At 45.0% G+C, this 60,948-nt stretch overlaps 1 protein-coding gene across 9 annotated transcripts; it reads left to right on the top strand.

The window, feature by feature from the left end:
* Positions 1–7,231: 7,231 nt before the first annotated feature.
* On the top strand, positions 7,232–29,055 carry LOC147618519 (uncharacterized). Of its 9 annotated transcripts, XM_086774976.1 has the most exons (7): positions 7,232–7,771; positions 8,118–8,169; positions 10,160–10,499; positions 10,580–10,886; positions 28,011–28,236; positions 28,381–28,578; positions 28,709–29,055. In XM_086774976.1, the coding sequence occupies exons 5-7, from the start codon at positions 28,155–28,157 to the stop codon at positions 28,807–28,809; spliced, it is 381 nt and encodes a 126-aa protein (XP_086631102.1). In that variant the 5' UTR covers positions 7,232–7,771; positions 8,118–8,169; positions 10,160–10,499; positions 10,580–10,886; positions 28,011–28,154; the 3' UTR covers positions 28,810–29,055. The 9 variants fall into 9 exon arrangements, 8 of the variants coding, with proteins under 8 accessions (XP_086631102.1, XP_086631104.1, XP_086631103.1 ...); XM_086774978.1 differs by lacking the exon at positions 8,118–8,169; XM_086774977.1 differs by lacking the exons at positions 7,232–7,771; positions 8,118–8,169 and adding an exon at positions 9,588–10,034.
* The last annotated feature ends 31,893 nt before the right edge of the window (positions 29,056–60,948 follow it).

The raw sequence follows: 60,948 nt of genomic DNA, 5'->3' as shown, positions 1-60,948 counted from the left end.
CTTACCCAGCTAACAAGTATGTCAGATTTATCTAGAATATCTGACTCTCGACTCATGCCTGAGTGAGACTCTCGCTCTGGCTAACCACCAGGAGGAGGTACCAAGGAATCATAAATGAGCGTCAGCTTGGTAGGGTTCAACTTTTCACCATCTGTCTTCGTACCTTGGAAAAATAGACAGCTCATCTGCCCACAGTCTAACCGACCCATCTGTGGTACGGTAAATCGGGCTAACCACCCGGCATTGGGCTAACCACCCAGCATCGGCTACCCACCGGCATCGGACTAACCACCCGGCATCGGGCTAACCACCTGGTGTTTCCATAGAGGCCTTCTGCCTTCAACTGATGTCCGTCTAAACACAACCATAAATATAAATGAGCCTTTATCCATCCAAAAACCCATGATTTTTGCCATACAAACTTAACTGGCAAACATATGGAAAACATTCTTTTGAAATAAAATTGAAAACATATGCCGTAGTTTCCGCTTTGACTGAGTCAAGTTCTTTCTCAGTCCATTTTTTCTTTATGGATTTCTAAGGTTAAAACTTGGACTTGCATTTATGCAGTGTTAAATTATTACTGGAATAGTTATTTTAAGGATTAACCTCTGATGTTGCTCGGGCAACCGTCCAAGCATGATTCTCCTCTTCATGCTGCTCCACGGCTGGGGCCTTCCCTTTCTCTTCCGCCAACAACCTTTCGTGCTCCCGGCTCGTCCCAGCTTCATCGGAGTTTTGGGATGCTCGAGCTACTACTTAAAGAAGAAAAAAAATCCTTATTTCTCACTTGCTTTTAAAAAAATCTACTTGATGGTGCCTTGAGGCTAGTGTAACATCAAGTAATGATGGATAATTCTAAACAAAAAAACCATTGGAGGTATGGTCTCCCATTTAATGCCTTCTTTGATGCGGGAATTGAGTTAATTTCTTCCCTAACATCAATTTTTTTTCTTAGAAAAACTTTATCCTTAGGTTTATATGCTTAATTATGTTAATTTTCAGCTTTTTAATGCCTTTTTCCTTAATTTCCTGCATTTTCCCTAGAACTGCCTTAGTTAAATAATTGCTAAAATTCAAGAAAAATTTCTTGTAATTCCATTTTTCCCTTAAGAATTTTATGATGTAAGCACCTTAGCAATGGTAAACTCAATGCATCCCCTAGTTACTTCCCTTGAGGATAGCGCTTCTAAAGGAGAAATTGCAGGGCTCTCCCTCCCCGGGGGCAAACAACTTCTTGCTAAGATGTTTGCAGATGATTCTCTCCTTTTTGTCAAAGCTCAGGCAGATATGTTAAGGAGGACACTTGAAATCGTACAGATGTTTGCCACAGCCTCAGGTTCAAAATGCAACATTGAAAAATCAAGATTGGTATCTCTAACAGAAAGGGAGTCATTCAATCCTGCTGATTGGTCAGGGGAGGTTATTTCAAAGGGGTCAGTATTCCGTCATTTAGGAGCCCCTCTGGGAGTGGATGTCTCCACCAAGCAAAGGTTTCAATGGGTCATGGAAAAGATTCAGACTAAGATGAGAAGATGGGAATGCACACTTCTTCCTTTTCATAGTCGAGTAAAGGTAGTTAACTCCTTTATGATCCCGTACGTATCGTTCTAGTTACCACTCTTGAAGCTACTTAAGTGTAATTGGAAAGATTTTTTGAAACCAATCAAATGATTTCTATGGAAGAACAATTTGAAGACATCCCGCCCATGGCAATGGGGGAAGTGGGAATGGATTGCTAGACCTAAGGAGCAAGGAGGCTTGGGAATTATAAACCCAATAGTGCACGCTGAAGCTATGTGCTCTAAATTTGTCGTCTGCCTTGCAAATCAAAGCCAAGATTGGGCCATCATGCTGTTGGATACACCAATGACAAGATCCTAGCACCTCCTTGGGCCACTTTCAAAATTGGAGAATGTGCAGGGGAGCTGATTTGAAAATGCATCAAGACAGCATCAACGCTAGAATGGGGAGAGGTGGTTCGCTACTGCAAAAACTCTAGCACTCACTGGTCTCCATGGCTCTCCCCCATTGGAGGATGGACTTTGAATGACTTCTGGCGGGAGGTTGCTAGAAAGCTTAATAATAAAGGTCTTACTAAATTGGCTCATGGGATGTCTCCCGATGTTGTTGGAAAGAAGTTGACCTACTAATAGAGCAATTTAGGCTTACGCTCAATGAAAGGCTGCTAATTAATAGGATTTTAGAGTATCTTTACAAATCTCCACAGCCAACATGTACTTCAGAGCTAGATTGGAAAGCTTGGAAGTGGCCCACAGGAGGGAGGTTTGAGCTACCCTGTACTAGGGGACTTATAACAAACTTATGTTTAGGACCTCTCATTAAAATATGGAGGACTAACTGGACAGAGTATAAATGGTCCTGGTGTACAAGCAATATCTGGCTCACAGCTTGGCCTACTCGTATGAAAGTCTTTGTCTGGAAGGTTCTCTGGGGAGCAATTCCAACTGGTAACAAAATTCAACTTAGAGGGATTGGAAGTGCCATTTGTTCAGGATGTAAAGCAACAGTGGAAGATCCCCCACATCTTTTTAAGGAGTGCCCGGCCGCTAGGGGCCTGCCCACGAAACTATGTAAATGGATACACAGAATGTGGAACATACTCTTTTTTCGAAATGACTTGGTTCTGGGTGGCAGAAGGATTCAGAACCCAATCATTCTTACATGCATTCAAGTTGTTCGGTACTGCTATCTTAGCCAGATATGGAAAGTAAGAAACCTATTTCCCTGGTAGCCATGTATTCAAATGTACTTTGAATGTATTTTTGTTCCCTCAAGGTATCTGTAATGCTTGAGGAGCTTTGTAAAGTTTTTGGGGTTTAATTCATTTTACAGCTCACAGTTGTGAGCATGGCCAAAAAATAAATAAATCTAAAATTAACACATCATATTCAAAAACAAGAACAAAAGATTATTTCCACCTATAATATAGCTGATTAATAGGTGTCCAAAATATCATGATACACATGAAAAAGAACCATTAAATATCTCCCCTAATTACTATTCTTAGATTGCCACTTTGGTCTCCATATCTTGAGGCCAACTCCTCAAACGTTTTCAACTCAGCCTGTGAGACATTGTCAATTTTTCCTGCTCCATTTTCTTAGAGAGTGCTTGGGTGATTTGCACCTACCAACCAAATTGAATTATAGTTTCAAACAAATGTAAACTAACAAAATGAAGTGAAAGAAATCCTTTTGTGTACTTATTTATTATTTTAGGCTATCAATCTTCTATCCTTGTGTGGTAAATCTTTCACAAAGTCTTCATAATTGGTCACACAAATATTTGCACAATTTATTATCTCAACTCTCAATGCACTTGTATTCAAACTACATAAAAATCAACATAGATGTCTTGGACTTATAACAATCTAGCAATCATTCTAAGATTTAATTGTTGACGACTTCAAAAAAGTGAGAAGCTCTTACAAGTTTATGCACTGGAGATCTGTAAGCAAAGAAATATCTAGAAGCAAGATTGATAATTGTGCATAGAACTCAACAATGCTTTGATCTTGTATTCTTGAATCTCTCCTTTATTATGTAGTCCAAGCAACCATGCAATGATTACCTTCCCACACATAAAACATTCTACCACACACAAATTTCAGCTCATCCTTTCCCTCGAGATCCTTCTAAAAATCTTTATTCACCTCATGTCAATGGTTATACCACTTTGACATAATGTCATCAGATATCCATGAATCCTCTTTAGAGATACTCCAAAGAGACACAATCAATGCACCCTTTTCGGCCACATATCCCTCCTTCGTTCACAAAGGCTATCTTAAGACCCAAGAGCTCATCTTTCAATCTTGTAACTCTAGCATGGGTAATGGACTTACATAGAGGAAGAATGGGAGGACATGTGAAATAACTTATCATCCTAGTCTTCTACATTATGTCCTCCCCTCTATCTAGGTAGATTTTTTTCTCCTCATCACAATCCTCCAATGAACCAAACTAAGGCTACACAATATAAGGTATGATTCTCATGCTAGCCTCTTGAGGTGCAAGCAAAGTATCCATGTCTTGAGTAACTACTGTAGACTCACCTTTAAGAGACTGACTATTCCCTTCTAATCCATGCTCTTCACCCTCTTGACACGTTGTTCCCTCCACCATGCTAATACGATCAAATTCCTCTCTAGATGTAGAGGAAGACTCCACCTCCACCTTGACTACCACTACTCCTCAAGCTCAGTGGGTTGCAAAAACATTCACAATACCACATCATATGAAAATGCCAGCTAGCCCCCGCCACCCCCCCTGTGGCCTCGCCCCACGGCAGCACACAAGTAGGTTTACAACATCAAATTTAATGGCAAATAGAAGAAGCGGTACTAGGACATCTTAACAACGACATGAAGTTTTACAACATACTAAATATTCAATGGCATTCATGATTATTTACAACATCAAATGACCCATTCATGAGCTATTTGAGAGAGGCTGTGTTGGTGTAGGATCCCTTAAGGAGCCATGAGAGGGCTTTAAAAAAAAATAAAATCCTTTGATATGCTCAGGCATTTCACATCTACTAACTCAAATTTTATTAAAGCCTAAGGGAAGCTACCTCAACATAGCCTCCCTTTGGTAACCCATGCGTGGGTTTTTTCAATCATACAAGGTTCACTTTTGGAGGCTCGCAACAACAAGTTATATACAAATTTCCACTTTAATTCCCACTTCGCCGACTATGGCATCATGATATATATAATTTTCATCTCTTATCCCATTTTGAAATATGCAATTGAGCACCGTAATTACTATCTTTATCTATGACAATAGAAGTACTAGCTACATTAATAGAGAGAGAGAGAGAGAGAGAGAGAGAGAGAGAGAGAGAGAGAGAGAGAGAGAGAGAGGGATTTGTAATTATAAAAAACATCCCTTACATGGGGTGTCTGAGAGAGGTCGTGCCAGTGCACCAACCTCTCGCAGATAGCCTGTGTAAGGGTTTGTCTGTGTGCATGAGAGAGAGAGAGAGAGAGAGAGAGAGAGAGAGAGGCCATGCCAATGCACCAACCTCTCTCAGATAGCCCATGTAAGGGTTTGTCTATGTGCATGAGAGAGAGAGAGAGAGAGAGTGAGAGAGAGAGAGACAGAGAGAGAGAGAGACACTAATTTCTTGTGTGCAATGTGCTCAAGAGAGACATAAAGAGATATTTTCCCCTGTGCCCACACATTGTGTGTGTGTGTGTGTGTGCAATGTGCTCAAGAGAGACATTGATTTCTTGTGTGCAATGTGCTCAAGAGAGACATAAAGAGATATTTTCCCCATAGGCCTTATTCATGATGTTGAACATGATGAAACTTTCACTTTGTACCTATAAGTGTAGAGGATAAAATCGGCAATCCTATCTCTCCCTCATAGTGCTGTTTTTTTTCATGGCCCTGTTACCCATTTTAAAGTGCTATCATCTTGTGAAGTTTTGATGTGATTGAAGCCTAGAATGGTCATTAGATAGCTTTTTTACGCTTCTTTGCACGAATCTTGGTAAAAAGGTCAAACCATGGTGTTTTTGATGTCCATTTAAGTAGCTACTTCATAGATAAGCTGCCCCACATGTGCTTGATGTAGCCATGATGTCACAGTCCCATGCATAGAAGAAAAGATAAAATCGGCGATTTTATCTCTTCCACACAGTGGCCTAATCAAATTTTTCCCAGATATGGCTTATCTGGTCTCATTAGATCTCAATTCTATGTCCCGGCTCAGACGGTTCCTCATTTGGAGTCCAGACGATCCTGTTAGCTCCAATTGGCCAAACCGCTAGCACGTTTCATAAGTGAATTTTTCAACATCCTCGAAACGAGTTGTCCCATTTGTTTGCCTTAGTATGTAGATTCGGTGTTTTCCCCCACCTTGGTGTTCTGAGCTCATTTGCGTGCTGTTTTTAATTTTTGAGTTATTTTAATGAGAAAAATAGTAGAAATAGGAGAAAAACAAAAAATTTTCCCAAATGCTCGCCGAAAAATATCAATAATTACCCAAAAAGTAATCATAATATGACGCACTGAATGGTATCAAAATCCTGCTTATTGGACTTGCTTTGACGTCCAAAATTTGACTTATTTGTTACGAACTAATAGTAAAAATGCTATGTACAATGCTATATACATAAGATGCACACCTAGGTGGTTTGTTAAAAAGATTGCAAAAGCAAACACAAAAACATTAAAGTTGCGCAATGAAAACAAAGCCCATTCTACAGTTAATTTGTTCGTCTTAAAGCTCCTGATTCTAGCATAGGATGCCATCTTCCCCACACCTATTGCAGTGGCCGTCCCAGGTTGTTGATGGTGGAGTAAAATAGACTTATCCTGTGTGCTTACAGCATAGTTACACATCACCGGTTAGGACATATGCCTAAATTTCCCTGTGGTGGCATTAATTTAGTATCTTCTCTCTTCTCTCTCCTCTGGCTCCAATACTTCTCTCTCCTTTCTCTCCTATGCTCTCTATCTCACCCCCATCGCTCCCTTCTTAGCCTCTCTCCTCTCATAGACTCTGCCCTCTCTCCCTAGCCCCCCTCTCCCTAGCCCTTCCTTCCTTGGACAGCAGCACGTAGAGAGAGGGCGGAGAGAGAGAGGGGGGGCACAAGAGAGGGGGTGCACATGAGGAGAGAGTGGGCAAGACATTGGAGACAACAATGATTTTTCTTTTTCATGTTTGAAAAAAAGAATGTTTGAAATCTTTGAAATGATTTTTTTTCAAACTAATTAAATGTTTTTTTCAAACTAATTAAATGTTTTTTCTCTACCATGCAGGCCTGAAAATGGAAGGCTGCCCTTGAGTTTCCTTGAGAAGACCAAAATCAAGGCTGGCCTTCGGGCTAGAAACCAATCATCTCTTTAGCCCTTCGGCTTGCACTTTGGATTCAACGAGGGCCTTCGTGAAACCTAGCTCATACTCTTAGCCCTTCGCCATGCAACCTAAACTTGCATCGGCTTCTAAAGTTCTTTGATTGCTAGACGAGGACCAAAATGGTCGAGTCACAAATTACAATGCAAAACTTGCATCGGCTTCTAAAGTTCTTTGATCACTAGACGAGGACCAAAATGGTCGAGTCACAAATTACAACGCTAAAGCTTTATGCACATGAATACTTGTGTATGTTAATAACTTCAAGATAATGAACAACTTTATGCACATGAATACTTGTGTATGCCATTGCTGCTTGAAGCCTTCAAATTTCAGCACTGTCCAGGACCATTACTAGTTGGAGGAAAGGACTGGACTTCAGGTTGTAGTCACACCAGAGCGGTTATTTTCTCACAAAACCGTCCAAAAGGTAAGGCGATTGCTGCTTCTTTTCTCTCTTTAATAACAGCGGGGTTTTTCTTGTTTTTTTAATTCTATATGCTAAGCTTTTTTTTAAAAAGAACATGCGTCGATGTCTCCTCCTTCTGGGCGGTGCCGTGTGTCAGGCATGTGTCCTTCTTCTTGTCTCTCTCCCGAGTCACTACCTAGGCGCCGAGCGGTGCTTTCTCTCTCTCTCACACTGAATTTCTCTCTGAATGAGCCCTCTCTCTCTCTCGCTCTCTCTATGTGTGTGTGTGCGCGCGCACGATTGTGCGATCTCCAGGACTCTGACCTCTCTATAGGAGGAAGCTATCAGCGAGTCAGCGACGATGGGACGCACGATGAGAGAGAGAGAGAGAGAGAGAGAGAGAGTAATGCATTGGAGGAGACAGTCTGACAGGAGATAGAGCACCCCCTTTAATTGAAACCGGCCTTAAAGGTGAACTCCATCTCTCCTGTGTGAGCCGCGTTGGTGACTTGATTGCTTTCAGTTTTCAGTTCAGTTGCTGTTTTTGCAAAGTCCTCCACTATATATTGTGATTACAGTTGCGTATAGTGGTTTGAGCTTTGTTGGCTGTGGTTCTCTGCTCTGTTCTCCCAAAGCTTCATTTGGTTCGAAAATAACGTGTTTGTGTAAATAGGAATAATTTATTAGGCTATTTCTAACCTCATCATATGTAAGCGCTTAGGGTTAGCTCCTTGTAGAGAAAGGGTGAGTACTAACGTGGATTACTTAGTTTACTCTCTTTTCAACATTTAATGAGTCTATTGCTTTTGATGTTCAGATTCTCTTTCTTGAAGTGATTTGTGACAGCTGGTTTGATGAAGAAAGCAAGAGTGAGTACTTCCTTTAGCTTCTGAAGTCACTGTTATATAATTGTTGCAATGAGGAGTACACATGTAGTGAAGAAGACTTTCTCTTCTAAAGCTCTTGAGGTTCTGCAAGAACCTTTGATGTCTCAAGCCGTTTATTATGGCGCCATTCAATCCACCCCAAAACTCATTGAACCCTTTTCTTACAAGGTGTTTCAGCTCTCTGATTTCTGGAAAAAGGTCAAAGACACCTGTGAGGAACACATTGTTCAACTTCTATCATTGTCTCCGAAACTAAGCGCGATCATGTTGTTGCCACTCCGGTGGTGCACTCGGAACGTGTCTTGGTGTCTTTTTTCTGTGCTATTGTGGCTGAGCCTATTAATCAGATTCTTCTCAACAAGGACTCTTCATGGAGGCTCTCTATGGAGCCAAGTTTAGCTCAAGATGTGATGACTTGGAACAAATCCAAGCCAGATTTCCTTCTCATGAAGATGGATGATCGGAATGCTACCTGTCTGCCTTTTGAGTTCAAGTTGCCCAGAGCACTATCTTGCTACAATGGCTTTACAGCTATCGATTACATAAGCAAGGATGGCCTCTTGTCTTCTGTTAGAATAGTTAATCATGATGGTATTACCCAATTTGAGGTTGCCTTGCGCAAGCAGGTGATGCATTTCATCACCGAGATTAGTGGATGCATGGATCAGCGGGCAACCATGAGAAATTTCATTATTTGGTTCATGATCAAGTAGATGATGATGGAGAAGAGGATCTCTACGCTTCAATTAAGATGGCAACGAGATGAAGAGGTTCTTCTTCAACTTGATGCTCAAGAGAGGCTCATGCTTAAGCAACAATGTTCGCAGAAAACGTTCAAACCTAAAAAGAAACCCTAGTGGATGTTTGTCTTACTAGAGAACATGCAATATGAAACCCTAACGTTGGATTACTTTGGATAATTGAGAGCCTGATGTTGAACAACATGCATCCACCAAACTGGGTGATGAAGTGCATCACGCGCTTGCGCAAGGCAGCCTCAAATTGGGTAATACCATGATGATTAACTATTCTAGATCCATGCATCCACCAATCTGGGTGATGAAGTGCATCACCCGCTTGCGCAAGACAGTCTCAAATTGGGTAATACCATCATGATTAACTATTCTAGCAAGAGAAGGCAAGAGGCCATCTTTGCTTATGTAATCGATAGGTGTAGAGCCATTGTAGCAAGATAGTGCTCTGGGCAACTTGAACTCAAAAGGCAGACAGGTAGCATTCCGATCATCCATCTTCATGAGAAGGAAATCCGGCTTGGATTTGTTCCAAGTCATCACATCTTGAGCTAAACTTGGCTCCATAGAGAGCTTCCGTGGAGAGCTCTTGTTGAGAAGAATCTGATTAATAGGCTCAGCTATAATAGCACAGAAAAAGGACACCAAGGCACGTTCCGAGTGCACCACCGGAGTGGCAACAATATGATCGCGCTTAGTTTCGGAGACAATGATAGAAGTTGAACCAATGTGTTCCTCACAGGTGTCTTTGACCTTTTTCCAGAAATCAGAGAGCTGAAATACCTTGTAGGGAAAGGATTCAATGAGTTTTGGGGTGGATTGAATGGCACCATAATAGACGGCTTGAGACATCAAAGGTTCTTGCAGAACCTCAAGAGCTTTAGTAGAGAAAGTCTTCTTCACTACATGTGTAAGTAGAGAAAGGGGTTTGAACATAAGTGCATCCACCAATCTGGGTGATGAAGTGCATCACCCGCTTGCGCAAGGCAGCCTCAAATTGGGTAATACCATCATGAAATTGGATAAAGGTCGAGTGAAATGGGCATTTCTGGAGGTATAAGGGGTTGCTTGGAGCATCCAATATCCCTAAAGCAGGTTATGTTTTTTTTTTGGAAATTGCTTGGTCTACTTTTATACTCGTTTTCTTGATTTTTGATTGTTTTTTCCTTTCTTCACTTATTAAATGTCTCTAGCAAAGTTTTTCTTGTTATATTTTATAGGTTTTATATTGGGCCACAATAAAATCAATAACAGCATGGAGTGAGCACGTCACTATCACATGGAGGTAGAAGTCACGTACGTTGGACTTCATCAACAAGGACTTTCATAAACCCACTGAAAAGAGTTATGGAGCTATTGGATCCTCTCATCGGAGCTTTAGCTCGTACCTTTCGTCCGATCGACATCACGAAATCATTGACTCTGGTCACCAAAAATTATACATGAGCCGCTTGATAGAAGTGGTGAACAATGGATGATTGGTGGCAGGTGAAGTATCATTGGAAGATCTTAGGAAGGACTTGATCTTTAATTCCATAGAGATCGATGAGTCACATGGTGGTAAGTATGTTATCATTCTGCTTATATGATTATTACTATCTCCTTTGATTATTACTAAATCTTTTTTATGTTTCTTGCAGATGCAATTTTTCATGCCGAAGAGAGTGTTGGCTTGTCAGCTCTCAACTCCAAAGAGGGTACGGAGGCTCTTTCCAAACTCGACAAGTTAGAGGATATCCTCGGCGTGCCTTATGAATCCATGCGATTGATTGTTCGCTTAATGAGTGAGGGTGAGTTTTTTATGTGTTCATGTGATTGCACATGTGTGGTGTCATGGAAAATGCTAATTTGATCTTAACATTATTGTTTTTATTATGCAGCTGCAGAGCTCATTCATAAAGAACGGCAGAAGCAAGATATTATCAAAAATTAGAAAAAATAACTCATGTACTTTTTTGATCTTCCAATGGTATCTTGAAAAATTCGGTTTAGATGAATTTTGTTAAAACCATTCAATTTTCAGCTATGTTTTTCATTATATCATATTTTCTCTTTGTTGATTTTCAATCCAAGGAAATGACAAAAGTGTCTTGCATTATTGAATTTTTTACGTATCTAAGGTCGGTCTTTTCAAAATTGGGAAAATGAAATTTTTTACTAATGGGTATATTTTTAGCTAATGTGCGAGGTCTTTGAAATTGAAGATGATACTAGTTGTAGTTTCTTTTGATTACATGTCTAATTGAGAGTGATCGCTCCTCTCTCAACCGGGGGTTGGAGGGCGGGAGGTAAAATGTCACTCGAATTCTTGATGTTGTAGTCAATAGCACCTGAAAAGCAGGTAGTTGATGGCAAAACGCTGCCAAGAAAGTTAGATTGTTGGAAAAGCTAAGTGTTGCTTTTGTAGCAACCAAAAATAGCCCCCATGCATTTTCCTTACTATTTTTAGAGAGCAGTGCTTTTTAGTGACTGCTTTTAGCAGTGTGCATGAATTGATGGGTTATGCACCATTTGTAAGCATTCAATGTAGAGCTTCTGAGACCCTACGTATGCAGAGGAGGAGGTTGCCTTGTGAAAGGCATCTGTTGTACCAGCACTCTGGTGCTTTTGCTGAATCAAGTAAATAAATATTGCAAGGGGTGCCAGGCCAATGCTTCTTAAAGGGGAACTCCATCTCTCCTGTGTGAGCCGCGTTGGTGACTTGATTGCTTTCAATTTTCAGTTCAGTTGCTGGTTTTGCAAAGTCCTCCACTATATATTGTGATATCATACAGTTGTGTATAGATCATCATCGCGTATCAAGTGTGACTGATGGCCGGTTTGAGCTTTGTTGGCTGTGGTTCTCTGCTCTGCTCTGTTCTCCCAAAGCTTCATTTGCAAGTGACCCTCGATATGAGAGATTTTGCCATTTTTTTGTTGTACAACGGCATTTTTTTTTTGGAAAAACGATCTTTCTATTAGTTAATGAGAAAACGCCATAAGGCTACAAAGCTCACCTCACAAGGAGGGATAAAAAACACACAGTGAACACCTGAGCTCCACCCCCGTGGCTGGCCGCTCTCTGGGAGGGGGCTACCTAGTAGTACATGTGGGAGGTGAGAAGAGCCAAACTGGAGGCCTATAGTGCCAAGTGACATCCTCGCCCCTCGCGATGAGGAAAGGGCCAGGCCGCCAAGTGCGGAGGAAAGCCTTGCGGCGACCTCTCATGCGATCCGAGTCGCCCTGAAGTTTCTCCCAGTGTCCTCTCAAGGTGTGCATGATGTCCACCCAGAGGGCCTGTATGACCTCCGCCGGTGGAGTCGCCTGGCGGTCAATGGCCTCCCTGCATCGGGCTCTCCATATGTGCCAAGCCGTCATGCTGCTGATCATCTCCCATCTGTGCCCGTCCCCCTCCTGGGAGACTGCCGAAGAGAAGTCTGGTGTCGGAACCACCGCCATCGCCCTGTCAGAGACCTGGATGGTCGCACTGCCAGGGACGTCCTCATATCCAAGGGCCGGGCCGCTGTCTGTGGCCCAAGCCACCGCACCCCACGTCACCATCATCTCACCTGGCGAGCCTGCAAAAACCATCCTGAGAGCGCGCTGCCAGACCTGCTGTGCCTGTGGGCAATCCCATAAGCAGTGCCGCTGCGACTCCTGTGCATGGCCGCATCGAGGGCAGGACGCTGGGTGTCTGCCAAAAGCTAGCTAGGCCCCCACAGCCAGTCCTCTATGCGCTGTAAGCCAGAGAAAAAGCGTCACCTTCCGGGGCCGGAAGCTGGCCCAAAGGCGCTGCCAGAAGTCCCTAAGGAAGGCAGGGGAGAGCCCCTGTCGCCGCCAATGCTCGGCCGCCGCCGGGGTGCCCGCTATCCTGTGCCTCTGAATCCGTCGCCCCAGCCTCGCTATGTACTGAAAAAAGGGGATGCTTGGGCTGGTAGGGGCCGAGTAGGGATCTCGCCAAAACCACTCACCTGGATCCCACTGAAGGCGAATAAGAGGCCTGCTGTCCCAAGCCCATAATCTCCAAGAAAAGTCCTCCCCTATCGAGGCCGGTGAGGGGTCTACATGCCACTGTCTCTGATGAAAGCCGACCATCCGCACCCTCTGAAAAATACAACCCTGGAGCTCATCCAAATCTAGTCGTGTCCTCTGAAGCTGGCCACCCTCTCCCACCTCGAAAGTGAGTGGGACGTTTCTCTCTGCTGAGCCGCAGACCGCTAGAAGGATCTCATGCCGAGTAAAGACGCCCATCCACTGTGGAGGTGGAGGGTCCTGTACTGGGGTCCGCCACTCCTGGGGGATGGCCGCCTCAATGTCCTGCCTCATCAACTCTCTGTCCCTCATCCCGCTGAGTCTCCTCTCCTGAGCCTCTAGAGGCAGCTGCTGAAAACATACCCAGTCGTCTAGGGATTGGGCTGGGCCGGAGCTCAACGGGCCCCACGACACGTGAGACCGCGATCCAACCATATGACCACTGGGAAGTCGGATCAAGGGGTTCCAGATCAATGGTTGCCTCAGGCGCTCCTCATCAGTGCCCGGGGGAGTCTGGAAGAGTGACGGCCTCAGATGCGCCCAGGCCCTCAGAAGGCTAGCTGCAAAACGCTCCTCGAAGCCAAGGCCCACTCCTCTGGATCGCTGCTCTGTAAAGATCCACCTGATGCTGGGGGTCCAGGGGCCGCTAAGAGAAGGAGTGCGGCTGAGAATCCTGGAAACAAGAAACTCCTTCCACGGCTCAGCGCCTGGTAGGAGGCCATGAACCACCAACTTGCCAAGCAAAGCTCGGCTTTGGCAAATAGGATCAACAATGCCCAGGCCGCCTCTCTCCCTCGGCTGAGTGATCACAGCCCATGCCACCTTGGCCCTGGCGGGCCGCCCGTCGCCACCGGACCAAAGAAAGTTCCTGATGAGCCTCTGCACCTGGCCAATGCACGCCTGAGAGAAGGCCCAGCAAGAAGTGATGTACCACATGGTAGCAAGCAGAACCTGGTTGGCCACAACCACTCGGCCAGCCAGAGATAAACGAGCGGTACTCCAATACAGAAGCTTCTTCCGAATGCTCAGAAGAAGGGGGGCTATCTGCTGCACCGGAGATATGTCAATGCCCACATAGCATCCCAAATAGCGCACTGTAGTGCCGGGGGGCAGCCACTGAAAACCATCAACTGGCCTCCAAGTCGGGGGGAGCATAGAACTGACCCACAACCCACACGACTTGTGCTAGTTGATCAAAGCGCCCGAAGCTCTGCAAAACCTGTCCATGGCTGAGGCGAAGCGGCGGAGGTTCTCCTCTCCTCCCTGAAGATAGACAGCAGTGTCATCCGCAAACTCCGAGTCTAGGAGCTCCTCCGAAGTGCGGATGGGGAGCCGGAGGCCCCGCAAACCTGTATCCTGTGCCGTCAAAAAAGTGCTCATGGCCTCCGCCACAAAAAGAAAAAGAAAGGGCGCCAAGGGGCACCCCTGCCGCACCGAGCGCGAGAGCTGGAACCTCTCTCTGCGCACGCCCTGTATCAGCACCTGGCTATGAGCCGATGTGTAGAGTGCAGAGACCCCACGGATCCACTGAGAGGGGAAGCCCATCCTCTCCATAGTGCCTTCCAAGAAGGCCCAGTCCACCCGATCATATGCCTTCTCGAAGTCGAGAAGGAGCACTGCCAGATCCTCCTGCCGAAATCTAGCCAAAGCCGTAGCCTCCCAGAAAGAGAAGATGTTATCCAGGATGCTCCTATCCTGGATGAAGCCTGTCTGCGTGGAGTGGATGATGTCCGGAAGGTGAGGCTGAAGCCGCCTGCTGATCGCCTTAGCTAGGACCTTGTAGGCCGTGCCTAGCAAGGTGATCGGTCTCCACTTTCTAATCTCCAGTCTGTCTCCTCCCTCTTTGGGGATCAAGTGAATCAACCCCTCTGCCATGCTGTCCGGCATGTCTCCCGACTCCATAATCTCCTGGAATGCCAATTTGAAACCCCTATGCAAGAGACCCCAGTACCTCTGGAAGAAAGCCACTGAGAGACCGTCCTCTCCTAGGCATTTGCCCCGAGAAAGTGCCTGAAGAGCCTCCTTCAGTTCCGTATCCGAGAAGGGGGAGAGAAGGGAGTGCTGCAAATGGGCCGGCACAACCGGTCTCGTGAAGCTCCAGACTGCCTCCCGAGCCTCTCTCACCCTATCATCTGCTGGCTCAGCAGAGAGCAGATCCCTGTAAAAATCTGTGGCTATCGCCCGAACCCTGGGGGGATCCACCACAACCTGGCCATCAGCCTGCGGAAGACGCCTGAGACCCTCTCGTCTGAAGCGAGGCCCTGTCGCCTCAAAGAAATCTCGAGTCACTCTGTCTCCAGCCGGTGTCCAAAAAGAAGCCCGAGCATGGAATCGGAACTCCACCCTCCTCTCCTCGATGGATCTGATCTCTGTGCGAACTGACTCCATCTGCTCTGAAATCCAAGGGCTCGTAGGATCCCTCTCCTGGAGTCTCTGAAGGGACGCTAGACTCCTCCGCAGGCTTCTCTCCTGCTCTCTGAAGGCCTCCAGACGCTAGACTCCTACGCAGGCTCCTCTCCTGCTCTCTGAAGGCCTCCAGACGGTCCAGGGCAGCCTGTCTGAGCATCCTACTGATCTCCTGCAAGCCCCTGGCAAGATCGCTAGCTGCCGATCCTCTCCTGAACTGCAGCTCCTGCCAGACCTGCTCAACTCTGGTTGCAATCTCGGGCTCCTCTATGAGACAATCTGGAATCCGGACGCTCTGGCCTCGCTTTCCTCTCGTAGGGTCCTCGATCTGGAGAAGCACTGGAAAGTGGTCTGAAAACGAGGAGCCTGCAAGTATGCCCATAGTGCCACCTCTATCACAAGCCCACTCATCAATGTAAAACCTGTCGATGCGGGAAAGGTTAACTCCTGTGGCCCGTCTATCCGAGCACGAGAAAGATAAACTCCCCTGCAACCTGCCAAACTCCGAGAGAGTCCACGGATCCTGGCCTCTCACCTGCAGCACTAGTTCCTCCCAGGCAGCGAGCTCCGGTCCATGAATGGTCTCCTGGCTGCCCCCCATCCTGTCCTCTGCATCCTCCAGCATGTTGCAATCCCCCCCTAGGCACCAATGGTCTGCCATGGGGAGGGACTGCCTAATGGTGCTCCAGAACTCGGCTCTCCCGGTCGCCCCATTAGGGGCGTAGAAGTTGAGGAAGCCAATGCGGTCTTCCCCAACCCGAAGGATGATCCACTGCGCTCGACCCTGGACCAGAGTGCCAGAATCCACAACCTCGGATAGAAGCTGCTCGCTGACTGAGATGCATACTCCACCCTGGTTCCCCTGGGAGCCATATGCCGGTGACCAAAAAGTGTGACTCCTGCCTGGCAAGATCTTCCTGCAGGTGCGGGTACGCCCGGCAGAAAGGTGGTGTTCCTGGATGAAAAGGATATCTATGGGTCCTCCAACGAGAGCCCTCTGGATCTCCTGGCGAAGTTTGCCCCGACCAATGTAGCAGCGATGTCCACCGAGACCCTGGATGTTCCATGAGAGAATCCTCATGGATGAGCTATGGCAAGTGAAGCAGCCGCCAAACTGGCTCACCCCTCTCAGCTGGCCCGGATGATCTGCCCTCCACTCTGAGAGTCTTGGGCGCCGGCTTGGAGGGAGAATAGTCACTGTCTGTCCAGGTGCGGAGTCTCTCCAAAAAGAGGGTGACCTGTCTCTGTGTCCAGCCCCACTCCGCCTTCGCCCTGTCCAGGGCATAGGCGTGAGACCAATCCTCTGCATATATGTATCTAAAGGTAGGCTGCACCCTCAGGGCGGCATGGAGGAGAATCAGTAGCACCGCCTCAACAGAGGTGTGGACCGTGGACCGGATCCGCCCGCCAATCTCCTATACCAAACAAGCTCATCGGGTCTGCAGTAGGTCCGTGAGCCCCAAGTCACTGAAGTGGTGAGAAAACTCCAGTATCTGATCACGCAAAACTTCCTCTACAGAGTTGCAATCCCATGCTGTGTCTGGGGCAACACTGAGAGGAAAAGAGGCGGCCACCATGCTGCTCACCACTGAAGGAGAGCGAGAGGGATGGCACACCACGCAAACTCGCAAGGGCGTGACCAGTGTCTCGAACGGGCCAGCATCTAGCTGGAGGCACCTAAAAAAACCGTAATCCACTGGGAGCCCCATCACTCGCGGGGGCCCCCCAGGGGAGGCTAGAGAGAACTCTGTGGTGGCGGGCGAAGCTAGGATCGCCATCTCCACCGGCCCGGAGTGGCGGTGGAACAACCGCTGGACTGAACTCTGGCCTACCCAGCTGCGCTGCCCCGGGGCAGTGGGTGGTCTGGCGGAGTATCCTGGAGAGGCCGAGGGAGGGATGGGGGCTCGCGAAGAGGAGGGGGGAGAGCAAGGAGAGGATGGAGAGGCATCTGCCAGAGGATGGGTGTCAGGGGGGGCCGCCGGGGGAGGCGGGAGGAGGGGGGCTGGGGGGGGAGAGGGGGGGGTGGAAGGAGTGCTCTCCGGGTGAGGGGAAGAGGAGCCGGGGGTCGCAGAGTGCGGCCCGGGATCCTTAGGAATCTGCTCCATGGAGGGGGCGGGGCCCCCCGCGGGGGGAGGCGGGAGTGGGGTCTCCACGTGGGGGGCTCCACCGGCGGCCTCAACGGGCACTGAGTCTGAATCCTCGTCCATCGGGGTGGGACCTGCTGGCCGCCTATCCCTGACTGGAGCATAAGTGCGGGTAGGTGCCTGGACGCCAGCCGGAGTCGCCTGTCCGCCAGCCTGTCCGCTAGCCTGTGCTGCCTGCTGGCGTCTGCGACGGTCCCTGCGGGCCGGGCGTTTCCGCCGGCGAACCTCCTGCCATCCGCCAGCCTCCTGGGTCTGCGCGGCATCCTCCGCCGGGGCCTGCTCGTCAGATGATGGCGCCTGCTGAGACGAGCCAGGGATGTCCAGTCTCTGAGGTGGATGGCCACCCCTCGGGTCTCCTGCAGGGGGTCCAGAGGCGGCAGAGCGTGAAGGATGAACCCCCTTGCGGGGACAGGCGCGTGCGAGATGGCCCATCTCCCGACAGGTGTAGCACTGGCCGGGGAGGCCCGAATACTCCACGCGCTGTATCAGATGTCCTCCAGAAAGACAAGGGAGGAGGATCGTCTTCGGGAGGGACTCCGGTGACGGAACCACAACACGAATGGCCGGGAGTCCTGTTGCCGGAGCTATCACTGAAGCCGCTGTCTGAGGCGTCTCCACCACCTGCCCGAATGCCTTGCCAATGGATGACAAGAGGGGCAAGTACTCCCTACGGAGTCCAGGAAAGCAGATAGTGATGGGAAAACCTGTCGCGCCTGCTAGCGGGTCAGAAGCGGGGTCGAAACCGTGAGTCCATCGCGCCAGGAACGCCCGGGATGAGCGGAGGGCAATGGGGCTCCGAGCCAGCACCATCTGAGCTGCCTGGGGGGACTCGAAATCCACCTGGTAGTAGCCACGTCCCAAAAAATCGACGCTGACGATCTTGGCAGGCATGCCAACGAGGCTGCCTTGCAGAAGGTCGCGAAGCTCTCTCCGCATCGGACGGCTACCCACTATCTTGCAGACCAAGGAGGAGGCCTCAAGAGCGGATACTGTGGAAACAAACAACTGATGATCTGCAGTTGTGAACTCCAGACGGAGACCGGAATCGGCAGGGGTAGTCGGAGCGGCTTCCATGGAGTCCTCCAGAGGGAAAAGGCCAGAAACCGGGGTCACCAACGGGAGGGACACAGCCCTACGAGGAAACGGAGAGGCGGAAGGTTAGAGGATAGCGGGGGCGGAGCGGGGGGGGGGAGGGGGGAGCTGAGGCGGGGGAGCTAGCGGTGGGGGGAGGGGCGAGACGGAAGGGGAGGAGAGGGAGAAGGCAGGGGGGAAGGGCCGCGCAGCGGAGGAGAGGGCGGGGGGGGAAGAGATGGCGGGGGAGAGAAGCGAGGCGGAGGAGAAAGCGTGGGGGGTAGAGATGGTGGGGGAAGAGGTGGCGGGGGAAGGAAGCGAGGAAGGAGGCGGGGGGGGGGGGGGGGGGGGGGGGAGAGAAGGCGGGGGAGGAGGCGAGGAAGGAGGCGGGGGAGAGATGGCGGGGGAGGATGCGAGGCAGAAGGCGGGGGAGAGATGGCGAGGAAGGGTACGAGGAAGGAGGCGGGGGAGAGGACGGAGGAGAAGGCGGGGGACAGGCGGGGGGGAGAGGGGGGCGCGACGGCGAGAAGCAGCGGGAGGGGGAGAGGCGGAGCTCGCAGGAGCAGATCACGTCGTATTGTATCTTGTGTGATCTTACAGTCATATTACAACGGCATTTTCAGCCCGGTGCTCCCTACTATTGAGTATTTTCTCTCTGAAAGTGTCTCTTCTCTTGCTAATAGTTGGTGTGTTCTGTGTCAGTGACTTGATTGCTTTCAGTTTCAGTTTCCAGTGTAGTTGCTGGTTTTGGACTTGATTGCTTTCAGTTTCAGTTTCAGTTTCCAGTCTAGTTGCTGGTTTTGCGGAGTCTTCTGCTATGTATTGTGATTACAGCTGTCTTCTGCTATGTATTGTGATTACAGCTGTCTATAGATCATCACCACCCATCATTGTCACACTAGCTAGGCAATCTCATATGCTAGGAGGGGAAAAGAGCCAAATAGGTGGCCGGTACTACCAGTGTAGACCGCCAGCCTCGATGAAGAAAGGGTCCTATAAGCTCCGACCAAAAGTCCCTGACGATCTCTACTAGTGGGACAACCCTGACCTCAGACGCGCGAGCGCAACGGGCTCTCCAGACGGACCAGGTTGTCATACTGCTAATCATCTCCCATCGATGTGGTTGCTGATGCTCCCTGTCCCAGATCTGGGTGCTGTAGTCTGGCATAGGTATCACTGAAGTCCTGCCTCTCTGTGACCTGAAAGCTGTGGAATGTGGCTCAGACTCATAACCCATGGCTGGGCCTGTCTTAGTACACCAGGTCAGTGCTCCCCACGTGTAGACCCTCTGCGTGTCGTCGTCAATGCTGGATGTCATCAATCGAAGTACCCCGCCCTATACCTGCTGAGCCGAGGGGTAGTCCCAAATGCAGTGCCGTTGTGTCTCCTGTGCATGACCGTAGCACGGGCACGTTGATGGCAGTCTGCTGTAAGTGAGCCAGACACCAACTACAGACCCTCTGTGTGCCAAGAGCCATATGAACATAGTGATGCATATGGGCCTTTGAATAGCTCCAGATCCTAGCCCAGAACTCGGAGTGGAACACTCTGTCGTTGCCAATGCTCTGCTGCTGTTGGGATACCTCCAAGTATCACCTTATGTATATGGCGCCCAAGCTATGCTGTGTACTGGAAGAAGGGGATCCCTGGATTGTCTGGATCCGGGAAGGGATCCCTCCAGAACCACTCTCCTGGGTCCCATTGAAGTTGAGCTAGCGGTCGGCTCTCCCAAGCCCATAATCTCCATCCCTGGTCCCTCTCAACTGCGGCGCGGTCTGGGTCAATACTACCTGCCGCCGAGCGAGCCTACCACTTGTATCTGCTAGAAGGTGCTATCTCTGCCTCTGTTATGACTCTTCGAAGTCGAACATCCTCTGCCACATCAAAACATATGCATCCTATGATCTTTGAAGAGCCTCGAACTTGAATGAGGATCTTGTGCCTCGTGAAGGTGCCCATCCACTGTGGGGCCCGTGAAGGCGCCCATCCACTGTGGGGCCTTTGGTATGTCAAGTGCAGGGTGAGTTCATGTGTCAAGGATCACTAACTCAATCACATCTGATATGCACCCCTCATCCCTCTCAACCGCTCCTCCTGTGTCTGTATCGGGAGCTACCTAAACTGAAGCCACTTCCCTAGGCTCCTGGCTGGCCCGTGTCCATAGCTTCCTAGGACATGTGTTGCCGTGCTCCCACCATGTGTCCCTGGGGAGTCACGATCTGAGGGCTCCAAATCACTGGTTGTCATGCATACTCCTCAGGCGCCTCTGGTGGTGTCTGAAACAATTTAGGTCCGAGTTGCTCCCAGGCCCTTAGAAGACTGCTAGTATTTAATCTGTCCTCAAACCGTCTGCTCAACCCCACCCATCTCATCTCTCTAAAGATCCATCGAACCCCAGAGTGCCATGGCCTTCCACAAGTCGGAGTCCTCCCATGTATCCTCTGTAGCAGCAATTGCTTCCAGGGCTCATAGCCTGGCATCAAGCCTCTGACAACAAGCTTCCCTAACAATGCCCGACTAACATACCAATAATCCCAAGGCCACCCTGCGAGGTGGGTAAAATTATCACTGGCCATGCAACCTTGGCCCGTGCTGGCCTGCCATCCCCTCCTGACCATAAGAAATCCCGAATCAGGCCTGCACTTGACCCAGACATGATCTAGAAGACACCCAACAAGAGGTGATGTACCACATAGTCGCTTGAAGCACTTGGCTGGCCACCACAATGCGGCTATCCAGGGAGAGACGAGCCATGCTCCAATACAATAGCTTCTTCCTGATGCTCAGAAGAAGCGGTGCAATCTATTGCTCAGAGGTGATGTCAGAGTCCACCTAGCATCCCAAGTATCTCACTATTGTGCCATATGGAATCCACTGAAAGGTAGCACTCGGCTGCCAACTCGGGATGGGTGTAGGTCCTATCCCAAAACCACAAGATTTGTGCCCTTGACAGCAAGCAAAAGCACTCCAAAGCCTGCTGAAAATGGGCAAGGTTGGCTGCACAACCTCTCAAAAAAATAGCATCGTCATCAACAAACTCAGCATCCAGAAGCTCCTCCTCCTGAATAGGCAAACTCAAGCCCTGGAGTCCTACATCCTGCGCTGTCCAGGTAGTAGCTCATGGCCTCAGCTCATGGCCTCATCCAAAAAGGGTTGTAGTCACAGACTAGTGGCCTTAGCCAATATGTTGTAAGCTATACTAAGCAAACTGATAGGCTTCCAGTGACGGATCTCCTCTCTGCCTCCCCGCTCCTTGGAGATCAAGTGTATCAGACCCTCTGACAAACTCTCAGGCATCGCCCCTCTGTCAAGAATCTCCTGAAATACTAAATGCATGCCTATTTCGAGCATCTCCTAGTATCTAATGAAGAAGCCAACTGGAAGTCCATCCTCCCGGGCAGCTGCCACGAGGAAGTGCCATCAGTGATCTCGTGAGCTCCTCACGTGTCAAAGGTGCCACCAATGATGTCCGCATATGCTCTGTCACAACCGATCTCGTGTGGGCCCACACCACCTCCCTACACCCGGCTGCCTCCTCTAATACAGGATCTGCAGTCATCAGGCCCCTTTAAAACCCTATAGCAATCTCTCTCACCTGTATCGGGTCACTAGTAATGGAGCCGTCTGCTTGCCTCAGGCTCCTGGTCCTTGTCCTCGCATGTCTCAGGCCCAAAACCTTAAAAAACTCTGCAGTGACACAGTGTCCAACATGGGTCCAATGAGTTGCTTGTCTGTGAAAGTTGAAATTGTGTCTGCACTCGAGCTCGCTCAGCTCCTGTCTAGCCTGTGCCAATTGGGTCTCTACCCATGCGCTCTCTAGGTGGGCCTCCTACTGTCTCTGAAGGGAGGCAAGTCCCTTCCTCAAGCTCCTCTCAGTCTCTCGGAACTGCTCTACTCGAACCTGAGCCTCCTCTCTAAAGAGCGCACTGATCTCCTGCAGACCTCTCGCTGTAGAGAGCGGAGCTGTCTCTCTGTCCCACGGCAATCCTTTCAAGATCCTCTTCACCGGCTCTACCATACTCTCATCCTCAATCAAACTAGCCGGGATCCGAAGGCCCTGAGATCGTCTCGACTGTCCTGCCGCATCCGTATGTAGTATCACTGGAGCATGTTCTGAAAGGTAGTGCCAGCAAGGATCCCAACCGTCTCTCCTGTGCTGCTCGTCCACCCATCCACATACCATCTGTCAATGTAAGAGAGGTTGGTGCCACCCACCCTCTTGTTTGAGCGTGAGAATGATAGGCTCCCACTGGTGCAATCAAGTGTGTCAACATGCCATGCATTAGACAATTTGTGAGCAAAGTATAACCTCTCCCATGCTGTAAGCTTAGCCCCATGTATCGTTGCTGAACTGCCACCACGTCTGTTCTCAAGGTCCTTAAGCATGTTGAAGTCCCCACCCACACACTAGTGGTCAGCTGGGGGGAGGGAGTCTCCAATCAGTGTCCAAAACTCAGCCCTGCCACTAGCCACATTTGGCGCATATACATTCAAAAAGCCGACTTTGTCCTCTCCAATGTGCATAATCACCCACTGTGCCCTCCCTGGCACTATGATGCCTCTGTCCACAATTGTAGTACATAGTGTCTCCGCAATAGCAATACATACTTCACCCTGGGCACCAGGTGTGTCACATCCTGCTGACCAAAAAGTCTCACTCTGTCTAGGCAACAGCCTGCTGCATCTCCTAGGCCTGTTCTCGCACAAGTGATGCTCCTGAAGCATAAGTATGTCAGTTTGCCCTCCCACAAGAGCTCGCTGCAACTCCTGACGCAGCCTGCCCCTGAATCTCATAAACTGTGGGCCCCTGAGGCCCTACACATTCCAGGAGATCACTCTCATGGTGAAGGCAGGGAGGAGGAGGCCGATGCAATGGCTATATGAGCTACCTTTGAAGGTAGCTTCGAGGGGGAGTAGTTCGTGTCAGCGCATCCTCTATAAGGAGCCCGATGATCAGTCAAAGTTGTGCGGTAAAGGATCCAATAGTAACTCGCCGCAATCTCTGCCAATGACTCACCCACATCATCCTCATGGATGTATACATAAGCTGGTGGGCTCCTGGCATGTGTAATCACATGTAAAATCAAATGCATATCCTCGTCGAGCTCAGAAGGGGGAACCACAGAAAATTTGGCCAGCTGCCAAAAATGCATAAGTAAGTCTATCACATCCAAACTGCCAGTGTGATGGGGAAACTCGACCACCTGGTCGCGATGAACAAAGCATATAGCCCTCTCCTGTGTCCACTTGCTAGGCGTGGTGCCGCATAGTGGAAAGGAGAAGGACGAGGCAGTGTGAAGTGCCTGGAGAGATCGAGCTGCACTAAGTACAACGTGCACTCGAACCCCTGTCGCAACTGTCGGCTCTAGTAGTGCCCCCAAGGCATCAAAGTAGCGTATAAAGTCATATCCAAAAGTACTAGAAGACTGCAAAGCCAGGCCACATGTTTCGGCTGGGATGGTCGAGAATAGTGAGGTATGGATCTGTAGGTCTGGTCTATCTGCAGATCCCAGCTCAAGACTCTTTGAGGCTCTGGCGTGCTCAGGCCTCGCCTTAGCTCGGGGGAGGCAGTCCGAGGGGGGATGATGATGTGACTCCAAGTAAGGGTGGTGATGGGGGTGCCTCTGGGGGGACATTGTGGAAGGGCTAGTCAAAGAAGTCGAAGTGTGAGCACCCAATGGGGGCTCCACGTCTGCTGCATGGGCATCCAAGGGAGAATCCATCATCGGTGTCGCTGTCGTCTCCTCCATCTCCTGTAAGATGTCAAAACTGTTCCCTGTCGGGACCCACTATTGTGTAGGCCTCACTGCAAGAGGCCCTGGCCCCTGTTGCCTGCGCGGAGGCACTCTCTGCCAACCATCCCCCTCTGCCTGGGGGTCCACTAGTGGGTCTGCTATGGAGCCAGGGGGAGGTGTGGCTGCTGCTGTTGGCCCTCTTGCTGGCTGTGGTCTTGGTCTGGTTGCTTGTGGGCGCTCCTAGACCAGGCATGCTGTCATGTGCATCAGCAATGCCATGGACCTTCTCAAGACTAAATCCAGAAGGGGCAAGCAGATAAAGAACATGAACCAGTAGAATATGGACATGGAGCAGGACTTGGAGCAAAGCATGGATCAGAAGGCTGTCGGCTGCATGGAGGCTGACATCAGCATTACCAAAGGGCTGTCGGCTGCAGGACAGAGGGTGCTGGCAGCAGGCGCATCCAAGAGACCTAGTCGGCTGCATTTAATTGATTTTGTGAATTAATAACTGGCCGACCAGCAGTCGGCCAGTTTCCCACATGCTCCAAGGCCTATATAAAGGCCCCCTTGCTCAATGTTCTACTCATTCAATCCCACTAGGGGTTTGGATCCTTAGAGGTCCCATAGGGGACAGATTTTAGGGTTAACCACCTTTTTATGAAGGCAGCCAAGGGCTGCAAGATATGTACCCTTTTTGTACCATAGTATATACTGAATTTCCAGCACTTCTCACTCTCTCTCTCTACTCTCTCTCTACCTGCGTTTTTGCATCAAATGGTGCGTTTTTGCATCAGAAGGTTTCCAAGAGTGTTTAGGGCTGAAAGAAGACTCCCAGAGCTTCCGCGTGTGACATTGGTATCAGAGCATCAGGCTCAGCAAAGCTAAACACTGATTCAGTCCCATATGATGGTGTACAGGTCCAAGGTACAGGAAAGTACACGGATTCGAAGCCCAAGGCAAGAACACAGATTGGGAAGAACTCCCAGGAGGTTGGTTGGTGGTGTTCCACAGTGCCAGATGGGGATGGCAATTCCGTGAGCCAGATAGGTTCTCAGGTAATGGTCCCAAGGGAGGTTGATCCTCCAAGGGTGATGTGAGAGTGCCAGACTCAGTTCCAGGAATGAAGACCAAGACGGTGTTCAGAGTCAGGGCAGGAATGGATTGTGGACTAGAGGAAGACCAGATGCATAGATCTTCATCAGAGACAGAGTGGTTTGGAGAACAGATCGGATTTTCAGGGAAAAAGGTTTGCCAGGGATGGATGATGACAGAGGGACTTCGGGACAGGATTGGGATGATGACAGTCATCCAAGAGCAGGTTGGATTCCCGTCATCAAGTTTAGCAGAGGGGGATGTCATGTGCATCAGTAATGCCATGGACCTTCTCAAGACTAAATCCAGAAGGGGCAAGCAGATAAAGAACATGAACCAGTAGAAGATGGACATGGAGCAGGACTTGGAGCAAAGCATGGATCAGAAGGCTGTCGGCTGCATGGAGGCTGACATCAGCATTACCAAAGGGCTGTTGGCTGCAGGACAGAGGGTGCTGGCAGCAGGCGCATCCAAGAGACCTAGTCGGCTGCATTTAATTGATTTTGTGAATTAATAACTGGCCGACCAGCAGTCGGCCAGTTTCCCACATGCTCCAAGGCCTATATAAAGGCCCCCTTGCTCAATGTTCTACTCATTCAATCCCACTAGGGGTTTGGATCCTTAGAGGTCCCATAGGGGACAGATTTTAGGGTTAACCACCTTTTTATGAAGGCAGCCAAGGGCTGCAAGATATGTACCCTTTTTGTACCATAGTATATACTGAATTTCCAGCACTTCTCACTCTCTCTCTCTACTCTCTCTCTACCTGCGTTTTTGCATCAAATGGTGCGTTTTTGCATCAGAAGGTTTCCAAGAGTGTTTAGGGCTGAAAGAAGACTCCCAGAGCTTCCGTGTGTGACACATGCGCCAGGCATGCGCAAGATGACCCTCTCGCCCACAGATGAAGCACTGGTTTGGCAAACCAGAGTACTCCATGCTCTGAGTGATCCACCCCCCTCCCAGGATAGGAAGGGAGATCTCCTTTGGGAGGTCCGACACATCCGGAATGATGACTCACACCGAAGGGATGCCAACGGCCTTGGCAACCACTGAGGCCGCCGTCCTGGTGTGTCTCCGCTACAGTGCCAAACAATCATCCAATGCGCTTCAAGAATGGCCGAATACTCCTTCCTGAGGCCAGGAAAGCAAATAGAAACCGGGAATCTTGTTGCCTCTGTGAGCGGGTCAAAAGAGGGATTGAAGCCATGGCGCCACGTGCAGAAGTGTGCCCTTGTGGCGCAAATAGTTGGGCTCGGTGCCAGCACACTGGCTGCCATCTCTGCCGATGCGAACTCTATTTGGTAGTATCCCCTACACCAAGGGTTTGTATGTCCACCATCTTCCCTACTTTTGCGAGGAGCTGGCCTTGTAACATATCACAAAGCTCGCCTCTGCTGGGCCTGCTGCCTGCTACCTTGTAGACTAGGGAGAGAGACTATAAATCTCAGTGGCGGGGGTGGGCGAGGACACTTCTGCCATGGAGCTCCTCTGTGGATATGCCAAAGAGTCCTCCTACGTGTTACTGGAGAGGAAGAAGATCCTTCAAGGACTCGAAGCCAGCCCAAGAGAGCGCTGCGGGAGGAGTCCTGAAGGGAAGGGAGGGAGCGTGTCGGTGCTTGGCTACAACGGTCACAAGAGGGCAGAAAAAGCCCTACTATGAAAACGCAGCCAACGAGCCGGCCGGATGGAATGGCAAGGACAGGAGAAGTGAAGGGAGCCCGTGCCAGGAGATGGAGGTGAAGGTGGGCTGACGTGTGCGCTAGCACACAAGGGGAGGGGGCGCGATGCAGAGAAGGGGGCGTAATCACTTTTAGTGGAAGTAGAATCTTCACATCACAAAGCACTAAATTACGAAAAGAAGTGGAGAGTAAATAGTATTACTACTTACAAACTTTGGCTACAAAATGATGGTTGTCTACCCACCCGTGTGCTCCTTACTTATCTCAATGGGAATTTAGATAGACTCTGAACGAAGGATATCTTGCTTACAAGGGCGGTGTTTTCCAGTATGCAACCTGCTTCCCTCTACATACCTCTATTTATTTATGAATATAACGAGAATTGGCAAATAATCAACAATATTATCCTGCACACACATTGCATTCATACACCATATCATCCCGATGAGCTATTACTCTTCCACCACACAATGGTCCTTTGTGTAAGCCTATTGGTCTGTAGTTGGCTTTAGATAATAATCTGATTACTGCCAGTGTCACACTTAAAATCCGTACACAGTGAGACCCCTAGGGCTTGGATAGCATAAGGGCACCTTAGCTTCTTATTCGCTGAGTCAATCTATGGATGTGAACTAGAATGTTCAGAAGTGTATCTGATTGTCGTATTATCTTTATTTTATTTTGTTGTTAATGTCTTCCTGATTCTTCTGGAAAATTAGTTTTCTTTTCATTTGTGCTCCCATGTGCTTTGTTCTGAATAAGTAAGAGTTTTGACCTTCGACGGAAAGAATGAATTATCATAAGTAAGCCAAAGTTACTCAATCTTTTAAGCCAACATGGTTCAATATGTTCACGGTGTCAAAAGAATGTAATGCTCAGATATAACCTTACCCTCCAAGGAAGTTGATGTGACAATTATTGTGTTTCCAGGTACTCTAGCGATCAACAACTGTAATTTCTCATGGCTAAACAATGATAGTAGCTTCAAGGCAGGGGATCAGGCTGTTTTAAGGGTTCTTCTTGTGGATTCCTATAATAATATTATCAGCTCTTCTACAGGGAAAAAGACATTCTATGACTTCAACGTTTTCTCCAACAATAGCCTCAATGAGATCAGTTACGATCAATTCAATATCACGATGGATAGCACCCCTGGGTATGAAAGAATCAGTTTTACTCCCACCATTGTTGGGGATTTCATGCTTCATGTTAGTTACAATGATGTAGAAGCTTCAAATTCTCCGTTCAATTTCACAGTCACTGCAGGTATGGTGTTGTAATGAAATTAGTGCATATTCAGGAGAATTGAAACTGTTGGCGTACATAATGGACATCACTGGAAAAAAGGTTTTGTCAGACATACAACAGACTTATGATGGAAACTCCACATACCAGATCATGAGATTCAACACATCTATTGCTGGTGATTTGGTGCTTCAAGTAGAAAGAGATCATGTATCAATTGCAGGATCCCCATTTCCATTTCATGTGGATCCAGGTACACCTTGAAGCAAACCAGTTTTTTTTTCTAGATATATACTGCTAATAATGCAAGTAGCTTCTGTGAATAAAACTTTATTTAGTAGACAAGCCATCAAACTGATCAAAGTGCTTGAAGAATTGTGCAGGCAGCATTGCCATGACTTGGGAGTTCAAGAATCACAGGTCTTCAAGATCCCGCAATCATAAATTGTTTCGCAAGTTGGGAGAGCATTGTGATGCTCGCTGAGATAAGGGTTTGGTTTCAACAAAGTAAGGCCAAATTATCATGCAAATGATGAGCCTCAGCAATCCTTGGCTAGTGCACAAGATGTTTGGCATTTTTTCACTATAAATCCCACTTCACGAGTTGCAACATCATGAGCTTTTGCAAGGGAGGCACCACATATCTAGCTCGGTGCGGTGGGGGGTTGATCCTAAGACTCACTGAGATCAGTTCACAACACGTTGAATAACAAACCGCCTTTCATTATCATCATTATTTCTGCTGGTAGATGCACAAGTATTTTCCCATTTTTGGTGCACGCAGGTGACGTCTCCTCATTACTACTAGTGACCCCCCGGGCCAGGAGACCATGAAGAGGGACACGGACCCTTTGAAGAATTTCAATGGGAAATGTCAAAGGAGTACTTTATGGACCTTAAAGAGAGACCAAAAATTTGGTATTGGTATGAAAGGGAGATTTTTGACCTCAGCAGGTTGATCCCACAAGAGGAACTCCCCAAGACCATAATGGAGATGGACATGCAGCGCTTAAAATCCAAGATTGAGGAGGACTTTGCCGATTGGGAGTACATGCATCCTGAGCAAGCACGTGGGGGATATTCGGATGTAGCCAAGATGCGCAGTAAAGAGATGCTGTAGAACCAGCCCGAATGGAGAAAAAAGTGGTTCAAAACCAAGGACGGTGCTTTGAAGCTTTACCATCAAAGTCCAAGGGAATTACGAGTGGATCTCACATACTGCCCCACACCACGCAGGTACACATGGGAGGCTTACAAGAAGATCCAAGAGTGCAACCCAAACCTGCTGAATTTTCCCAAGATTGCCAGCCCACAGGATTACGAGGTCATTAATGATGCTTGGATGGCTGAACTTTGTGAGACAACCATTGCTTATTTTGAAGGAGTACCAGAGTTCACCATCCAACTATACTGCAAATTCCTACGGCTTCTGCACACACTGCTCACATGCTTTGAGAAAGAAAAGCGCGAGGATCTCGCGTATTACAAGTACCACTTTGGATCGCAGCAGTTGGCATGGGACCTCCACATCGGCCCATTGCCACAATAGGTACACGGGCTCTATCAACGAGTGCGCTTCATGCGAAGCCACTACATCTGAGCCTTTGAAGAAATTATGCAAAATGGGTTCATCGAAGGTTACACAAGCAGCTGCTTTGGGCTGAGATCTGAGCTTACTGAGATCTTCATACAACGAAGATTAATGGAAGCCCAACTTCGCTTCTTACCGTCGGATTTCATAGATCCAGAAGATATTCAAAGGCAACATGAATTACACCGCAGGCTTCGATGGATCCATGTCCCACAGCAATGCCCATAAATAATCAATGCGCATTTAATGGACCGCTTAGTCCTAATTGGTGCAACACTAAACAGGATTGAAAGAGAAACCAGGGCTACAAGGCAAGGAAGAGGCCGAGCACAACCAACTCGTTCAGCACGCGGACCACCGCCACCACAACCGCCACCACCACCATCAAGACCTTTAATGGGCTTGGGCTGACCAGCGGCCGCAGCCATGGGTTTTCTAGTACCACTACAGGAGCCACAACCAGAAGCACCCACCACCAAAACTTTACAGGTACCCTGCCCACAACGCATGAAGCGGAGGAAGCTCAACGACCAAGCCACCTCAAGCAGAGCCCCGTAGGACCCAGCACCCCAATGAGCGCTCAAGCGTGTTTGCGGACGGCGGACACAGTTTAGACTCGGAGGATTGTTGAGCATCAACAGCAGACACTAAAAGCTACAAGAAAAGCTTAAAGGAAGGCATTTGAAATCACACTTAGATAATTTACAATACAGTTTCTCCTTCCTGAGTTGTCTTAGAACCTCTTTAAGATGATCCTCATGCTTAGCCAAAGTTTTATTGTAAATCAAAATGTCATCTAAGAAAACCACCACACATTTTCGTAATAGATCCCAAAATAAATCATTCATCATCTGTTGGAAAGTTGCTGGTGCATTAGTGAGACCAAAGGGTAGCACTAAAAATTCGTAATGGTCGTCTTAAAAGTAGTTTTAGGAACATCTTCCTCCACAATACGGATCTGATGATAACAGGTTTGCAAATCAAGCTTTGTGAAATACTTAGCTCCTTGCAACCATCAATAAGATCCATCAATAAGATCGTCTGATCTTAATCATCCTTTACATCTCCTATGGTTACCCTCACATTCGGACATGCTGCATAAAGTTCGCCAGATGAATTATTTGCTACCCTAATCATCCATCCATGGTCTGCATCCATTGGCCACTTGCATTTATTGTAGAGGCTCTTGGACATAAGATTAATCTCTGATCCATGGTTAATCAGGGCAATGTTTAGCTCTTCTAGCTCACCTATTTTGATGAGGGTTTCAATTGTAGCTCTTGCCCAATGACTCCTAGAATAGTGGCTTCTAGGAATAGCTTCTTTTTCCTCATCTTCATCCACAAAGCGTACCTATTTTGTCTCTCCAATAGACTGGTTGCAGCCTACAACATTTTCTTTTTCTCCCTTTTGCTGCACCTGTATCCCATGAGCTTTAGAGGTACCTGCTTCACCTTGTGGCAGGATGGATTTAGTCAAAGTCTGTCTTTTCCTTCGAATAATGTCAATTATTTCATCATGGAACTCCCTTTTTGCAATTCCCAGGACTTTGCCCAAGGTAAACTCCACTTTGCTGTTCAAGATCCTGTCCTCCAGTACCTTTTTGAGGTCTGTAGCAGCTTCAATGTCGGACTACAGCTTGTACAATGGGCTTTTTCCCTTGCTCTTTTCTTTTTCCTGCTTTGTCATTACTGAAGCATCCTCCATTGGCACTTCACGTGGATGCGGGTCTCGTGGTGGCGGAGGCTCATGAGAAGGCCTTGGTTCCTTCCTTCCGCTTCCTCTAGTTGTCACAAACCCCTATATTCTAGGGACATGCGGATGCGTGTCAGGCCTAGAAGCATGCGGATGCATGTATGTATTATACCTGGGCATGTGTATGGATCATATGAGTCCAAGGACATGGCAGGACATTTATGGACTTTCGGGCGGTGCCCGTGTGGATTCCGGCCATGCACACATGGTGTGTTATGATGGCAGGCGGAATATTTTTAAGTACAAGAATGATGATAGGTGGTTCTCCAAGTTTACATGTGCACAATGCATAAATGATGCATGCCATAACTTTATTTTACTTTGTGTGACATTGTCTTGCTGCCTGGACAATGCTTGTTATTTTGGCTTGTGAAGTCCGAGGGACCGGGGACGCCTGGGCACCTTGTGGACACGTGTGTGCACTCCTGTTTGGGCCTAAAACTGTGGGCTTATGGGTTTTGCAGGTGGTAAGTGCGTCCACACTCAATTTACAGCTTATTTCATTTACTACTAAAGTTTATTGGTTTGCAGGTCCACACTCATTAATAAGTGGCTGGACAACTTATAATGCGTTCGCATTCGGTTGGACCAAAATTAATGAAGTCCGGACAGCTTATGGCCATTTCTCATTTGGTTGGACCTAAACTTATATAAACAGGACAAATGGAGCACTATGGGCTGGACACCTACCTGGACACCTTATGGGGACACATGTCAGCCTGTATGTGTACCCACCAAGCCCCTTAGGTGGCACTGGAAAAAGGCGCCTCCCTCAAGAGGCCTTTTGGGCTGTTTTATTCATCATTCAACACATTGAAGAGCTGGTTGGAGCTTTGGGAGTTGCTACAGGGCTGGTTGCTTGCTTCCCGGACTCACACAAGCTTGGACAACGATCCCCACACTCTTCTAAAGGGCTGGTTGGTAAATTTCAGACTTGCAATTTCTGGTTATTGCGAGTTTTGGGCTGGTTACAGGTGTCCAAAGTCAACTTGGACAGTACAGGACAGCTCTAGGGACCTCCACAGGGCTGTAGGACCCTTTACAGGTGAAATTCTCGTGATAAAAAGTTGCTGTTTTGGACTGGTTATTGCACAAAACAGGCCAGACAGCAATGGAATATGTGAGCATGGATGTGTCTCAAGGATTCCTGGTATAACAGGTGTTTAGGGCAAGCATTGGGGACACTTGCTCGAGGAGAACACAGGTTTCTGGATCAGTTTCTCGCGTGGAAACAGGGCCTAAAGATCCATTTACATCTTGTGTAGGGCGGAGTACCTGTGAGGATTGTGAAACTCTTGTGCAGGGCGGATGTACCTGTGAAGAGGCTTGTGCAGGGCGGATGTACATGTGTGTAGGGCGGATGTACCTACAAATTCTCTTGTTTGAAATGTATTCATTCATGATGTATTTGGAAGAATCAGGTGCAGGCTGGTGGTGAATCCCCAGGCACCCGTAAACTTGTACTTTGCAGACTCTTTTGGTAATATAACCTAAAGGGGAGGGGCAGCCTATCATCGGCCCCTTTATGTGGTGTACTGTCATTTTCAGCTTTCTGGTTGTAATGCTCAAGTGTTAAGTGCTCAGAATCTTGTTCACATTTATACGATTTCAATACACGCGTCCGCCTTCCCGTTACATTGGTATCAGAGCTCAGTTTTTTCCCTCATTGGAAAACGGTCTGAGGCTTGGAATCATAAGTGGTGACCTGATTTGAGTGTCATGGACAGCCACATTTCTGACAGTGTGGAGAACACACAGGTCCGTGAATTTCATGGTACAAAGGATGCAAGAGATGCTGCATGCAATGTCTATGGAGATGCAGGTACTCATGACACTATGCATTCTGATTTGGAATCTTTGAGGCGTCAAGTGCGACGCTATAGGGCTGAAACCGAAGAGCTTAGGTCATTGAAAAATGACCCGGATGTACAAAAGGTGTTGGTTGCGAAGGCAAAGGCTTCGGTCCATGAAGTCACTTTTGAAGCAATTGCAAAGGAAATGGATGTTGAGAAACCCCGAGAGCTTGCACTTGCATACCTAATGGTCAAGGGTGATGTATACACTGAAGCAGATGGTAGTTTGGCTTTCAAGAAGCCACCCCTCATGGCTGCCCGTGGTGATGCACATGATGCACAACAAGCAGAAAGAGCACAGCAAGTGCCAAATGCTGAAAGGACAAGAGTCCCTGGTGCTAGGCTTGATGCAGGTCAAGAGAAGAGTAAGGATGAGGGATCCTCTACTCATTCCCGCTTTGCTCCAAGAAAACATATCCGTTCTCGTGTTGAGCTTTCCACTCGTTTGGAGAGTGTGGCTCAAGAGAGAACGAAGAGGGATCGTGAATCTTCATCGCGGCATCATCATCATGCAGATGAATAGGATGTACATAGGGATGCATATAGAAGGAAGAAGCCTCGAGAGTTCAAGTCCAGTGACAAGGATGTAAAGTTTGAAAACTTTCAGGGACGGATGGACTCTACCAAAGCACTTGCTTTCATTAGACAGTTTGAGATAGCTTTTTGCAATGAAGACTTTTCGGAAAAGTCTATGCTCAGGCATGTGGGAATGCATCTCAAGGATACGGCAAGTGATTGGTGGCTTGCAAAAATACTTGATGGAAGTGCTGCCCCAACTTGGTCTTTTTTCAAAATTCAGTTTTATGATCAATTCTTACCACCAAACTTTGCAAAGGATGTACGCAAGGAGTGGGATTGGCTGTCCCAAGATGAGGGAGAGTCCGTTGCTTCATACATAGCAAAGTTTTGGAAAGTCCTTCTCAAGGTTACTCCCTTCATGAAGATTGGAGAGGACGAGAAGAAGAGAAAGTTTGAATCGGGGCTCCATCACATTATCCAACAAAGCTTGGGAGTGTACCCAAATAAGAGCATACAAGAGCTTATACACTCAGCCATGATTGCGGAGAACTTGCACATAAAAGCACCCTCAAATAAGCCATTTGCAGGTCAAAACAAGAGCAAATTCAGGGCTGGTTATGACCAGAAAAAGGGTGGACAGCCACCTAAGAATGCTCCCAAAGATAGCCGTGCAAAGGATGACTCCGAAAAGAAGCCGGGGGGTAAACGCCACAATTTTGGACTCTCAAAACAACAATTGGAAGAGTATAGGAAGGCTAGAAAATGCTTTAAGTGTGGCAGTAAAGATAATATATATCCTAAATGCCCATAGAAATCTAAGAATGCTGAGCCTAATGTGGAAAAGCCTCTTGTGAATGTTGTACCCGATGTGCAGGGAAATACAGGGCATGAGCCCAAGAGTAGAGTCATATGCAAGGCTTGGGGCAAATTGAAGGATCAGCCCGCTTTGTTTCTTTTTGATGATGCTTCCACAGATAACTTTATATCCGTACAGATGGCTGCCGCCATAGGTCTCAATGTGGAAGACATGGGAATGCAAATGAATGCAGATGCCGCCTTTGAGGGCAAACATGTTGATGTAACTCCGGTCATTGGTAAGCTCCGTGTACATATACAGGACTACCTCGACCATGAGAGCTTTTTAGTGGCTCCTCTTACAGGTTGTGATGTTTTGTTGGGGATGCCCTGGCATCATCGTTTAGAGCCTATTAAGGCTTACAAAGAGAAGAAAATCAGCTTTGTACATAGAGGTCGTGAGCACTCTATAGATGCTGGTACTACTGGAAGTACCATATCTCTTGTGAGACCGGTACTCATTATTCTAGATTTGCACAAACCTTTTGTGGTGGAATGTGATGCATGTGGGGACTGCATAGGGGCTGTTTTGAACCAAGAAGGACATGCCATTGCCTATGAGAGGAGACGCTTGCAACATGCAGAGCTTCACTTACAGGTTTATGAGAAGGAGTTGTTGGCTGTAATTCATGCCCTTACTATTCGGAAACACTATCTCTTAGGGGCTGATTTTATGGCCAAAACTGATCATCAAAGTTTGAGATACTTTTTAACTCAAAGTAAGCTCTCAGAGAAGCATATGAGATGGGCAAATTTCCTCTCAATGTTTCATTTTCAGATTTTACACACTCCAGGAAAAAAGAATGTGGTGGCAGATGCCTTATCTAGACGACCACAGGTTCATGCTATTACAGTTGCATACCATGAGGACTTATCGGATATGCGTAATACTTATCATCTGGATGAGGATTTTGCACATGTATGGGCTGATTTGCAAGAGGGTATTGCTGTCCCATCTTCTGTCATAAGAGATGGATATCTCATGATGCAAAATCGTATGTGTGGTAAAGAACCTTCGCCATAAGGTTATGGATGAGTGTCATGCTCCTCCATATGGATGAGTGTCATGCTCCTCCATATGCAGGTCATAGAGGCATTTTGGCCACAGCACAAGCTTTGGAGGCATTTCTTTTGGCCACATATTCGCAAGGATATTGAAGCATATGTACGTGAATGTATGGTATGTCAAAAGGTCAAGTTTGACAGACATAAAGCACCTGGATTGCTTCAGCCTTTGCCTATACCAAATGAACCATGGGAAAGCATTGCTATGGATTTCATTATGGATTTGCCAAGGACGCCACAGGGAAATGATGCTATTTGGACCATTATTGACAGGTTTAGCAAGCAGGCATATTTCATTCCCGTGCGCAAGACAATAAAGCCAGATCATATGGCTAGGATGTTTTTGGCACAGATACACCATGGCATGCCTAAATCTATTGTGGGCGATAGAGATCCTAGAACCACAAGCTTATTTTGGCGCGCATTGTTTGACAATATGGGTACAAAGCTGAACTTCTCATCAGCTTACCATCCACAGACAGATGGGCAAAGTGAAATAGCAAATTCAGCCGTCCTCGACTTGCTGAAATCTTATGTATCCGACCGCAAATCGGATTGGGAGAAGTATTTACCACTCGTGGAGTTTGCCTACAACAATACGGTACATACTTCAACGGGCAAGGCGCCCTTTGAGATTATCTATGGCAAGGTGGTACTACCACCCATCCTTCGTACAAAGAATGAGATTTTTGCAGCAGATGAGTATGTCAGAGACTTGGATACTGCATTTGCACAGGTACGGACAGCCATAGAGAGGTCTCAAACCAAGAATAAAAAGGCAGCTGATAAGCATAGAAGGGATGTACAATTCAAACAAGGTGATTGGGTCTTGCTGAAATTTGAAAAGGCACGCCTTCGGAAGAGGCCAGGGAAAGAGGGAAAGTACCCTAAACTTTCCAACAGGTATTATGGACCTTTTCAGATCTTGGAGAAGATCAATGATGTTGCATTTCGGCTTGTACTCCCAGATCATTGGAACATGCATAATGCTTTTCATGTGAGCCTATTGAGGCCTTATGTGGGACCGACACCGTTTGAGCCGGTTTTGGAAGACCCACCCGAGGTGGATGAGCTGGAAGAGATTCTTCAACCTGAACAGATTGTTTTTCACAAGGAACGAAAGCTTGCGGGAGGCAAACTTGTTCGTAGGTACCTTGTGAAGTTCAAGAATTATTCAGCTTTGGATGCGAAATGGATGGATGAGGCCTACTTCGAGGATTACCCAAATCTTTTGAAGGCCTATCTGGAGGCTTTTCAGTTGCGGTCAACTGATTAGAAGCCGGGGGGATGTCACAAACCCCTATATTCTAGGGACATGCGGATGCGTGTCAGGCCTAGAAGCATGCGGATGCATGTATGTATTATACCTGGGCATGTGTATGGATCATATGAGTGGATGCATATGAGTCCAAGGACATGGCAGGACATTTGTGGACTTTCGGGCGGTGCCCGTGTCGATTCCGGCCATGCACACATGGTGTGTTATGATGGCAGGCGGAATATTTTCAAGTACAAGAATGATGATAGGTGGTTCTCCAAGTTTACATGTGCACAATGCATAAATGATGCATGCCATAACTTTATTTTACTTTGTGTGACATTGTCTTGCTGCCTGGACAATGCTTGTTATTTTGGCTTGTGAAGTCCGAGGGACCGGGGACGCCCGGGCACCTTGTGGACACGTGTGTGCACTCCTGTTTGGGCCTAAAACTGTGGGCTTATGGGTTTTGCAGGTGGTAAGTGCGCCACACTCAATTTACAGCTTATTTCATTTACTACTAAAGTTTATTGGTTTGCAGGTCCACACTCATTAATAAGTGGCTGGACAACTTATAATGCGTTCGCATTTGGTTGGACCAAAATTAATGAAGTCCGGACAGCTTATGGCCATTTCTCATTTGGTTGGACCTAAACTTATACAAACAGGACAAATGGAGCACTATGGGTTGGACACCTACCTGGACACCTTATGGGGACACGTCAGCCTGTATGTGTACCCACCAAGCCCCTTAGGTGGCACTGGAAAAAGGCGCCTCCCTCAAGAGGCCTTTTGGGCTATTTTATTCATCATTCAACACATTGGACAGCTGGTTGGAGCTTTGGGAGTTGCTACAGGGCTGGTTGCTTGCTTCCCGGACTCACACAAGCTTGGACAACGATCCCCACACTCTTCTAAAGGGCTGGTTGGTAAATTTCAGACCTGCAATTTCTGGTTATTGCGAGTTTTGGGCTGGTTACAGGTGTCCAAAGTCAACTTGGACAGTACAGGACAGCTCTAGGGACCTCCACAGGGTTGTAGGACCCTTTACAGGTGGAATTCTCGCGATAGAAAGTTGCTGTTTTGGATTGGTTATTGCACAAAACAGGCCGGATAGCAATGGAATATGTGAGCATGGATGTGTCTCAAGGATTCCTGGTATAACAGGTGTTTAGGGCAAGCATTGGGGACACTTGCTCGCGGAGAACACAGGTTTCTGGATCAGTTTCTCGCGTGGAAACAGGGCCTAAAGATCCATTTACATCTTGTGCAGGGCGGAGTACCTGTGAGGATTGTGAAACTCTTGTGCAGGGCGGATGTACCTGTGAAGAGGCTTGTGCAAGGCGGATGTACCTGTGTGTAGGGCGGATGTACCTACAAATTCTCTTGTTTGAAATGTATTCATTCATGATGTATTTGGAAGAATCAGGTGCAGGTTGGTGGTGAATCCCCAGGCACCCGTAAACTTGTACTTTGCAGACTCTTTTGGTAATATAACCTAAAGGGAGGGGGGTCAGCCTATCATCGGTCCCTTTATGTGGTGTACTGTCATTTTCAGCTTTGTGGTTGTAATGCTCAAGTGTTAAGTGCTCAGAATCTTGTTCACATTTATACGATTCCAATACACGCGTCCGCCTTTCTGTTACACTAGTAACCCCTTTTGATGGTCCTTCATCCCCATTTTTCCTTCTGCGTTTATCTTCCACTTGTGCTTCATTATTCTGGCACCTTGCAATGTAAGCATGAATTGACAGGAAGTCTACTGGATCCTCCCAACCAATTTCAAGGCGTATGCAATCCCCTGCCTCGTATAAGGCCTCCCTGGATACTTCCCCTTTGGTAATCAGCTCTATTGCAGATGGCCAGAGATTCCCTTCATCTTCATCTTTTTCAGATTTTGTCCCCTTATGTGTAGGTTGATTTGCTTTCAGCCCAAAAATAGCTGCTTTGACCATAGAGATAGGATGGCTAGCAGCCATATCTTCCATGAGCTCTTTCATCCTACCCTTTCCAAAATTTGTTCCAAGCGATAGTCCTGTTTCTGTCAAGTGGATTCTACTGTCTTTGAAGAAGACAAGCTCTTTTCTCAGGGCCTCTTTGAAGCTCTCGCAGTCCCTTCTTACATGCTCCGTGTCATCACACCATATGCACCTGTGCACGAACCCTTCTTTACTTTGAGCCCTTTGAACTGGTGCTTACCCTGATGTTTGCCCCTTTTCCTCGAGTCTCAACATTTTCAGCTTCAAGTCCCAAATTCCTTTTATGAGCTCTTCCATTATTTGCCCATTGCCTTTTGGAGCTACAGCAGCAGGTTTTGGTGGTGTCTCAAAGGTGGGAGGGACAGGAGTTACTGTATTCACTACCATGTTGTCCCTTCGGCGTTGCTGTTTTGCCAGCAAGGAGACTGCATCTTCAACATCATTCCATTTATTCTTTAGACCCTGCTCCGTATCCTTGCCTTCGAGCAGTATTTCCAACTTTTCTTGGAGGTCTTTATCCGCTACTTCAGAAATAGTTCCGTTTTTTCCCTGTCCAAAGTTATACGCTCAATCCGTGACAGCTGAGCTTACCGCTTTTCAAATTCCCTTAACACCTTTGTGGCAGAAATCCCATCCTTGGGTTTTGCAACCCACTCCAGGAATGTTCGCTTCGTGACCCTCTCCGAATCCTCCATGAAATAGTCGTCTTTCAGGGCCAGTTTGAACTCTTCCTAGTGTCTACCATGTGCTGTTCGAATTGCCGTTACATGCCCTTGGAGTTCTGGAACCATGGCTAGCCCAAAACTCTTGATCATTTCAGCCTCGGGCACGCGATTCAGCTCCATCTCCTTTTCGTATTCGTGAAGGAATTTGGTAATGTCCTTCTCGTCAAATTGATCTATTTTATTGACCACAGACTGAAGCGCTTTCGTCGTCGACACCTGCCTTCTTTCGGCTGCTTATTACTGTTGCATGTAGAGGGCAAACGCCTGAAACATTTGCATGGTGTTTGCGTCCGGGCGAAACCCTTGTTGTTCCTGTTGCTCGGCCATGATTTCCCTTCTTTCACGATCCCGAAAACGTGACTCTCACCCCAACCGTCTCACGTCCGGTTCACCAAAGATGTCGGGAAGTGTGCAGTTTAGCTGGGAAGGTACGAGACCTCTAGTTGTGAGAGTTCTGTGTGCCCTGATTTATTAAATTAACCTGACTTTGATGCCCGTCTCTTCGGCAGTGCTTCCCAGTTGTGTAGCCAACACTGGTTATGCTTGAAACCTAAGTTCTGTTCACTGAGTGGTATCTAGCTTAGACACAAAGGCTTTGCCTTCTTTGAACCTTGAATCTGTCACTCCATCAGCAGACTAGGCACGTGGACTACTGATTGTGACTTGCATGTCGATTTGACACTTATCTTATTATGGGAGAGCTCTTTGTTTCAATTTACTTGATGCTCTTAGGCACATTCAATTAGGCATTTTTGAAGGGAAACAGTCGGCTAATTACACAGGTCATAGATATGGACAAAATTCCTTGTATCAACAAGCTTATTTTTTAACACTTATCATTGCTTCTTCCATAGTAGATCATGCATAATGATTTTATTCAAGACTTTATGGGTTGCTGATGATCGTGCTATATTTGAAGTAGTTGATACAGGCTTCTTTGACTTTTCTAAACAAGGATGTGGGAATGGGGTTTAAAAGAAGCATAAACCTTTCACTGCATGTGTAGGTGTGTGTATGTGCATATGCATGTGTGTATGTCTATGTGTATGTGTGTACGTACATGCATGTGTATGTGTGTGCGCACATGCATGTGTATGTGTGTATGTGCATGTGCATATGTATGTGCATATACATGTATATATGAATGTGCATATGCATATGCATGTGTGTATATGTATGTATAGGTGTGTATATGTGTGTGTATATGCATTGTGTGTCCGTGTGTATGTATTGTGTGTATATGTGTACGTGTGTAGAGAATACAAGAAAGACGGTAAGGGCATGAAGACTTAGCGGGATAGATTGGAGAGATTGTATCATCGTCATCAATGGAAGAGCGCTTCTCAAGCTTCAACAAGACCTACACATACACACACCTGTTAGGTAAGGAAGATATATATGTGTGTGTGTACAATACCTCTAGATCTAGTGTTTATGTATGTGTGCGTGTGTATGTGTATACAATAGAGTGTATGTGTGTTTCTTTGTGTGTGCGCGTGCGCAGACATGTGAGGGTGAAAAACATGCCAAATAAGGTTCGAGTTTTTATTTTTAATTTTTTCTACAAGGCGCCAGTAATTGCATCGAAAATTGCGTCGAAAAAAAATCTGCAAGAAAAAAAAATGGTAGTCATGTTTATAATCATTTTTAATGTTTTTAGGCCTTTTGAGCTCATTTCTCATGTTAGAATTGTAAGAAAAATGAGTATTTTAGAAGTCAGAAAAAAGTATCTTTTTTTTCCTAAAACTTCGTTCTTATGCAAGTGATATTAATTGACATCAATTATACGTCAATTGACATTAATTAATGTCAATTGACACCAATTGATGTCAATTGATACCAATTAATGTCAATTGATACCAATTAATATCAATTGATGTCAATTGACAACAATTGACATCATTTGGTGTATCGATTGATTCAATTATACGTCAGTTGATTTTAATTGGCATCAATTGATGTTAATTGATTTTATACGTCAGTTGATTTTAATTGGCATCAATTGATGTTAATTAATGTCAATTGGCATCAATTGATACAAATTAATATCAATTGACATCAATTGAAGCCAATTGATTTTAATTGGCATCAATTGATGTCAATTGATACAAATTAATATCAATTGATACAAATTAATATCAATTGACATCAATTGAAGCCAATTGACGTCAATTGGTATCAATTGAAGCCAATTGACGTCAATTGGTATCAATTGGTATCAATTATACACCAATTGATATCAATTAATGTCAATTGAAACTAATTGATGTCAATTGAAACTAATTGATGCCAATTGATACCAAATAACGTCAATTGATATCAATTGAAACCAATTGGCTTCAATTGACACACATCAATTGACATCAGTCGGCACCAATTGACGTCAATCGACACCAATTGATGTCAATTAATGTCAATTCACATCAGTTGATGTTAATTAGTATTAGTTGATGTTAATAATTGATGTCAATTAATATCAATGGAAACCAATTGATGTCAATTGAAGCCAATCGACATCAATTGACATCAATTGGCACCAATTGATGTCAATTGATACCAATTAATGTCAATTGACATCAATTGATGCCAATTGATAAAAACAACAGACATCAATTGGTATCAATTGATGTTAATTGGTATCGATTGATGTTAATTGGTATCAATTGATGTCAATTGATTTCAATGGATGTTAATTGGAACCAATTGATGTCAATTGATGTTAATTGGTACCAATTGATGTCAATTAATATCAATTGAAACCAATTGACATCAATTGATACCAATTGATGTCAATTAATATCAATTGAAACCAATTGACATCAATTGAGACCAATTGATGTCAATTCATACCCATTCTACCCCAATGCTTGAGTTATGTGTTGCCCACTTAGCAAGGAACAAGAAGCTTATCTATTTATCTTCTCTCTATTATCCTATTGCTTATTCCCTTAACCCATATGCTTAAGTGATTAATCCACAATCTACTAGTCATTCGCTAATACATTCATTCACTACTTCAAATGTGATTGGCCAGAAAGTGGGGCTATTCTGGGGGCTAGGTAATTAGTGAAGGGGCAAAATGATTAAGGAAGGAGTCAAAGCTGACAAATTTGCCAAGGAGTGTTGGCCACTTGCAAAATTTGTGATTTTGAGCCTATGTGGATGCTTAGTTAATTGCCACACCATCCTCCACTGCCCAGTCTGCCAAGTGTTCCCAGCTTGCCCGGTCATCATTCCATTGGACGGGGGTGCATCTATTTAGCGAGCCAAGAGCAGCGAGCACAGAGCAGTGAGTTGAAATAAAGTCCTTGTGAAAGTGAGCAAGTAGGAGCATGGTATGATGTTAAGCGAGCATGTAATGTTAAACCACAGTGCAACTCTATAATGAATAGAACAAAGAAGACTAAAAAAGTTCAAAAATGACCGTTGCAAATAAAGCATTTTAAAACCAATGGTGCGGATATAAAAATTCACTATAAAACCATACTACTTGGCTCGCTAAAAAGACATTGAATTAGTCATCGAGCTGCTAATAGAAACAATGCAACCACATGGAAACCACAACGAGAGGGCATAGAAATCAAGCCATTAAAATGCACACCAGTTTTAATAGCCATACCACTGACACGATAATATAATACTCTTTAGAAACCATAACCATAAGATTTAAAATTTTTATAATCCAAATAAAAATTGTCCAACAATCAGCTACATGCTATTGTAAAAAACAATCACAAGGATAACATTCATCAAAACATTACTTCCAATAGCCCCAAAAAAATGATTGTCTCAAATTAAAAAAAGGCTGTCTCTAATGGCATTCTGATGTAGACATGTGATCGTTATAACTGTAAGAGACACAAAGAAAAGAAAATAAGCTTTATCAATAGAAAAACTCTACTAACATATTTATCTTTTCAACATGCATACCTTTGTTGAGTATGGTTCCAATAGGCGATCATAGATCTGCTCGTCCTTGTCTAACATTATGACATTGTGATCCATAAATGCTGCCACTAGCCCAAGAGTTCCAGTGCCAGTAAACAAATCCAAAATTATGTCCCCTAGATGATTGAAGACAGAGACAATGTATTTGCTAAGCCAAGTTTGACCTCTCTGACGACCGCCCCGCTATGATCTGCCCTTTCTCTTCACCAGATCCTCCGCTGCTTCTGGCACTCTTGAAAACTCACACAAACCATTAACCATATGCTATAAAGATCACCAAAAATCATTTTAAATTCTATCTTGATTTGAATGCATACATACATGTCAAAGATAAGATCTTGCTCTACATCAAGATCATCACCTAGTGCCAAATCCCTTAGCTGATCCCCATGCATTACAAAGCTTGTAGCAGGAGCTGTTGAGTGAACAAAAATAGCCAATATTAGACAAGTGACCTACAAGAAAAGACACATTGGTTGTTCATGCATTTTCACCTTAAATGGGACAAAGAAGATTTGCACAAATGATAGCCCCAAAGAGAACAACACCAATACCATCTACCCCATCTTCTTCCCAATAGGTGGAGTACACCTCTATAAGATTGATTGTCAACACAAAGCCACATACTAGTAAGAGGGGGTATCCCATCCAATTGGTGCTCCTCAATTTCAAAAAGCAACCATCGACAAGCCAAAGCCCAAATGATAAAACAACACAGAGAAAGAAGTATGCATGTTTTTTAACAAGGGATATAAAGGCTATGTTGTAGAAAAATCTATAAACGACTCTCTTTTGATGACAAGTGCTAAAAACATTCTGATTTGAAGGCAGATTTTGATTTGAAGATGGATTTTAATTTGTCAATGTAAATCTCAGCAGAGCAGTCAAATTTGTGAGTGTTCATGGTGTTGTGATGCAATGTCAAGGTCGAGTTTGCTTTCTTCTGTAAGGGGGATGAGTGCCAAGAAGATGCCGAGCAGTAGTTACGATGGCAGTTACGATTTCTTGGAAGTTAGATGCTGAATGACAAATCTGAGTTGCAGACAAAATTTGATTTGCAGCAGACAGTCTGATTTGTGGAGAAATTGATTGGCAAACAGCAGAGAAATTGTCAGCAACAACCTGATTTGTAGAAATTGACAGGACAGAAGTCACCATAGCAGCAACAAGAAGTCCAGATTGTGACTATTATTCAACATGCACAACGTTGAAGGGGGTAACTGTTATGGCAAATCTTTCAAGAATGATTAAAGTGTCATCAACTTAAAATATTTCAATCAGTTTAAGCAACCAATTAAATGAACTTTGCGGATCCCGGTATAGCATTCGTGGCTCTCCGTTTAGCCAATTTAATGGGTCTCAGATTGGTGTGGTGCATCTTTCTTGATGGTGGCTGAATATGATTGTTGTATTTTAATGATTGTTGTATTTTAATGATTGTTGTATTTTAATGACGTGATCATAATGGTGGCTGAATATGATTGTTGTATTTTAATGACGTGATCATAATGGGGGGTATAAAGAAGAAGAAGAAGTGTGAGGTTTGCATGAGTCAGAAGCATGAGGTAGAGGATTGTCCATGTGCAATTGATGAGTGCTCAAAGGGATCTAGATGCATGTAAGAAATGGTGTATGGTTGACCTATGCACAAAGTTTCATAAAATTATCCATAAAGTGCATACAGCATTAGCTTGGGAGAAAATGAAGAATGCATTGGGAAGGTTAGATGACTTTGAGGATGTCTTGGAGAGTGCATATAGCTGATCACAAAGGAGACAGGCGAAAGTCATGTTCCAGTAGGAAAAGCATTGGGAAGTTACAAAAAGCATGTGAGAAGTTGAGAGATGCATATGTGGATGAGTTTGAAGGGGAGTCAAGTGATGATGATGACACTTGAAGCAAGAGTAATGCACGAGTTCCTTCGAGAGGGATTGGACCAGGGTCCTTATTGCGTCTTGTCGTGTGTCCCCAGTATCTTCTTCTTTTCTATCTTGAGTTAATTATTAGAAGGTTAAGTGATCTTTTAAATTGACGGGCGAGCTAAGCTTGAAGCACCAGCAAAAAGTCAGTAGTGCAGCAGATTAGTCAGAAATCAGTAGAGCATTATGTTTCAAATGGAAAGTCAGCGGCGGCGGATATGCAAAATTTCAAAGAGGAGGATGTTCTGATGGTGTTTATGCTGATTTTGTTTTATCTTTGCAAGATTCTTTGCCTATCTAGTTTACGGATCAAGGGATTGTGGATCCGATGTCAGCCTGCGGCTCAAGCCACCGAGCTGTGCCAAGTGTTTAAGGGCTGAATATTGGATTATATTTTTTATCTAAAACCTTAGTCTTTTAAATTGTCATAATCGAATGTAGTGTGAAGTGTCCTTTAAAATCTAGTTGGAAGTTAGAAAGTTGTGTGAAGTAGTTTTTGGGGATATATAGTTATTTTGGCGTAGAAGTTCACATGTAATCACTGAGGAAGAAGAATGATGTTCTTAAGCAGTTGGCAGTTTTTTGGCAATTTGCTTGTCAAGTTATTTGTCAGTCGAGTGTTTCCTCTTTGATATACTTCTACAATATGAATTTCTGAGGATGAAATGGAGTTTTCTATTCACAGAGTAACTTGGCATGTGTGAGTTATTTCTGATTATGTTTGAGTGAGAAATTTGTTAGTTCATTTGTCAGAAAGTCTGTGTTTTGTAGAGGGTTGAAGGAAATGTAGTTTACAATAAACAACCACTGGCCAGTGGACCAACTGTGGAAAAGTCCAAACAGCAGAATTTCCTCCTCCTAAAAGCCTTCAACTGGAAATACATTGCTAATTAACTATTTTTGAACTAATTTTCTTTGTTTCAAACCGCTTTTATACCCGTTGTATACTAGTTTCATACCACTTTTATACCGGTTTTATCTCCTTCAAATCGATTTTAGGCTAAGTTGAGGTAGACCTTTTGCACACATTAAAGTCCTAGAGCATTCATTAAAACACGAAAGAGAATAGCACTAGAGAAGGGAATCTGCAACAACTTAGAGCATCAGGGATGAAAAACGAGAGAGAGTTTGTGCCAATGCAGATTCAAGAGCAAGCTAGAACTACAATGCAAGCTGAGCCTCTAGTGCATTGTACTTCAGCTTTTACGTATACAGGTCCGGGATGCAGGCACAAATAGAATGGTGTCAATGGAAGAGTCGAGGACTTTGCAGCCTTACCTTGGCAAGGAAGAGTCATCTCTAATGGAGCCATCTAACAAGAGTCCCATCAATCCATTGATGGAAGATTTTCACACACATACCAAAACATTGACATTCATGGGGCAAACCAAGAAAACTCAGAATATGCTATCCACCATTAGCGGTCAAACCCACAGAAACCAATGTATCCTATCCACCTATTGAGAGGTATTGTGAAGAGTGTTATCTAGAACACCTTCCAAGGCACTGTGAGTTACGATCTAGAGACGACAAAGGGAAAGGTAAAATGTCGTTACAGTACATGGAGGTACTACCATCCCCAAATATGTCAGAACTTGAGAAAGAGAGAATTCCTTTGCGAGTGGTTACACGCACTCAAGCAAAGAAGAACATGCAAATAGAGGTTGATGAGGGGATGAAGAGTCCTACAAAAGAACAAGCGCAAGAGGATACTCCATCCTCGAGTAAACGAAAAAGAAAAAGACCAAGAAGTAGACGAGGCACGAAGTCTATATTGAAAAAGAGTTCCGAGGAATGTGATTCTATTCCAAAAGAGCTAGAAGGAGTCTTGAAACACAAGCAGAGTGCGAAAGAGAAAAACCCAACACAAAAGGATAATACAAATCCAAAAGAACAAGCATCAAAATCTGAGAACGACTTGGGAGGATCGGTTCTTGTCAAAAAGGTGAACGAGGTTCTAGACGCAGCTCTCAAGGCTTACAATAACAGGATTATAGCTCTTACGAAGTTACCAAAGAAGTTGCAAGAGTGTCCAAATCCCCAAGAGGAAAAGATTGGACTGGCAGTGCACCAACAATTGATTAGGGACACACAAACTCTTTTGGAGGGCCACCACCTGCTTATAAATGACAACCAATTGTGCAAAATCCAAGCTTGGAAATGATACACGAAGTCACTTCAAGCATGGAAAAGGGAAGTGAGTCATCTATTATTCCACCTTTGGAAGAAGGTGTGCTTGCTGATAAACCACCAGTGTGACTGAAAATCAGAATCCAGCAACTACTTCTGACTATGGGGATGAGATACCTGAAATGGAGGAAGCGTTGGTTAGTGAGATGTGGGAATCTGTGAGGAAGAATGTGGGGGAGACATCCAATGTCGAATCTCCACCTCTCTCTATGTTAGACTTCACGGGTCGACAGGCCAATGAAATGGACAATGCATCTCTATGAGCAAGCTTCAGTTTCAACACCTAGTAAGCAAACCCTCATGACAATGCCATCATACATAGGTGAATACGAGAATCATTCCCAAGTCATGCGAGTGCCATCGATGAGGAAGTTTCTTCCAAAAAAGAAAGATACGTTGAACTTGCAACAAGCATTGTTGCATTGTTGTCAACACCTGTAATGCGTACCCTTCCATTGACAGACTTTCTAAAAATCAAACCAGAACTTTGGGATGAGGTAGCAGCTTTTATGGGTGGGCAAGAATCAAAAAGTAGGTCCTTGGGACTGAAAGACCTTTTGAACGAGCACTCTAATGTGCATACAAAGCCTACTCCTAATGTGCATACAAAGCCTACTCCTATGCCAATCATCAACAAAGTGGAAAAATACGAGGGTGATGATGGAAATACTACGTTGCCAGTACATATTAACAAAGTGAAATCTGTAGCTATTCTAGATAGCGGGGCAAGGGTTAGTATAGCAAGAAAGCCATATTGAAGGCATGGGGAGCACCAGCTTTAAGGAGAACGAGAATGAATCTACAACTCGCAGATGGAACTCTTGAAAATCCTATGGGACTACTCGAGAATGTCACTATGGAATCTTGTGGTATCAAGTATGAGCATACATTTGCCATAGTTAACTTTGGCAAGAACACAAACTACGAGGTGATTTTGGGAAGACCTTTTATGAGACAATTCAAGATGATTTAGGAATGGGGCTACAACTATTTGTACCTCCGTTAGGAGAGTGCACTCACGAGACTCAATCTCAAGAACCATAAATACAAGGACGTCTCTAAATCATCATTTACGAGTATGAGGATGAGAAGGGAAACTTTTACCAGGTTGTTAAAAAGGCATTCCAAAATGTCGATCCACTAAGCGTAGTGCTGACGTTACCTCGATTTAGTCGTGGGAATGGGAAGCTAACTCTTTTGGATGACTACGGTAATGAATACGAGATGGTACAACTTCCTAAGAGTATTGAGCAGTTTGGGATGGGGGGAAGATCCTTCTTCTATGTCTCCTCCGAGAGCATCACTGGGTGTTCCACCAGGTTTTGACCAAGCAAAGACTCAGGCCACCAACGATGCCCATGCACCAATGTCACCTATCACAAAGGTCGTTAAAGAAAGAGCAAATCAGACTACCAAACACTCGTATATAAAGATCACTCTTGTGTCTGAAAAGACGATTGTGTTTGTCTGAAAAGTCAGAGCATAGTGTCCTATGAAGTTTGGGTGGGTAAGCCGACTCTAACTCCTCTAGAGCCTGAAGACAAAGAATGCATAGGGTGTGTAATCTTGAAAGTCAAAATACAACTACAGTCCATGTATTGTAATTTTCATGTCGCTAACCTTGGTAAGATAGCCGAAGATGCCACTTTGGGATGGTATTGGATGTGTAGAACAGATTACCAAGAGGATGAAAAGGACAACACATACACGAAAAAGGTAAACTCTGTAACCCTTACAAGAAAAAGAAGTACAAAGCAGCCCATATCAATTCTTCAAGAATTCTGATCGCTTTGGGATGTTTCTTCAAAGGCCACAGCAACTCCCATAATGGAAGTAAAACCACCAACAAAGAAGGTCACATTCAAGGAGCCTGTGAGACGACAGTGATGACGATGACTCATGAAGACCATTCAAAGCATGTTAGTGTTGAAGTGGGAAAGATTTATCAACCAACACAAGGATGAGGAAGGGGGGAGTCCAAATCTTCCATGGCCACTCCAACCTACCAAGAAAAAGGCAAAGCCAAGGTGGTATCAACTAGTGTACCTCAAGTTCCACATCAACTCATTGAGGAATCATTCGCAAGTTCTTCATTGGAACCAAAGGCTCACCTGAGAAGAAGTTTCATAATAAGTGGCAAAGTAGAGTTTATCAGCCAAAGTATCCTTCACCAAAAGCCCAACAAAGACGACAACCACGGCAAGTCTTAGTGCCTAAACACATGCTGGAAGCACGAAGACTACGCAAGGGTGATGATCACAAGTGGGTAGAATGGCAAGCAATGGAAAGAGCACATTCAAGCGGCTGGACTTCTACTCAAAGATCATTGGTAGCACAAGGCTACAACCAAGGAAATAGGGAGTTATGGCTACCACATCCAAAGTTCACAACATACAAAGTGCCTTCCCCAATGGATCTTCCAAAGAAACAACAAAGAAGGTAACTACCCATTCATCAACCTGATCGGTACATTCAAGCTTGGATCCCCAAAGAAAGCATATCTCACATATCAGCCAAGGAAAAGAGCTACCATGTATGGATCCTAGCCAAGAGAGAAGAATCACAGGCGTACCAAGAATGGATAGTCCCAAAAGATCTCATTCAAGCGCAAGGCTACGATGAGGGGAAAGCACAAATGTGGCTACCAAAGCTCTTCTTCAAAGCCAATCAAGCCATCAACATTTTCTAGAAAAGAAGCCACGGCAATCAAAGACCACCCAACAATGGAGGCCAGTCACACCGAATCCACCAAGTCTCGGGTCAATCAGACTAGATCCACCAAGCAAGAACTAAGGTGGGTTCTTAAACAAGCCAGAGACATCTTTAAAGTCAAACCCAAAGATGCTACAAAAGTGGGTCCCCTAAGATACCTTAGGTCGCAAGATTAGTCGTGTATTGTTGTGAGTAGATGTTTTGGTTGGGCTTACCAATGGAGGTTTTGTCCACGAGGTTGTAGGCTTCTTTGGTGGCCATATTTGGGTTGCGCCTTCATAGTAACCTTGCGCATAGCGGTTGTCTTTCTTAACCCATCTACGATCTTTAATGCGTGCCTGCCCCATAAGCTTTGTTGAGTAATCTTGGTTGTTTGCATAACAAGCTTATTGAAAATCACCTGTGCTTGTGTGTTGGAGGGCGCTTCGGAGCTGTAGGTGTCTAAGGACACAACTTCCTTGGTACCCATATCTGAGGCCATCCGTCTAACTTTGTTGGTATCCAGTTTTGTTGCTTCCCATGTTGTTTTGTGATGCTCACCCTATTTGTTGATGACTTGTGTAACTTTTTAGTGTTTGTTTTTGGTACTACAATGTCCATTTGTCATCTTTTGTGTTTGATTCCTCTTTGTTGGATTCGTCATCTTCAGAGTCCGTTCCATCATAATAGCAGTCCTCACCCAGGAAGGGTTCAAACATTTCCTTGTCGCCAACTCTGAATTGGATTCCTTCCTTTTACCAAAGAGGTGTTGCGTTCTATGTCCTTTGCCATGGCACTCCTAAGACGACTGGGGTCTTCAATTTCCCTGGCATGATCACATAAAATATATGGCGCACATCAGTGTTATTAATAAAAAACAACATTTCACAGTAACCTTTCGCACCCTTTCGATTGCCAGCAAATGTTAAAACCCTCATCTTCATAGGTGAAAGTGCATGTTTATTCTCAAGAGAATGTTTCATGGCTTATAGAGTTGATATTCGCTCCTGTATCTACAAGCATGTATCACTTGATGCATTCCTCTCCTAGGAGAACAATAATGTATGGGCTTATTGGGTCTAGTTCACCATCCATTGATGTCATCTGGCTAATTTGGATCTTCTTGGATATGATTTGCTATCTCCTCTTTAAAGCTTAAGGGCTCTCTCTTTAGCCTCTACTTGGGCTTCTTGTTTGACTTCCTCCTTGTTTTTGTGCTTTGGCAATGTGAAGCCTTGCCAACATGTCAATTGTGAGGGGTTTGTGAAATTGCTTTAATCTACAGCCACTTATTGAGTTAGCCATTGGCTCTCCATCTAGTGTAGCAAGATGAACTGCTCCACTATTGGATAGGTTATGGATAACATAAGGGCCCATCCCTCTTTTCTTTAGGTTTGACATGTGTTGCTTGAGTGTATAAGTGAGAACAATATCGCCTATTTTAAATTCTTTGTTGATGATGTGAGCATCATGGAATTTTTTGAGCCTTCTCTTCTGTACCTACATGCCCGCTATTGCTCTCAAGTGAAACTCATCCAACTTTTCTAATTCATTAAGCCTATGAGAAAACTCATGGCCCGTCCAGTCTAAGCTCTTAGCTACACATAGAGTTAGAATGAGAAACTCTATGGGTAGGATGACATCTAGACCATACACAAGGTTGAATGGTGTTGTGCCTATGGCCATTTTGAATGCCACTTGATAAGCCCATAATGCAGTGTTTAGCTTTATTTCCCAATCTGTCCTTGAGCTTCCAACAATTTTTGTGAGCACTGTGCATAAAATCTTATTTGTGCTCTTTGCTTGACCATTGCTTGTGGGTGATATGGGGCAGACTTCTTGTGCACTACCATAAACTCATCAAGTAAATAGTGGATTACTTCGTTAAGAAAATGTGTCCCTCTATTGCTCACAATATCAATTGGTAAACTGTATCGTGTAAAAACATATTGATACAGAAAGCATGCCATATTCCGTGCATCTTTTTTTGGCTTGGCTTTTGCCTCTACCCACTTTGTTAGATAATCGGTGGCTACAATAATATATTAATCCCGAGTTCTATGCATTGGTGGGTTTATGAGGCCGACAATTGGTGAAAGCACATGCCCCTACATTGGACATAAAGACATATTATCTCTGCAAATAGGCATCTTTACCCTTTGGCATTTCTCACATTGTTTACCAAACTCTACAGCATCTTAGAAAAGTGTATGTCACCATATTTCACTATCGTATCTATAAAAAAGTGTCCTCATGACAACCCTACATGTGCTTGTTCAAGTACTTTGACGTAATCATCTTCCGTGTGACACACAACCGTAGTTGCTTGTCCTTTCCTCTCTTATAGAGCTGATTTGCAATTAGCTCATAGTCTTTCAATTCAAATTTGATGGCCTTTCTTCGAGCTTGAAATCACTAAAAATTGATAGCAATGTGTAGAGAAACACCTTGTGGGACTAATGCAATCAATTAGAAAGCAATGGCGATTACATAGGAAGCTCCATGAGCTTTGGGAAATGCTTCAAGAAGAGGCCACAAGCTACAACACGTTTCACTTATTGATAATAATAATCCTCCCTAAGTTGTTTTACAAAGTCACTTAAATACTAAGGCTTGTAAATGGGTTGTGGGTTCAAATCTCTTACAAATTGGAAGCCCATGCCCCATTCACATTATGTACATCTCAAATCCACCTTTACAATTAGTATTTAAAGTCTTTTTTGTGAAATAATTCCCGCTTCTTGCTTTATGAGTTCCCGCCTTACGTGGGTCTGCTCTCGTAAATCTTCGTGTAGCTCAGTTTGCCGCTTCCGCAAACACTCCCCCACACCTAAATCGGTGCGTATCCTCAAGCACTGTTAGTTGCTGTAAGGATTTCTTTTGCTTTCATTTAAACTGTAAGCCTTTCCTGAATCTTCTAATGCATTGCTCCAATTCTGCATCTGCCACCAGTACATCTTTCAGCAGCATCTCTATCTCCATGCGCATAAAAGCAACAAATCTGCATGGAGAATAGGTTGCTTTGTACTTCAAAAAACCTTGTATAAAAGGCTTCTTCAAATGTAACCATATAGTGGGATGGCAAGAAGATTACTCTGGCACAGTAGGCTATTTTTAGCAGCAGCACAGCTAGAGAGAGAAAGAGTGGTTGGCTAGCTTGAAGAGCAAGACATCAACATGCGTCTCTATTATGCCCCCTTTTTAGAATACATGAACCACTTTTAGACATGTGTACACCCTGGTTCACACCTTGCAGCCCATCTGCCCATAGCCCCAGCTCAATTGTCTTCCTGTAAGCTATATTTTACACTTTTTAGGCATCTCGGGAGTCTGTTTGACATCCCATAAATCATGTTGAGATCCTGGAAACTTGTCCTTTGCACTTTTGAAGTAGCATTCACCTGTAGACACTTTCATTGCCTGAATGTACTTCCAGCACATCATGGCATTAGCTTATTTTAACATTCTCTCTCTAGAATTATAGTGAGAGAATATCTGTTTTGTACTTTTAAAGGTTTATTCTTTTAATTGACATCAATTAGAGCCAAAAAATACCTTATTGCAATACATTGCCTCATTCATATACTTACCTTAGTATTCTCTCTCTAGATAACTACTTTTTAGAGAGAGAAAACATGTGAAGCTCATCAAAATATAATTTTGATGACATTACCCCGCCCTTAAATCATAGTCGTCCTCGACTATGCTTGTTTTTTAAGGAAGACCGGTAATCCTTCAACATTTTGCTTTGGATCCACTTTTAGCAAATTACACCATTCCACAATAGAGTAGCTCTACCTGCTGGTACTTGGGAGACACAGCTACCGCAAGCGTGTAAAACATATTATAGCCATAACACCATTCTGCAATAGAGTGCTAGTGGTGCTTGAGAGACATAGTCTACTGCAAGCGTGAATTTTTTAGTTAACTAATTCATAAGCTTCAACACCTTCCCGTAGTAGAGTGCTAATCTACTCTGTGCTTGACAGACGAATCCGCCACCACAAGCGTGTTTGACATAAAAACATTGCGTGAACATTCAAACATAGAACATAATAAGACAAAATAGAGAAGAAACCTTTCTTTATTTTACCATATTTTATGCATCGATGTCTTGGGAGGTACTCATCCCATGTAAAGCATTGTAATCATTGACCAAGGTCATAGAATCCTTAAGCTGTGGCTCCATCATCAATTTAGAATCATCAAAAGATTAATTCTTAAACTTAATCAAATACTTACGGTGTGTACCTTACCATTTCATAGAACCTTATCTTTGTGTTTAAGAATAGCTTCAGGTTGCAAAATTTCTTCAAGTTCATCAAATTCAGGGGACTCTTCTTCAAGAGGCTCTGTAGGAGGTGTACCCTTGAAAGGTTTAAGTAGGCTTACATGGAAGACATTATGTATGTGCCAAGAGGCTGGCAACCTTAGCCTATAAGCTGTTTCATTGATGCATTCCTGAATTTGAAAAGGTCCATAGTAGTGACATGCAAGCTTAGCATAATTGCTTTGATGACTTGAGTGCATTCCTTGCTAATCCTTTCCCGTTGTATGCCTTAAATGAGCTTTGGAAAACTTTAGCAAGACCCAGTCATCTTCCTTGAATTCAAGGAAACATCGATGCTTTATCAGCCGCTTGCTTTTGCTTTTGCTTTTGCTTTTGATGCGGTACTTTTATGGCGTCTTTAATCTTCTGAAAAGCCGTTTGAAGATCACACACATATTCATCTGCGAAGATCTTTTGGTGCATCCTCAAGATAGGAGGAACCAACCTTTTATAATCTCAAAAGGAGATTTATCTGTAGAGCTATGCACCGTGTTATTGTATGCATACTCTACCAACGGTAAATATCTTTCCCACTGATTGCATTGATCTACCTCATTTACGTAGCTTTTGAGTAGATCCAAAACAGTGGAGTTGATAATCTCACTTTGCCCATCCGTTTGAGGATAGGTAGAGGAGAAATCCAAACTTGTACCCATGTTTTCAAATAGCCCTTTCCAAAAGAGACTCATCATACGAGGGCCTCTATATGATACTATTGATTTTGGTAAACCACGATACTTGAAGATCTGTGACACAAAGAGGTTAGCCATGTGGTGAGGTTTGATAGTCTTTTTGACAGGTATAAAGTGAACTTGTTTACTAAACCTATCAACTATCATCCAAATACTCGTATTTCCATGTATAGACTTTGGAAGGCCAAAAATAAAGTCCATGGAAATACTCTCCCAAGGAGCATCTGGTATAGGCAAGGATTGAAGTAAACCCACTTGTTTGCCTTTATCATATTTTACCTTTTGGCACATCATGCATTGAGAAACATAAGCTTGAATATCATACTTCATAGATTGCCAGTAAAAATATGTTTCAATCACATGAGTTGTGGCTTGAATGCCTCTATGCCCTGCATAAGGAGAAGCATGAGATTCTTGCATAACCTTCTCTCTCAATGCTTGAGGAACATGGCCTTGAGCCATAGAGACGAAATCCATCTTTTAACTTGAATGGATCTTGTGTCTTCCCAGTGTTCAAAACAAACATAACATTAGCAAAATTAGAATCAATCAGATATGCATCTACCATACTGGTAAGATCATTGTGATATGCTACTGACACCGCATTAGCTTGTGGTCTTCATGAGAGAGCATCTGCCACTAAATTATGCTTAACAGGAATGTGAGCAATATGAAAATGAAATTGCGATAAGAAATTTTCTCATCTCATTTGTTTTTCTGACAGCTTCATTTGAGTCATAAAATACTCGATACTTTGGTGATCCGTCCTTGTGATGAAAGAAGTACCGAGAAGATAGTGCTTCCGAGAATCTAGAGCATGTATTATTGTAAGTAATTCTTTCTCATAGATTCCTACTTCACGTTCTTACTCATATAAACGACGACTTTCATATGCTATAGCATGTCCTTCTCGCAAAAGAACCGCTCCTAAGCAATCACCTCAAGCATCACATTTGACCTCAAATGGCTTTGTGAGATCAGGGAGCTTGAGCAGTGGCTCGAACATTAGCTTTTCTTTGAGTATCAAGAAAGAACTATTCTCTTTAGCTGTCCATTAAAACTTGACCTTTTTCTTAGTCAAATCATGGAGTGGTCTTGCTATGATGGAGAATTTCTCAATAAATCTCCTATAGTAGGAACACATCCCAATGAAGCTCCGGAGTTCATGAAGATTCCTTGGTTGAGACTACTCTTCTATTATCTTCAACTTTTCTGGATCCATACAAATGCCATCTTTTGAGATAATATGGCCTAAATAGCAAATCTCTTGTAAGAAGAACTCACTCTTTTTGCTGTTGACATAGAGCTTGTTATCTCGCAGTTCTTGAAAAACCACCTTGAGATGACTCTTATGGTCCTCTAAGCTCTTGGAGTAGATTATGATATCATCAAAGAATACTCTCGTGTAAGCACGATGCCTACGAAAGATGTGGTCCATCATTCTATTGAATGTGGCCGGTGCATTTGTGAGTCCAAAGGGCATCACAACAAATTCATAAACACCAAAAGTAGTGTGGAACGCAGTCTTATGAATATCTTTCGGTACTATGCGAATATGATGATATCCACTTTTGAGATCTATCCTACTTAAGTAGGAAGAGTCCTGGAGCTTATCAAATAGATCCCCAATCCTTGGAACCGAAAATCAATTCTTTACGATAGTCCGCACACATACGATATGAACCATCCTTCTTTTGCACTAATAACACGAGTGTGAGCAGAAAGGAGATGAACTAGGATGTATCATCCCTTTCTTTAATAGCTCATGAACTTGTGACATAATCTCCTCTTGTTGAGCCAAAGAGACTCGATAAGGTGGCTCACTCAACCAAATGATAAGTGGAACCTTATCCACACACAAAAGTGACTTATATAAAGTTTTTACAAAGTTGTTCATACTTGACCGACAACCGGTCAATTAAGGCTAAACCCTAAAATCACTTGCATTACATCTTGGAACTCACTTGACCACATTTTACTAACCCACTACAATTGTAAGGCAACCCACGACTCATTTATGCATTCCCCTAGCAGCAAGGCATGCTGTAACTACAATTAAATATGCTATTTTTAGCTCGGGCATCCATTGGATAAAGTTAGGTGCTTGAATCGAAGATATTAACATAAGCTTTGCAATGAACAAACCCACATGTCCATCCGACTCTGTATGCTCCACTTATGGCTAAAAATAGTAAATAGCCTAGTTCTGTATGCCGCCGAAACAAACCTTAAAGATGTTTGGAATGAAAGCACTTGTGGTTTTGGCTGGTAAGACGTTTCAAGATTGTTTGTAGAAGCTCTCTTAGGGACCCACTTTCGTAGCATCTTTGGATTTGGCTTTGAAGATGTCTTTGGCTTGTTAACTAAAATCTTCTTAGGAACCCACTTCAGTTTTTGCTTGGTGGATCTGGTCACTGGCCTCCATTGTTGGGTGGTCTTTGATAGCCGTGGCTTCTCTTCTAGAACAAGAAGATGACTTGATTGGCTTTGAAGAAGAGTCTTTGGAATCCACAATTGTGTGTTCCCCTCATAGTAGCCTTGTGCTTGGATGAGATCTTCTGTGACAATCCACCCTCGGTATACCTTTGATTCTTCTTGCTTGGCAAGAATCCAAACTAGGTGGCTCTTTCCCTTAGCTGATATTTGAGATATGCTTTCCTTAGGGATCCAAGTCTGAACATACCAATTAGGTTGACCAATGGGTGGTTGTCTTCTTCTTGGCTTTGAACACCTTTTCTTTTGCCTTTGTTGTTGCGTTCTTTGTTGTCTCCTTTGAGCTTTGGATGTTTAGAAGGTCTGGTGTGGAAGGCACTTTGTACGCTATGAACTCTAGCATTGGCATCCATAATTCCCTATTTCCTTGGTTGTAACCTTGTGCTTCCAATGATCTTTGAGTAGAAATCCATCCGCTTGAATGAGTGCTTTCTATTGCTTGACGTTCTACCCACTTGTGCTCATCATCCTTGCATAGCCTTCATGCTTCCAACATATGTTTTGGCACTAAGACTTGTCGTGGTTGATGTCTTTGTTGGGCTTTTTGTGATGGATATTTTGACTGATAGACTTTACCTTGCCACTTATTATGAGACTCCTTCTTGGGTGAGCCTTTGATCGATGAAGAACTTGTGAATGACTCCTTAATGAGCCGACATGGAACTTGAGATACAATGGTTGATTCCACTTTAGCTTTGCCTTTTTCTTGGTAAGTTGGAGTGTGCATGGAAGATTTAGACTCCCCCTTTCCTTGGCCTTGCAATGGCTCAAAAGCCTTTCCCATATCCACACCAATGTGCTTAGAATGGTCTTCATTAATGATCATCATCACTATCGTCATAGGCTCCTTGAAGGTGACCTTCTTTGTTGTTGGTTTTACTTCTCTTGTGGGAGTTGCCATGGCCGTTGAAAAAGCATCCCGAAGAGATCGGAATTCTTGAATTGATTTGGGTTGCTTTGTACTTCTTTTTCCTGTAAGGGTTATAGAATTTACCTTCACCATGTATTCATTAACCTTTTCGTCCTCTTGGTAAAATGTTCTACACATTCAATACCATCCTAAAGTGGCATCTTCAGCTATCTTACCAGGGTTAACAACATGAAAAGTACAATACATGGACTATAGTTGTATTATGATTTTCAAGATTATAGACCCTATGCATTCTCTATCTTTTGGCTCTAGAGGAGTTAGAGTCGGCTTACCTAATGCTTCCCAAACTTCATAGGACACTATGCTCTGATTCCTTTTAGGATCTATGTTTGCAGACATAAACACAATTGTCTTCTCAGACACAAGAGTGATCTTTATGTGGCCACGACACTGTTGACGGCAAGACATTCCAAATTTTCCTCTCTTCAACGTTATTCTACAAAGAAACATGCCATCTCTCTCGCATCTTGGAAATCCTTCTTATTTCGGGAATTGGTCCATTTCATAATACTCATCAAGAGAGCTATTATCGTTAGAGTTGATATCGTCAGAATCCATATAGACTCTCATCATTTGTATGGGGATAATGTCATAGCCATCTGGGTCACAGAATTGAGTTGCTTTGGCAAAGCACACACATCCAAAGTGGCTAAGACATGGATCCATTCTTGGGGATCTAATAGGTGCTCAAGAAAGGGTAATGGCATATACATATCATCCATTCCACACCTCCTACACTCGGATTCGTCAAGCTAAAAGCTCTTGCTCTGAAAGCACCACATATCGATAGGTCAACTCTATCTTCTGACATGGAATCCTCTGAGTCCTCTAAAGAACCCAAGTCAAACTCTTCAACCGGTGATTTAGAGACATCCCTGTATTTGTGTTCTTGAGATTGACCCTCGTGAGCATGCTCTCCTGACGGAGGTACAAATAGTTGTAGCCCCAGTCCTGGATCATCTTGAATTGTCTCATGAAAGGTCTTCCCAATATCACCTCGTAGTTTGTGTTCTTGCCAAAGTTCACTATGGCGAACGTATGCTTGTACTTGATACCACAAGACTCCATAGTGATGTTCTCTAGTAGTCCCATAAGATTTTCAAGAGTTGCATTTGTGAGTTGTAGATTCATTCTCGTTCTCCTTAAAGCTAGTTCTCCCCATGCCTTCCATATGGCTTTTGTTGCTATACTAACCCCTGCCTTGCTATCTAGAATAGCTACAGATTTCACTTTTTTAATCTGTACTGGCAGCGTAGTATTTTCGTCATCGCCCTTGTATTTACCCACTTTGTTGATAGGCATAGGAGTAGGCTTTGTATGCACATTAGAGTGCTTGTTCAAAAGGTCTTTTAGTCCCAAGGACCTACTTTTTGATTCTTGCCCACTCATAAAAGCGGCTACCTCGTCCCAAAGTTCTGGTTTGATTTTTAGCAAGCCTGTCAACAGAAGCGTACACGTTACACGTGTTGACAACAACACTTGCAAGTTCAATGTATCTTTCTTTTTTGGAAGCAACTTCCTCATCGATGGCACTTGCAGGACTTGGGAATGATTCTCGTACACCTATGTACGATGGCATTGTCCTGAGGGTTTGCTTACTAGGTGTCAAAACCAAAGCTTGCTCATCCTCTGGCAGAGATGCATTGTCCACTTCATTGGCCTATCAACCCGTGAAGTCCAACATAGAAATAGATGGAGATTTGATAGCGGATGTCTCCCCCACATGCTTCCTCATCGATTCCCACATCTCACTAACGACCGCTTCCTCCATTTCAGGTATCTCATCCCCATAGTCAGCCATAGTCGCTGGCTTCTGAGTTTCAGTCTGG

The sequence above is a fragment of the Cibotium barometz genome, chromosome 35, assembly GCF_041138505.1.
Source record: "Cibotium barometz isolate CiBa-2024 chromosome 35, ASM4113850v1, whole genome shotgun sequence".
NCBI classification, from domain to species: Eukaryota; Viridiplantae; Streptophyta; class Polypodiopsida; order Cyatheales; family Cibotiaceae; genus Cibotium; species Cibotium barometz.
This window is presented reverse-complemented; position numbering and strand designations above follow the sequence as displayed.

Bases quoted from the DNA above. Each gene is read 5' to 3' on its own strand.
- LOC147618519 (XM_086774978.1), top strand. From the start codon at position 28,155: ATGACTTCAACGTTTTCTCCAACAATAGCCTCAATGAGATCAGTTACG. The intron at 28,237-28,380 runs GTATGAAAGAAT...GTGCATATTCAG, and splicing joins ACGATGGATAGCACCCCTGG to GAGAATTGAAACTGTTGGCG. The intron at 28,579-28,708 runs GTACACCTTGAA...AGAATTGTGCAG, and splicing joins TCCATTTCATGTGGATCCAG to GCAGCATTGCCATGACTTGG.